The sequence below is a fragment of the Terrapene carolina genome, unplaced genomic scaffold, assembly GCF_002925995.2.
Source record: "Terrapene carolina triunguis isolate 2854851 unplaced genomic scaffold, T_m_triunguis-2.0 Scaffold24, whole genome shotgun sequence".
In the NCBI taxonomy this organism is placed as follows: Eukaryota; Metazoa; Chordata; order Testudines; family Emydidae; genus Terrapene; species Terrapene triunguis.
Genome location: NW_020664375.1, coordinates 411,689 through 483,777, shown reverse-complemented (window position 1 = coordinate 483,777; position 72,089 = coordinate 411,689). Strand labels below are relative to the sequence as shown.

The following is a 72,089-nucleotide window of genomic DNA, read 5'->3' as shown; positions in this document are numbered from 1 at the left end:
ATATTGCATATTACATTCCCCTTCACAAATGGACTGGGCATATTTCAGAAGGGAGATGGAGAACCAACAGGGCTGTAGTTAAAGCATCCCATTCCCCCGTACCGGTGCATCACGCACCAAGCATCTCATGTATAAACACCAGGTTAGTCGGTAACAAGGGCCCCGCTAGTCAATTTCATGCTTTTGTCCCCAGGCTGCCATCCAGAAGCCCCTTTGGTAATAAGCAGGGATACCCAGCTCCCTTTGCACAGTGCAGCAGCTGGATCCCCACCCCCCTGTGTATGTTTGGCAGACGAGGGGGGGGGGTGAGGCTGTCATTAACGTGTGGCCAGCAGCATGAGAGAGGCTACAGAAAGGCACAGGGCTACATTTCTAACGGCAGTGGGAGCAAACTTCAGATCAGAGATGTAGCTTATTGCATGTAACTACCCCACCAGCGCAGCCTGCTGCCCCGAAACACAGGGACACCGAGAGAGGGAACCAGCAAGGCACAGAAAGACAGACACAAACAGACGCAGCCCCCGTAACTCGCTCGCTCGCTGCATTTGCTCCCATGGGTGGGGTTTTTAAGACCCCCCCAAAAAAATCTGGGACAAATCCGAATGTGCCCCCAACAGGCAAGTCAATGACACCCTAGGGCAGGGAGCCGAGGGAGGCGCCGGGCACCTGGCAGGAGGAGAGCCCCCAGCAGGCACCCGGGCGTTTGCGCAGCAAACCCGAGCGGCAGCTGCGGCTGCAGATCCCCGTGCAACGCACCCAATATAACCCCCCTGCCCCGCACACCCCGTGCCCCGGGGGGCTCCCGCCGCGCCCCCCGCCCGCACTCACCCAGAAGACGAAGGAGTAGATGATGAGCAGGGTTTTCAGACACGTTATCACGGGTTTGGTCTCCATTCTCCTCGATGCCATACTACTGAGGGCCCGGCTGCTGGGGAAGGGGAGGGGGGGCTCAGCGCTCGGCTCGCTCCAGCCTGCGGCTTATCCGCGCCGCCTGCCCCGCTCGCCGCTCATTCACGGCGCCGCCGCCCGCCCCGCCTCCTGCCCGAGCCCAGCATTGTGGAGTCACAGCAGCCCCGGGAGCGCGGCGCGCTGCCCGCCCAGCGCAGCCCAGCCCAGCGCAGCGCAGGAGGGAGCCGCACACGCGCCCCCTGCTGCCGGGCCCGGCCCCTGCCGCCGGCTCGGGTGAAGCGCTGCTCCGCGGTTCCAGCCCCAGAACCTTAACGCTGCGCCAGGTCTCCCCGAATAAGGGACCGTGTCTCTGCCGGGGGGCTGGAATTCAGCAAGAGGAAATTCCATCCAGACAAGTGCCAAGTACCTGGGGGATCTCCATCCAAGACTTTTAAAGGAACTGGCACCTGAAATTGCAAGCCCAAGAGCAAGGATTTCTAAGGAATCCATATACTCAGGGTTCCTACCCTCTGACTGCAGGATTGCAAATATAGTAGCTATATTTAAGAAAGGGAAAAAGGTGATTCAGGAAGCCACCAGGTGCTGCTTCCAACTTTCCCTGGGGGTTCTCAACCCCAGGCCCCACCTAGGGTTGCGGGGTATCTGCTTTTGGACCGGAATGCCCGGTCGAAAAGGGATCCTGGCGGCCCCGGTCAGCACCACTGACCAGGCTGTTAAAAGTCCAGTCGGTGGTGCAGCAAGGCTAAGGCAGGCTCCCTGCCTGCCGTGACTCCGCGCCTCTCCTGGAAGCAGCGGCATGTCCCCTCCTCTGGATCCTATGCATGGGGGCAGCCAGGGGGCTCCACGTGCTGTCCGCGCCCCAAGGGCCAGCTCTGCAGCTCCCATTGGCCGGGAACCACAGCCAATAGGAGCTGCGGGGGCAGCACCTGCAGATGGGGCAGCGCGCAGAGCCGCCTGGCCGCGCCTCCGCATAGTAGTCAGACGGAGGGCATGCTGCTGCTACCAGGAGCTGCTTGAGGTAAGCACCGCCTGGAGCCTGCACCCCCTCTCACACCCCTACCCCAGTCCTAATTCCCCTCCTGCCCTCCAAACCCCTTGGTCCCAGCCCAGAGCACACTCCTGCACCCCAAATCCCTCAGCCCCACCCCAGAGCCTGCACCCCCAGCCCATAGCCTATACCCCCTCCCACACCCCAACCCCCTGCCTCAGCCCGGAGCCCCCTCCCATACTCTGAACCCCTCAGCTCCAACCCCAATCCTGGAGCACTCTCCTACACCCCAAACCCCTCATCCCCAGCCCCACTCCAGGGTCTTCCCCACCAGCCGGAACCCTCACCCCCCTCCCACACCCCAACCACCTGCCCCAGCTCAGAGTCCCCTCCTGCACTCCAAATCCCTCAGCCCCAGCATGAAGCCCCTTTCTGCACCCCAAATCCCTTATCCCTGGCCCACACCCCCATCTGGAGCCCTCACCCCCTCCTGCTTCCCAACCCACTGCCTCAGCTCGGAGCCCCCTCCCGCACCCTGAACTCAACATTTCTGGCCCAACCTTGGACCCTACAGCTGGAGCCCTCCTGTACCCCCACTGCCTGAGCCAGCCCAGGGAAATGAGCGAGAGAGTGGGAAGCATGAGCGACGGAGGGATGGAGTGAGTGGCGGTGGGGTCTCAGAGAAGGGCCATGGCAGGGGTGGGGCAAGGCTGTTTGGTTTTATGTGAGTAGAAAGTTAGCAACCCTAGCCCCACCCCTGCCCCGCCTCTTCCTGCCCAGTTCCACCCCCTGCCCCGAGCATGCTCCATCCCCATTCCTCCCCCTCCCTCCCAGCGCCTCCTGCACACCGCGGAACAGCTGATCCACGGCTGGCCAGAGGCGCTGGGAGGGAGGGGGAGTTGACCAGTGGGGCCACCAGTGGGAGGCACTGGGGCAGGGGAGGGAAGGAGCAGTGGAGGGAGGCAAGCTTTGCTGCCAGGGGGTGCTAAGCACCCACTAACTTTTTTCCATGGGTGCTCCAGCCCTAGAGCACCCATGGAGTCGGTGCCTATGCAGGAAACTACAAGCCCATGAGTTTAACCTCAATTGTATGCAAGGTTTTAGAACAAATTTTGAAAGAGTAGTAGAAAACGTGATTTTAGTCAATAAGTCAATAACGTGCCATCGCTGGTAATTAGTATCAATGGTCAATGTGGGTCTGGCTGGAGAATCTTGCCCGCATGCTCGGGGTTCTGCTGATCGCCATATTTGGGGTCAGGAAGGAATTTTCCTCCAGGGTAGATTGGCAGAGGCCCTGGAGGTTTTTCGCCTTCCTCCGCAGCATGGGGCAGGGGTCGCTTGCTGGAGGATTCTCTGCGACTTGAAGTCTTTAAATCATGACTTGGGGACTTCAGCAGCTCAGTCAAAGGAGAGAATTATTCCAGGAGTGGGTGGGTCAGATTTTGTGGCCTGCATCATGCGGGAGGTCAGACTAGATGATCATAATGGTCCCTTCTGACCTTAAAGTCTATGAGTCAAGAACATAGAGGTAACTGGGATAAAATACAAAATGGTTTTACTAATGTAGATCATGCCAGACCAACCTGAACTCTTTCTTTGAGAAGATGACTGTTTTTCTAGGCAAAGGACATGCCGTAGATCTAATCTACCTGGATTTCGGTAAATCTTTTGATACATTGGAGACGATAGGGATTAATATGAGAATCGAAAGATGGATAAGGAACTGGTTAAAGAGGAGATTACAACAGGTCATGCTGAAAGGTGAACTGTCAGGCTGGAGTGTGGTTACTAGTGGGGTTCCTCAGGGATCACTCTGGGAACCAATCTTATTTAACATTTTCATTAATGACGTTGGCACAAAAGGTGGGACTGCGCTAATAAAATTTGTGGATGATACAAAGTTGGAAGGTATTGCCAATATGGAGGACCACCAGAATATGATACAGGAATATTTGGACAATCTTGAAAACTGGAGTAATAGAAATGGGATGGAATGTAATAATGCAAAGTGCAAGGTCATGCACAAGAATTTTTGCTATGAGCTGGTGATGTATCAGTGGGAAGTGACAGAGGAGGAGAAAGACTTGGGTGTATTGGTTGATCACAGGAGAACTATGAGCCGTCAATGTGATGCAGCCGTGAAAAAGGCTAATGCAGTCCTAGGATGCATCAGGCAAGGTATTTTCAGTGGAGACAGGGAAATATTAGCACCATTTGTGACAGACTGCTGCGAACCAGCAACTGAACAAGCATTCTGGTCACCATAAATCCAATTAGTTCCACTGAAGAAGGTCTGATTGAGGGAAGGAGTGGCTAATTAGTAGCTCAGCCTGAGCTAGGGAAAGCTAAGGAGATAATTAGCCCATTAACTGCAAGAGTAGAAAAAGAGCACAGGGAGGAAGTGAAAGGGAGCGGAGAAGGGGGAAAGCTCAAGCCCTATGTGGTGGGATCTCTTTCCTTTCTTCGCTCTAGCAAAAGAGGATGATGATTGTATGACACTGTAAATAGAAATGCTGCATGGGAGTGCAGCAGGGTGATGGTTGAAATAACTTAAAGTACACACCAGTGGCTACAAACCAGAGATGTCAGAGCCATTATTGCAGGAAGACAGGAGCAGAGGGCCATGCCCTGTCACACCATTATAAAAGGCACTGGTGAGACTCATCTGGAATACTGTGTGCAATTCTGGTCTCCCATGTTTAAGAAAGATAAATTCAAACTGGAGCAGGTGCAGAGAAGGGCTACTAGGATGATCTGAGGAATGGAAAACCTACTTTACAAGAGGAGACTTAAGGAGCTTGGCTTGTTTAACCTAACAACATGAAGGCTGAGGGAAGATATGCTTGCTCTCTATAAATACATCAGAGGGATAAACACCTGGGAGGGAGAGGGGTTATTTAAGTTAAGGGCCAACGTTGGCCCAAGAACAAATGGATATAAACTGGCCAGCAACAAGTTTAGGCTTGAAATTAGATGAAGGTTTCTAACCATCAGAGGAGTGAAGTTCTGGAATAGCCTTCCAAGGGAAGCAGTGGGGGCTAAAAAACTAACTGGCTTCAAGACTGAGCTTGATAAGTTTATGGAGGGGATGGTACAATGGCATATGGCCCATACACGACTGCGATTAACAAATATCTCCAATGGCTGGAGATGGACATTAGGCAGGAGGGCTCTGAGTTACTACAGAGAATTCTTTCCCAGGTATCTGGCTAGTCGGTCTGGCTACATGCTCACGGTCTAACTCATCACCATATCTGAGAAGGAATCTTTCCCCAGGTCAGATCGGCACAGGCCCTGAGCAGAGGAAGGCAAAACCCCTCTGTGTGGTGCATAGGTCACTTGATGGTTTGAAGTAGAGTAAATGGATTCTTTGTAACTAGAAGTCTTTAAATTAGGGCTGTCGATTAATCAAGGTTAACTCATGCAATTCACTCAAAAAATTAATTGTGATTAAAAAATTAATCACAATTGCAGTTTTAATTGCATTGTTAAAAAATAGAATACCAATTGAAATTTATTTTTAATTTTGGATGTTTTTCTACATTTTCAAATATACTAATTAAAATTACAACACAGAATACAGTGTACAGTACTCACTTAATATTTTTATTACAAATATTTGCACTGTAAAAAAGATAAGATAGTATTTTTCAATTCACCTCAAACAAGTACTGAGAGCTGTCCCTTGGGTATGCCGAATTGGGGTGACCACTCTGGGCCCTGCGCTTTGGGGGAAGTGACAGGTCGGTCCCAGAAGTGATGGATTCGTCACTTCCGCCCCGGGCCCTGCACTCCCTTAGGGACCGCCCTGCAAGTACTGTAGTGCAATCTCTTTATTGTGAAAGTACAACTTACAAATGTAGATTTTTTTTTGTTATATAACTGCAGTCAAAAACAAAACTTTAGATCCTACAAGTCCACTCAGTCCTGCTTCTTGTCCAGCCAATCGCTAAGACAAACAAGTTTGTTTACATTTACAGGAGATAATGCTGCCCACTTCTAATTTACAATGTCACCTAAAAGTGAGAACAGACGTTCACATGGCACTTTTGTAGCCGGCACTGCAAGGTATTTATGTACCAGATATGCTCAACATTCATATGCCCCTTCATGCTTCGGCCACCATTCCAGAGGACATGCTTCCATGCTGATGATGCTCATTTAAAAAAAATAATGCATTAAATTTGTGACTGAACTCCTTGGGAGAGAATTGCATGTCTCCTGCTCTGTGTTTTACCCACATTCTGCCATATATTTTATGTTACAGCAGTCTTGGAGGATGACCCTGCATGTTGTTTGTGTTAAGAATACTTTCACTGCAGATCTGACAAAATGCAAAGAAGGTACCAATGTGAGATTTCTAAAGATAGCTACAGCATTTGACCCAATGTTTAAGAATTGGAAGTGCCTTCCAAAATCTGATCGGGACAGGGTGTGGAGCATGCTTTCAGAAGTCTTAAAAGAGCAACACTCCGATGCGGAAACTATAGAACCCAGATCACCAAAAAAGAAAATCAACCTTCTGCTGGTGGCATTTGACTCAGATGATGAAAATGAACATGCGTCGGTCTGCACTGCTTTGGCTCGTTAGCGAGCAGAACCCATCATCAGCATGGACGCATGTCCTCTGGAATGGTGGTTGAAGCATGAAGGGACATATGAATCTTTAGCGCATCTGTCACGTAAATATCTTGCAATACTGGCTACAACAGTGCCATGCGATCACCTGTTCTCACTTTCAGGTGACATTGTAAACAATAAGCGGGCAACATTATCTCCTGCAAATGTAAACAAACTTGTTTGTCTGAGCAGTTGGCTGAACAAGTAGTAAGATTGAGTGGACTTGTAGGCTCTAAAGTTTTATATTTTATTTTTGAATGCAGTTATTTTTTGTACATAATTCTACATTTCCAAGTTCAACTTTCATGATAAGGAGATTGCATTTCAGTACTTGTATTAAGTGAATTGAAAAATACTATTTCTTTTATTTTTACAGTGAAAATATTTGTAATAAAAAAAATGAGCACTGTACATTTTGTATTCTGTATGGTTATTAAAATCTATATTTGAACATGTAGAAAACATACAAAATAGTATTCTATTATTGTTTAATAGCACAATTAATCACACGATTAATTGTGATTAATTTTTTTTAATCGCTTGACAGCCCTACTTTAAATCAAGATTTAAGGACTTCTGTAACTCAGCCAGAGTGGCCTATTACAGGAGTGGCTGAGTGAGGTTCTTGTGGCCTGCAATGTTCAGGCGGTCAGACTAGATGATCACAATGGTCCCTTCTGGCCTTAAAGTCTGAGTCTACTTCACTTAGACAGGAAAAATCAAATGCACAACTACAAAATGGGGAATAACTGGCTAGGTGGTGATGCTGCTGAAAAGGATCTGGGAGTTCTAGTAGATCACAAATTGAATACGAGTCAATGAAGAGATGCAGTTGCAAAAGGCTAATGTTTTGGGGTGTGTTAACATGAGTTGTTGTATGTAAGACAAGGGAGGTATTTTTCCCCCACTTTCCTCAGCAGTGGTGAGGCGTCAGCAGGAAAACTGTGTCCAATTTTGGGCACCACACTGTAGGAAAGATGAGGATAAATTGGAGAGAGTCCCAAGGATAGCAACAAAAATGATAAGATTTAGAAAAACCTGACCTTTGAGTAAAGGTTAAAAAAACTGGGCATCGTTAGTCTTGAGAAAAGAAGACTGAGGGGGGACCTTATCACAGTCTTCAAATGTGTGAAATAAGGTCAAATGTGCTGTCATAAAAAGGACTGATCAATTGTTCTCCATGTCTACTGAAGGTAGGACAAGAAGTTATGGGCTTAATCTGAAGCAAGGGAGATTTAGGTTAGATATTAGGAAAAACTTTCTAACTATAAGGACAGTTAAGCTCTGGAATAGGCTTCCAAGGGAGGTTATGGAATCCCCATCACTGGAGGTTTTTAAGAATCAGTTGGAAAAACACCTGTCAGGGATGGTCTAGGTCAGGGGTAGGCAACCTATGGCATGCGTGCCGAAGGCAGCACGCGAGCTGATTTTCAGTGGCACTCACACTGCCCAGGTCCTGGCCACCGGTCCAAGGGGCTCTGCATTTTAATTTAATTTTAAATGAAGCTTCTTAAACATTTTAAAAACTTTATTTACTTTAATATATTACTAAACTATTGTTTTATGTAGAGACTTATAGAAAGACCTTCTAAAAACATTAAAATGTATTACTGGCACGCAAAACCTTAGATTAGAGTGAATAAATGAAGACTTGGCACACCACTTCTGAAAGGTTGCCGACCCCTGGTCTAGGTTTACTTGGTTCTGCCTCAGCCCAGAGGGCTGGACTTGACTTCTTGAGGTCCCTTCCAGCCCTGAATGTCACTGATTCTATAAGCAAAAATATCCCTCCTTTCTACCAAACACATGGGCCTGTGTGGATATAGACCAAAACTAGAACCTGAAATTGAAACTTCTTTGCTTTAGTTATGGGGAAGGAGGAAAATTTATTCAAATTCCTAGTCCCTAGTGTTTTCCATCCACTTGGCCCTAAAACCAGAAGGGGCCTATTTTTCAGTTCTGGTGTGGCTGCAGGTAAAATCTCCCAAATTTGCCCTAAAATTGCAAAAATTTTGCAAAAACAGATCTCACAAGATTCTTTAATTCAAGATGGCAGATATCTCATCAGTTCAGCTGATATAAGATTTTCCCCATTTTGGAATTAAATCTTAAAAAAAAAGCAGCTCATGAAGTTTGAGTTGTTGAATCCAAAACCAAACTTTTGCCCCGATTCAGTGGTCCTGCCCCCAACCTGTAGTGCTGGGCGAGTGGGCAGTGCGAGCACTGACTCCAGCCACCCAGAGTCCCTGGCTGCTTGCCAGCAAGCCCCAGCCTGGGGCCCCAGCCATAGGGGCGGGGGGAGGGAGAAGCAGGAGGGAGTCTGGGGGCGGAGCGTGGGCAGAGCCACACAAGGCTATTTGGGGAGGCTTAGCCTCTCCCAGCCTTTGATACCTGCCACCCATGGGCTAACTTAAAATAGAAATAAAATAGTTAGGTTTTTAAGCAGCATCCTGTTTCCAGGCGTAGTTCAGCAATAGATGAAATGGGAAGGTGTTAATTCAGACTTCATGGTTCAGGGAACAATGTTAAAAAGAGAAAACAGCCACCATATGTGTATGTTTGTAAAACAAAGATTTTGCAATGAAGGATGCAGCAAGAGTTTTACTGCGTTTAAGTTTATGACTTTAGAAAGTGCTCATTTTAATGGATAGCCTACTGCTCCCAGAACACAATGGAGGCATTTAAACTAGGGTTGGAGGGGGAGTGCTGCACGAGTTACTGATTTTTGATGTTTTTATCACTTTTGTGGCAAACTGATATGACAGGTGCATAAATCTTTATTGAACTGGACCATTAAAATGTAAATAAGTGCAGTTTCTGCAAATAAAAAATTATACTGATGCTACCAATTGTTATAAATATTCACTGTACAAAAATTATAAAAAGAGGATAGTTGTCAGAAAATAGGGAAACAAGGAAGTGAAAGACATCTTTATTTCCTGGTCCCAGACATGGGTCAGGGCTATAAAAGGTTTATATTCCTGTCACATGGCAGGGTTAAGTAACTACTGAATCTAGGGTGACCAGATGTCCCGATTTTATAGGGACAGTCCTGATATTTGGGGATCTGTTTTATATAGGTTCCTATTATTCCCCCCTCTTCCCCCCCCCCAGGTCCTGATTTTCACACTTACCGTCTGGTCACCCTACCTGAATCCAATGAGTACTATTATTTTTATATATATATATATATATATATATACACACACACCCCTTTACTTTGCATTTGATTAGAAAAAAGGTAATAACCAAAACCAGAAGAAAAAAAGCAAGCCAATTAATAAAACCCATATAGAGATGTTCCTGCAGTGGCCAGGTTTACAAAAGGTTATGGCCAAAGTTTTTAAAAGTAGCCATTGATTTATGATGTCTTGGTTTTGGGGGACCCAACTTGAGATTCTTTAGGTGTCTCAACCTGGGCACCCAAAATTGAGACCTCAAATCAGTGGCCACTTTTGAGAAGTTTGGCCCAAACCCCAGTCACATGGCAGGGCTCAGTAACCACACTATGTCAAGTGGCTACTGGTACAGAGAGAGTGCCACCCTCTCCTGCCCCCTGGGATTCCATATAGGATTTCCCGTTGCTGAATTTTGGGGGTTCCAGCAACATGAGCCCCTGAATGTATAAACAAAAAATTGTGAGGGACTGAAGTGTCATTAACTTAGGGTGACCAGACAGCTAGTGTGAAAAATCAGGATGGGGTGGAGGGGGGGGTAATAGGAGCCTATATAAGAAAGACCCAAAAATCGGGACTGTCCCTATAAAATCAGGACATCTGGTCACCCTACATTAACTCCTACATAGTCTCCTTCTTCAATGTTATTAAGCAGTCACAGGGGGACTCATCCAACCACAGCAGGGAGTAGGGAGAGCAAAGCTGCACTGAAGGGTATCCGTGCCCCCGACCTCCACAGATCTAGCATGCCTTTCCTTGGGTCCCCAGGAGCCACGGGCATGGGAAATCTCAGCTCCCTCCCACTCAGTAGCAGAGATGATGTCCAGAAAATTCTGCAAGCAAACATAACATTTATCCCCATCCTGTGGGTTTCTTCATGCAAGTGGGCGATCTGGCCCATAGTTAGGAGAGCCCTGCTGAGAATATGTTCTGAAGAACACTAGACTTGCTTTTGCTACTTTCTGACATAGGGATAACATTGAAGCATTTTTTATTTTGTTGGATGCATGTGCAAATTCAGATTTTGTTTTTTAAATAATCCGTGGGACTAAAATGAAGTCTGACAGAGGTGAGACTTTAGAACCATGAAAACTTCAAAAGATTATATTGAGATATGCCAGATGCTATGGACACATGCAATATCCATAGTCTTTGGGATCTATAAATGCTGTATGTATCTTTGTGAGCTAGCCATTGTATTCTGGCTCCAAAGGGAAGGTTACTGAGCTTCCTTCAGGAACTAAAATTAGTGTGTGGGGGGAGGGGTTGGTAATTACTGCAGACCCTGAGCCAAGTAAACAAATCCAGAGAAGTACCAACCTCTGGAGTGAATTGCAGATATTGGTTCAGACCAGGTTCAAGAGGCGCAGCAGACAAAGGAAGAGCTTGTGGTACAAAGGGTCAGCCTCAACTAACAGAAACCCTCATTTGATCCTCAAACTAACATGAAATTGTAACTGAGGGCAAAATCCTGCTGGAAGGCTGTGACTTACTAAAACCTCCATGTGGAGGATAGGTAACACCTGGTGAGCTTTGGCATGCATGTAGACTGTTTGTTGTTTTATGATGTTTTCTCTGTCATGCTTTTGTCTAAAATAAATGTACTGTGCTCTGTGAAAGCTGGCTGGTCACTGTCATAGTCCCTGGGAGAAAACAGAACAGCAAGCAGGGTCAGACCTGCTGGCATAGTCACAGTGACTTGCAGGGAAACAGCAAGCCTACGTGGAGAACATCCCTGCCCATACAGAGGTGATGGCTGGAGGCTTGACACCTAACAGGACGCCCAGAACAGATCACAGAGGGGGCAAAGAAGCAGTTAACCCTGGAACTTTAACAGTCTGCAGCTATAAATCTGCCTATATCATGTATTAAAATAGGGAAGGTGTACCAATACAGCAAACATTTTCAGGCTTAAAGGGAGCTAAGGGTATGTCTACACTACGGGATTAATCCAAATTTATATAATTCAAATTTTGGAAAGATTGTATAAAGTCGAATGTATGCGGCCACACTAAGCATATTAATTCGGCGGTGTGCGTCCATGTACCGGGGCTAGTGTCAATTTCCAGAGCGTTGCACTGGGGGCAGCTATCCCATAGCTATCCCATAGTTCCCGCAGTCTCCTCCGCCCATTGGAATTCTGGGTTTAGATTCCAATGCCTGATGGGGCCAAAAACATTGTCACGGGTGGTTCTGGGTACATCCTCCCCCCTCTCCAGGGAAGCAACAATAGACAACCGTTTCACGCCTTTCTCCTGGGTGAACAGTGCAGACGCCATACCACAGCAAGCATGGAGCCCGCTCAGCTCTAGACAGCGGTCATGAACATTGTAAACACCTCACACGTTATAGTGCAGTTTATGCTGAACCAGAACCTGAAAAACCAGGCGGCGAGGAGTAGGCTACGGCAGCGCGAGTGATGAGGACATGGAATTCTATCAAACCGCGGGTCCCGGTGCTTTGGAGATCATGCTGTTAATGGGGCAGGTTATAGTCGTGCAACGCCGATTCTGGGCCCGGGAAACAAGCACAGACTGGTGGGACCACAGTGTTGTAGGTGTGGAACGATTCCCAGTAGCTGCGAAACTTTCGCAAGCGTAAGGGCACTTTCATGGAACTTTGTGACTTGCTTTCCCCTGCCCTGAAGCGCCAGAATACCAAGATGAGAGCTGCCCTCACAGTTGAGAAGCGAGTGGCGATAGCCCTGTGGAAGCTTGCAACGCCAGACAGCTACCGGTCAGTCGGGAATCAATTTGGAGTGGGCAAATCTACGGTGGAGGCTGCTGTGATGCAAGTAGCCAAAGCAATCACTGAGCTGCTGCTACAAAAGGTAGTGACTCTGGGAAATGTGCAGGTCATAGTGGATGGCTTTGCTGCAATGGGATTCCCAAACTGTGGTGGGGCCATAGACGGAACCCATATCCCTATCTTGGCACCGGAGCACCAGGGTACCCAGTACATAAACCGCAAGGGGTACTTTTCAATGGTGCTGCAAGCACTTGTAGATCACAAGGGATGTTTCAGTCCTAACCTGGAGCCACGGCATGCATGCATTGAGGATTCATGCTAAATATCTGCAATTATTTGATCTTATTTTGGCAGCGTTAGGAATGCAAAACATTCGCTGAATGAAATCACAATAGGCATTTTGTTCAAGCAAAATAAATCCTTAGTGTCATAATCTATTCCCTCCTGCAGGGTAAAGCAAAGTAATTGCTCTTATTTATATACCTATTGTCAATAAAAGCATTTTTACAAAATGAATAATTTTTTAGTCATATTATCTTAAAACTGCATCTTTAAAATATCATGTCTATTTTCAGGGAGTTCTGCTGAGAACTCCAATGCCCATGAGCTCACTTTTCTTCATATTGTGTAGAAAACAGTCACTTTTACAAAAGAGATTTTGTACCACCAGTTTCAGTCCAGAGGGAACTTTCATCCCCGAGTTAAAAACTTTGACGAGTGATTTAAAGGAGGGATGATTCCTTCTCTTTCTTCTGTTCTTGAGGCTACCACTATCTTTTGTGGGATTAAATAAAAGTTTGCTGGAAAAAAGGGGTGGAAGGATGTAAACACCAATTATAACTGGCGTAATAAAGCCTAGCACCTTTCAAGTCACTTGCCTCTCCTCATGCCCACACTAGCCCTCTCCAGCTTCTCTGTGGCACTGTTTATGGTAAATGATTGCAACCTCTGTTGTCCTTGACAGGGTACTCAAGCTTATAATCCACTCCTGACTCAGCCTCCCTTGAGATCAGAGATCACTTTCTCTCCATGTTGCCTGCCAGTGATTGTCCCCAACTAACAGTATCTAAGACCTAGTTCAGCCTCTCTCTCTCTCTCTCTCTCCAATAAAAGATTTTTATTGGCAAGACAGAAAACAAAGAGCTAATCATGAAATACAAGTGGATAACAGTTTTGCTGTAGTAACTGGTCTGTGGACAAGCCTAACCAGCCCCAAATCTTAGTTACACACACACACCTGTGAGCTGTAATTATTTATCAAAGCAGAGCCTTTGCAGAACACCCAATCCTTTATGTGACTCACAGCTGCCTTGCTGCAGGTCACTTTCTCAGCTCCAAGCCCCAAAGTCTGTGTTACAAGGAAGTGTCAGGTTTCATATGTTCCTAAGGAAGTCCAAGGTTACACAGCAAATCTCAAAGAATTATTTAAAATATCCAAACAACCCTAGCAAAACCAATGGAGTTGCACCCATATACAGCAAGGGTTGAATTTGACCCATTTTTCTGTGTCCTGTAGCATGGAGATGAAGAAGCAAATTTAGATTTGGTACAAATTCGTTGACTTCAGTGGAGTTACACTAGGACTGCCTTTGGCCTGTGAGATTTACACAGGTCACAGCACTGTTGTGGGATGACATTGTTCTTGGATCAATAGACTATGACAGTTTCTTTCTGTTACGTTAGCTTTTGTTTCTAGAGCTGCCAATTCATTTTCCTTTCTTAAACTCAGTTGCAGTGCATTTCTGTTTCTTTTCCTTGGTTAGCATGGCATTGCGCCTGAGTAAGAGGTGGTGCAACTCTGCACGCCTCACTGAGAAGGGCTCTGGAACGCATTGCAATTCCTCATACAGCTCCTGGTGAGTATAGCCGCTATGTAGGGTTGCCAACTTTCTAAGAGCAGAAAACCCAATGCCCTTGCCCCACCCCTGCCCTGCTTCTTCCCCGAGCCCCGCTCCTTCCCGCTCACTCCATCCCCTTTGCTTAGTCTCCCCCACCATCGCTCACTAGCCCATTTTCATTTGGCTAGGGCAGGGGATTGGGGTCTGGGATGGGCTGAGGGCTCTTGCTGGGGGTGCAGGGTCCTGGGTGAAGCCAGAAATGAGGGGTTCAGGGTACAGAAAGGGGCTCCAGGCTGGGACAGGGGGTTGGGGTGCAGGAGGGGGTGCAGGCTCCAGGAGGGAGTTTGGGTGTGGGAGGAGGCTCAGGGCTGGGACAAGGGGTTGGGGAGGAGGTTTGGGGTGCGGACTCCAGGTGACTCCGACCTCAGGTGGCTCCCAGGAAGCTGCCTGGTGTCCAGCTCCTAAGCGGAGGGGCCAGGGGACTCTGCGCGCTGCCCCTGCCCGGAGGCCTTACCCCCACAGCTCCCATTGGCCGCAGTTCCCGGCCAATGGGAGCTGCGGAGCTGGATGTGAGGCAGCTTCGTGGAGCCACGCAGAGCCAGGTAGGGAGCCTGCCTATGCCGCCAACCAGACTTTTAACAGTTCAGTCAGTGCTGAGCAGAGCCGCCAGGGTCTCTTTCCGACTGGGTGTTTAGGTTAAAAAAAAAAAAAAAGGTCACCTGGCTACTGCTATGCCATCCCTTAGAACGGTCGATTATGTGCTCCTCCCCCTTCTCCCCCCCACACTGCTTTCCAGTTCAGAAGAAAGTTGGAGACAGGGCCCTGTCTTTTCCTCACCCTTCTCTACTTCTTTTGCAGATGTTAGTGCCCTCATGGACACTAGCTCTAAGCAGCTCTTGTGCTCAAGTGCAACTGCGGCCAGCTGCTACACAGGAGGCGCAAGGGTGAGAAGATCTCTTTGAATTATTTCCCTTCCGAGCACCCACACAGCATTCAGCCTGTCAGTTACATTGATAATTATGTGCATTTAATAATATGTTCCCCCCCATTTCCTTTGCTTTAAGGGATACATCCATAGTGTTTTCTTATAAGATTGGCATAAAGTCTCATTAGCCTTTCTTACTGCCTGTGACACTTTTACAAAGTGTTTCATTACCATGCTAATGGAAAGCATCCCCTTTGCAGGTAGCCCAATAGAAATACATCTGACGAAGCATAACTATCATAATGATAAGAATTAATCACCAGACATAGTACACGTCACACTGGATGCCCAGAACCCATCTGCCACAGGAGGAAATAACACAGAAAGAAATGCAAAAGGCATATATATTATTCTAGGAGCAACAATTATGTGCAACAAATTGTATAGCTTTTAATCATACGTGTCAAGACAATAGGGCCATACAATTTTATAATCTTCATCTTCATCAGTAACAGGATAATTAACACTCTGCATTTGCCAGCTCACTCAGACTGGTGTATCATGCTGCTAGTACATATTTTGTTTCTTCACTTTATGGTACTTAAAGCTTGGGGTCAAGTTTGACCCTGATGTAATTGTACACAAATTCCATGAAAGTCAATAAGAATTGTGTGTTCCTACTTAGGGCAAAGAATTTGAACACTTCCTCCTATAGAAAAATCTATGGAAAGGGTCAAGAAAACTGTGTGTGTCTCCCCTTGCTCTGTCATCTCTTCTGGGAAAGCTACCCAGGTCATGGATTTTGGAGACTCCACCCTTCCTAAACCTGGGCATCATAATCCTACCAACCATTTACTTCTCGCCATTTTTCGCTTCTGAACAGGCCCAGGGCCATTTTGGGTAGGTTTCTCCTGTGGCTGCTCAGCAGCCAACATGGAGAGAACTCTGGAAGAGGTAACAGCTCCTAGTTCTATTACAGCTCCAGAGGGGCCTTATCTAGGTTCTTATACCCCCATTCATCACTGGTGTATCTGACCACCATAAAGCTTTAGGAAATGAAACAACAGTATCTCTCGGTCTTTCATCGTCCTCTCTTTGAGAGGAATAATTTGCTTATTTTAGTAGTAGTTAGTGTGATTTTTTTTCCTACACAAGAAACTCTCTGGTTCCAGCTCTGGCCTCATCCCAGTCCTCAGACATAGGCTCTTTGTGTTAAAGGGTTCAGCATATCTCTTGCTCTATACACACTATATATAAAAAATACTGTAGAAGGAACAACATGGACGTAGTGGAGTCCAAATAATCATGTTAACTAAACCTACAGAACATGCAAAGTCTAGCTACATAGATATATACTGCTGCTCTGGCAAAGTTCAGGTGCTTCGGAAACAGTGAGGGCCATGACTAAAAGACTCACTATTTAAAGAGACGCTACCCAATTCTTATACACTGCAGGAGGGGCATCCACAACGAGCCAGGTAGGGAAGGGATGATGCCACAGACAATACTTTATCCCTTCAATGAAGTAAAGGAAAGAACCAGCCACAGACCTCTGGGAGATTTTCCAAGCCAGAATTTGGCTCTCAGTCCTTACACAATCATGCTAGAACATAAGTGTAGTCAGAAAAGTAACAAAATGAAATTGTAGGTTTCTATATTTATTCCCTCTCACTGGCTTTTTTATCAAATTGGGTCATAGAGTCAGAGTTTAAGGCCAGAAGGGACCACTAGATTATCTAGTCTGACCTCCTGTATCAGTCCATCAACACCACCCAACGCCTGCACACTAAACCCAACTGAAATGAGACCAAAGTATCATAACCCACAGCAGAGTAAGCTACTGTGTGCCACAAGAGTGACGGAGGCACACCAGTGCTTGAGGCCCCCATAATGGCTGGGAAATGATTATGTATGATAATCCTGGCAAGAGACCCACACCTACACACTACAGAGGAAGGCAAAAAAAAAAAAAACCCCCAAGGTCACTGCCAATCTGATATAGAGGAAAATTCCTTCCCAGCCCCACATATGGCGATCAGTTAGACTCTAAGCATGTGAGCGAGAGCCAGCCAGTTAAGCATCCAAGAGAAAGAATTCTTGGTGCTACCTCAGAACCTGGGTTCTCCCTGTCCAATGTCATATCTTTAGTCATGGCCATCCCTGATTCTTCAGATGAAGGAGATAAAAAACCCTCCCAAAATACAGTGGGGGTGGGGCGAGAGAGAATCTCTTTCTAAGCCCTGCCGGTGTCCAGCTGAAACCCCAAAGCATGATAGGATCATAAGACAAACTAGAAGTAAGCCCCAGACTGTTGAGCTCTGCCCCCTACTATCAGAAGAAACCGTGTCATACAATTCCACTCAAATGTGTCCAGCTTTCTCTTACAACTAATTAAGTTGTTTGCCCCACAACTCCTATTGGGAGGCTGTTCCAGAACCTCACCCCTCTGATGAGTAGAAACCATCTTCTAATTTCGTTCATATCCATTTGTTCTTGTGCCAACATTGTCCTTTAGCTTAAATAGCTCTTTACCCGCCCTGGTGTTTAGCCCCCAAATGTATTAATGGAGAGCAAGCCTATCCCCTCTCAGCCTTCTTTTTGCTAGGCTAAAGAAGCCACATTCTTACACTTTCCTCTCACAAGACAGGCCCTCCATTCCTCCCATCATCCTAGTAGCTCTTCTCTGCACGTGTTCCAGTTTAAATTAATTTATCTTGAACATGGGTGACCAGAACGTACACAGTATTCCAAATGAGGTCTTACCAGAGCCTTGTAAAAATGGCACTGTAAGGGGTCAGGCTCACCCCTGCGGCACCTCCTGCTGGTCTCTTCCAGGAATTTAACAGAAATAAAACTCTGACTAAGGTTTACGATTTTAAAAAGGCCAACTTTAATAAATTAAAGCAACTACTTAGGGAAGTGCATTGGGATAACATACTTAGGGATCTAAAGGCAGATGACGCCTGGAATTATTTCAAATTGAAGTTGCATGAGCTGTCCGAGGCCTGTATACCAAGAAAGGGAAAACGATTAGTAGGCAGGAGATTTAGACCTAGCTGGATGAGTGGGCGTCTCAAAGGGGCAATTAAGAAAAAACAGAAAGCATACAAAGAATGGAAGAGGGGAGGGATCAGCAAGGAAACCTACCTTATTTAGGTCCGAGCATGTAGGGATGCAGTGAGAAAGGCCAAAAGCCGTGTAGAGTTGGACCTTGCGAGGGGAATTAAATCAAATAGTAAGAGGTTTTATAGCCATATAAATAGGAAGAAAACAAAGAAAGAGGAAGTGGGACCGCTGAAGAATGTAGATGGAATGGAGATTAAGGATAATCTAGGCATGGCACAATATCTAAATGAATATTTTGCATCAGTCTTTAATAAGGCTAATGAAGGGCTTAGGAATAGAGGGAGCAGGACAGAGGGGAATAAAGAAGGAGGGAATGACATTACAGTATTAGAGGTGGAAGCTAAACTTCAGCAGCTAAACGGGACCAAATCGGGCGGACCTGATGATCTTCATCCTAGAATATTGAAGGAAGTGGCGCAAGAAATTGCAAGCCCCTTAGCGATAATTTTTAATGAATCTGTAAACACGGGGGTGGTACCGTTGGACTGGAAAATAGCTAACGTGGTTCCTATTTTCAAGAAGGGGAAAAAAAGTGACCCGAGTAATTACAGGCCTGTTAGTTTAACATCTGTAGTATGCAAGGTCTTGGAAAAAATTTTGAAGGAGAAAGTAGTTAAGGGCCTTGAGTTGAATGGTAATTGGGACAAATTACAACATGGGTTTACGAAAGGTAGATCGTGCCGAACCAACTTGATCTCCTTCTTTGATAAAGTAACAGACCTTCTAGATAAAGGGAATGCGGTGGATCTAATATACCTCGATTTTAGTAAAGCGTTTGATACGGTACCGCATGAGGAATTATTGGTTAAACTAGAAAAGATGGGGATCGATATGAAAATCCAGAGGTGGATAAAGAACTGGTTAAAGGGGAGACTGCAGCGGGTAGTACTGAAAGGTGAACTGTCAGGTTGGAGGGAGGTCACCAGTGGGGTTCCTCAAGGTTCAGTTTTGGGTCCGATTTTATTTAATCTATTTATTACTGACCTCGGAACCGAATGTAGGAGTGGGCTGATAAAGTTTGCGGATGACACAAAGTTGGGAGGTATTGCTAATTCGGAGAAGGATCGGGATATTCTGCAGGGAGACTTAGATGACCTTGTAAATTGGAGTAATAATAATAGGATGAGATTTAATAGTTAGAAGTGTAAGGTGATGCATTTAGGGATGACTAACAAGAATTTTAGTTATAAGCTGGGGACGCATCGGTTAGAAGTGACGGAGGAAGAGAAGGACCTCGGAGTCCTGGTTGATCGCAGGATGACTATGAGCCGGCAATGTGACGCGGCTGTTAAAAAAGCTAATGCGATCTTGGGATGCATTAGGCGAGGTATTTCCAGTAGGGGCAAGGAGGTGCTCCTTCCGTTATACAAGGCGCTGGTGAGACCTCATTTGGAGTACTGTGTGCAGTTCTGGTCTCCTATGTTTAAAAAGGATGAATTCAAACTGGAACAGGTACAGAGAAGGGCCACTAGGATGATCCGAGGAATGGAAAACCTTTCCTATGAAAGGAGACTCGAGGAGCTCGGTTTGTTTAGCCTAACCAAAAGAAGGCTGAGGGGGGATATGATTGCTCTCTTTAAATACATCAAAGGGATAAATACAAGGGAGGGAGAGGAATTATTTCAGCTCAGTACTAATGTGGACACGAGAACGAATGGATATAAACTGGCCGTGGGGAAGTTTAGGCTTGAAATTAGACGAAGGTTTCTAACCATCAGAGGGGTGAAATTTTGGAACAGCCTTCCGAGGGAAACGGTGGCGGCGAAAGACCTCTCTGGCTTCAAGATTAGGCTAGATAAGTTTATGGAGGGAATGGTTTAATGGGATAACGTGATTTTAGTCAATTAGGTAATAAAGTGCCATCGCTGGTAAAATGTGGGTCTGGCTAGAGAATCTTGCCTGTATGCTTGGGGTTCTACTGATCGCCATATTTGGGGTCGGGAAGGAATTTTCCTCCAGGGTAGATTGGCAGAGGCCCTGGAGGTTTTTCGCCTTCCTCCGCAGCATTGGGCAGGGGTCGCAAGCTGGAGGATTCTCTGCGACTTGAAGTCTTTAAATCACGATCTGGAGACTTCAACAGCTGAGTTAAGGGAAAGTGGGTGGGTCAGCTTTTGTGGCCTGCATCATGCGGGAGGTCAGACTAGATGACCATAATGGTCCCTTCTGACCTTTAAGTCTATGAGAATTAGCTCATTCCAGCTCCCAGAGCACCCTCTTCAGGCCGGTGATCCACCTTGCCCACTGGCCCTATGTCCCTCCCAGGACCCCAGTGCCCCCTTCTCTGGGTGCTGGCCCCTGGCAGTACACACACACTCTGGGTCTCCCCCCCCCAGGGCAACCCCCACCCACTAACCCCACCTCACCTCAGTGTAAGGCTACTGCCAGTCACCATCTAGCCCCACTCCCTGGGGCAGACTGCAGTATCAGCCACTCATGGCAGGCAAGGTTGGGTTTGGACCTGCTGCCTTTGCCTACCCCTGGGCTGCCCTCTGCAACCACCAGTACCTGTTGGCCCAATGCTAGGCCGCAGCCTGGGGCTTTCCAGGCTGGAGCTCCCCAACTCCTCTGCCTTTCCCCAGCCCTGCTCCTCTCAGGTACCCTGTCTCAAGCTCCCTGTAGCCAGGCCTTTCTCTGTCTCTCTGAATGCAGAGAGTGAATGTCTCCTTGCTCCTGGCTCAAGCCTTTATAGGGCCAGCTGGGCTCTGATTGGGGCATGGCCCAGCTGCAGCTGCTTCCCCCAATCAGCCCAGGTCTTTCCTTCCACAGCCCCAGCCCTCTGCAGGGCTGGCTTTAACCCTTCCCAGGCAGGAGCGGGTGACCACCCCGCTACAGGCATTAATAGTTCTCAATCTCTGCTGGCAATATCTCGCCTAACACATCCTAGGTTCTCATTTGCCTTTTTCAAAGCTGCATCATATTGGTGGCTCATAGTCATCCTGTCAACCAATACACCTAGGTCTCTCTCCTCCTCTGTTGCTTCCAACTGATGAGCCCCCAGCTATTAGCAGAAATTCTTATTATTAGACACTAAGTGCATGACTTGCACTCTGTACTATTGAATTTCATCCCATTTTTCTCACTCCGATCTTTGAGGTCATCCAGAGCTTCCTGTATAATATTAAGGTTAATAATCCAATCCTCCTCTGTATTCACAATGCATCCCAACTTTCTGTCATCAGCAAATTTCATTAACACGCTGCTGCTCCTCCTAAGTAAAAAGATAACTTTTTAAACTGTCAGCACTGCAAACTCAGTCTGGGATCTGAACATGTTTTCTGCACCTTATAAAAATTCTGGACACAGAATTTGGCTGACGATTTTGTTGTTGCACAAGACAGTATATAATCCAACTTGCTCTTTTATTGCTATTCTGACTATGCAGTGCATATAGTAGGTGTTCCCTTTGTTTTTTACATAGAGTAAGCAAATATGAGCTAATGAAATATTTTTGCAAACACTTACAACTTGGAAAAAGAGCAGTTAAACAGAAGAATTTGCTATTTTTATAACATCTTCATCCACTGCAGGCACCTGCTCACAGATCATTAAGATAGTCTATGTAGGCCTGTGAAACTGATCAAATGGGCTGCTGAACCAGTTGTAGCTTTTTTAGAATTATAGGTTTAATTCCTAGGTACAGAAAATTATAGTAAATCATCTTAGAGGTCACAAATGTGGTGAACACTGTGGCCAAGTTCAAATTTGAGAGCAAAAGGTGCAGTCTTTTTCCCACCTGTAAAGGGAAAAGGGAGTGTAACAAAGTACCCTGAATGTTTTCTCCCAGATGATGGGAGAACCTAACTGCACCCAGTTATTTATACCGGTTTTCTCCTGCATAGACCCCAGCTCCTTACAACTTGCAAGGGGTCTTGCCCATTGTGGTCCTTCTTAAATCTTTCTAGCTTACCCTGGCAGTTCACTGCACTCTCTGTAGGGTCAGGGTAGAGATCTCCTGGCTGAAAGCTCCCTCTGTGGTTCCAGGAGTCACTCTAGCAGTCTCCTGGTTAGGGTTAGGGCAATCGCAATCCCAATCCCAATCCCAATCCCCCTCCTAGTTGACTGTGGTTTCCTTCCTTTTAAAGGCCTCCTCCTTACCACACATGGTTGACATGCCCAAAAGGGTTGGGCTAGCGCTGCCCCCACATCCTGTCTGGCACCTTCCCTGTTAGTGTGGGGTCTATATAACCCATCACATGGCATTTTTAAGACAATGGCTACTGGGGTAGGGGTAAATCCAGGTGGACACTGGGGCTATAAGATGTCCGAATGACCTGTGAACAGAGGCCCTCTCTGAGGGAAGGGCTGGCGGGCTGCTATTATAGCAGTGGTGAGTTTTCTCACTTAGCTGGAATTTTGCATATATATTTTTTTTAATAAATGATTATTCATGATTTTTTTTCATTATTCAGTCAGCTCTGCAGATGGTCAAGCATAGTGTTCCCTCTAATTTTTTACGTCCATGTGTGGAATGAATTTTGTTATGTGCACCGATATGGTGGTGTGGCGGGAGTGGGGCTGAGGGGTTTGGGGTGCAGGAGGGGGCTCAGGGCTGGGGCAGAGGGTTGGTTTGTGTGTAGGGGGGTGAGGGTTGTAGCTGGAGGTACGGGCTCTGGGGTGGGACCGGGGATGAGGGATTTGGGGCATGTGAGGGGGCTCAGGGCTAGGGCAAAGGGTTGGGGGGGTGAAGGCTCTGGCTGGGGGTGCGGGCTTTGGGGTGGGGCTGGGGATGAGGGTTTTGGGACTCCCCCCCAGCCCTCTCTCAGTGCAGCAGCCCGGGCCAGGGGAGAGGCGCCTCTCCCCACCGGGGCAGCTCTGGGGCCAGGGGAGAGGTGTGTCTCCCCATCCACAGCAGCTCCAAGGATGGGGCTGAAGGAGCGGCGTCTCCCCCTGCCTGTGTGACCCTTGATAGCCTGCTGCGCAGCCACACAGTTTAGAGGGAAATTAGGTCAAGCAATATCCTGTGAATAAAACTGGTTGTGAATTTTGGCATCAATTAACTATTCACAAATAATTGTTTTCCTTATTCAATCAGCTATGAACATAGTACACATCAAAGATGCCTTATCCAGTGCTGTTGGCAGCTTATTTTTTTACTCTATGCTTTAACATCTCCCTCCACATTTCTGAATTTTGTGGTTATTGGTTTAAATGGAGAATTTCCTTTCTGATTTGTTATATTCTTTGAAAAAATTAGTAATCTAGCTTGTGTGACATCCACCAGGCCCTCCTGTATAGGCTGAGGCCCTGTATTTCTTTAACTGCTCTTGTTTGTTTATGTCTATTTTTAATAAATTTTCTCTTCCAGTTGTCTCTTGCACCTGTTTCTCTGGCTAATGGGATATAAATTACCTTAATACATCAGAACTGTTTTGTTCTGTTTCAGTTTTACTTATCTGGTTTCCGGATACTGTTTTGCCAGAAGCTGGGAATGAGTGACAGGGGATGGATCACTTGATGACTGCCTGTTCTGTTCATTCCCTCTGGGGCATTGGCCACTGTCCGAGGACAGGATACTGGGCTAGATGGACCTTTAGTCTCACCCAGTATGGCCATTCTTATGTTCACAGGGCCTGATTCCCCACTCCATCAAACCAGCTTTACCCCAGTAACTACACTGATTTCCAGGTGGTTACACCAGTATACAATTAGTGTAACTGAGTGGAAAATCAAATTTGTCAGAATTAATATAGTCTTTTTTAATGGGTATTGAAAGTCTGCTGTAATGAATGTTAGATTTAACACCTGGAATGTGAGAGGTATTAAGACCCTGGTTAAATATTTAAAATGCTATGGGAGCTGACAGAATCGAGATACAGGTTGCTATTGTGCAAGATGACTCCCCTTTGGCAGATTTAGTACATTACTTTGAAAGGAGGCTAGCTTGGGCTAAATGGAGAAAGGGATAACAATTTTATTCCATAAACACCAGTTATCATAAACAGATATTGCATGATGCAGAAAGTAGAACACAGCAGTAACCAAGGTCGGATTTAGGGGCAGGCAAGCCAGGCAAGCGCCTGGGGGGGCCGGGCTTGGGGGACGGTTTTTGTTGTTAGTGACAAAAGGGAAAATAGAATGTTTGAAATAAAATGTTTCAAGTACTGTATTCTATATGTGGATTCATTTTTCACTAATCTCTTAGAACGTTGGCAGGTTTCAGAGTGGTAGCTGTGTGAGTCTGTATCAGCAAAAACAACAAGGAGTCCTTGTGGCACCTTAGAGACTAACAAATTTATTTGGGTATAAGCTTTCGTGGGCTAGAACCCACTTCATCGGATGCATGAAGTGAAAAATACAGGAGCAGGTATAAATACATGAAAGGATGGGGGTTGCTTTACCAAGTGTGAGGTCAGTCTAAGGAGATAAATCAATTAACAGCAGGATACCAAGGGAGGAAAAATAACTTTTGAAGTGGTAAGAAAATGGCCCATTAGAGACAGTTGACAAGAAGGTGTGAGTAACAGTAGGGAGAAATTAGTATTGGGGAAATTAAGTTTAGGTTTTGTAATGACCCAACCACTCCCAGTCTTTATTCAGGCCTAATCTGATGGTATCCAGTTTGCAAATTAATTCCAGTTCTGCAACTTCACATTGGAGTCTGGTTTTGAAGTTTTTTTGTTGAAGAATTGCCACTTTTAGGTCTGTTGTTGAGTGACCAGAGAGATTGAAGTGTTCTCCTACTGCAGTGTTTCTCAAACTGGGGTTGCCGCTTGTGTAGGGAAAGCCCCTGGCGGGCCGGGCCGGTTTGTTTACCTGCCCCAGCCGCAGGTCCGGCCGATCACGGCTCCCACTGGCTGCGGTTCGCTGCTCCAGGCCAATGGGAGCTGCTGGAAGCGGCGCGGGCCGAGGGACTTACTGGCCGCCGCTTCCAGCAGCCCCCATTGGCCTGCAGCGGCAAACCGCGGCTAGTGGGAGCCACGATCGGTCAAACCTGCAGATGGGGCAGGTAAACAAACCTGCCTGGACTGCCAGGGGTTTTCCCTACACAAGCGGTGACCCCAGTTTGAGAAACACTGTCCTACTGGTTTTTGAATGTTATGATTCCTGATGTCAGATTTGTGTCCATTTATTCTTTTGCATAGAGACTGTCTGGTTTGGCCAGTGTACATGGCAGAGGGGCATTGCTGGCACATGATGGCATATATCACATTGGTGGATGTGCAGGTTATCTTGTGGAACCTTCCAGACTTTCTGAGAACTACATTTTCCTCAAACCTCTAGAATGTTGTCATCCATGCCCTCGTGGGTATATCAAGTGCAGGATATCACCAGTCAGTCAGTGAGATATAAGAACAAAGTGAAGTGAAGTGACAGACCAGCTGTGATATTGTGAACCTTGTTTTATTGTGTAATTGTGAAAGTGTACTTGTGTTTTAAGACTTGAAGAGTGTAAGAAGCAACTAATAAAGGACATATTTAATGAGACGCCAGAGATATCTATTGAACCCCTATTTATGGAACAATATAAAAGAAATACTGTTACTTCTTTGGCAATGCTTAACATGTAATGTTTTATGACAATAGTGAAGACAGCTTGTAGATGATTGCAATTTTAATATACTGTAATTCATGATAATGTAATTATGTAGTTCATAACAATGTAATCATTATTAAATGAGTAAAGATACCAATGATAGAAACATTCAATAACTAGAATATGAAAGGAGTGTATAAATATACTGAAAATAGCCTCCCCCCCAAAATTGGCAAAGTGCCCCCTCTAGCCACTCCCCACCCCCCAACAGGGCTGCCCAGAGGATTCAGGGGGCCTGGGGTCTTCGGCGGCGGGGGGCCCCCGCCGCCGAATTGCCGCCGAAGACCCAGCGCTTCGGTGGCAGGTCCCGGGGCGGAAGGACCCCCCCGCCGCGGGTCTTCAGGGCACTTCGGCGGCGGGTCCCAGAGCGGAAGGACCCCCTGCGGCTGAATTGCCGCCGAAGACCTGGAGCGGAAGAAGCTCCGAGGGCCCGGGCCCCACGAGAGTTTTCCGGGGCCCCCAGAGCGAGTGAAGGACCCCACTCCAGGGGCCCCAAAAAACTCCTGGGGGCCCCTGTGGGGCCTGGGGCAAATTGCCCCACTTGCCCCCCTCCCCCCCCCCCGGGCAGCCCTGCCCCCCAAACACACATACCTATTCAAAAGCACCCACCAGCAAAAACAAAACTCAGCGCCTATGCTCAAACACCTCTTAGGAGGAGAGTCACTGCAGAGCAATATGAGATGCCTGCTTCCCTCAGGGACTGAGTGCAGTGCCTCCACAGCGCTCTCACTCCCTGCTTAAACAGGGAGCAACAGATCAGGGGCAAGAATTATTGGAAGCAAAGGCATATTTAGGCCTTACAGAAGCCTGCTGTGATTTAACAGTTTTACAGCTCAGCATAATTAGTGTTGTGTATGTGTAAGAAATTGTAGTGCAGGGGTCGGCAATCTTTCAGAAGTGGTGTGCCGAGTCTTCATTTATTCACTCTAATTTAAGGTTTCACGTGCCAGTAATACATTTTAACGTTTTTAGAAGGTCTCTTTCTATAAGTCTATAATATATAACTAAACTATTGTTGTAAGTAAAGTAAATAAGGTTTTTAAAATGTTTAAGAAGCTTCATTTAAAATTAAATTAAAATGCAGAGCCCCTTGGACTGGTGGCCAGGACCTGGGCAGTGTGAGTGCCACTGAAAATCAGCTTGCGTGCCACCTTCGGCACGTGTGCCACAGGTTGCCTACCCCTGTTGTAGTGTTTACATGTTTAGTGCCACACATGTGCAAGAAGATGCAGAGAAATCATGTTTGTTAGGAAAAACCAAAGATACAGTAACCTCAAAGCTAGAAGAAATTGGTTTGAACCTACATAAAACCTGTACTGACATGGGAGGAGAGTTTATATGAAAATGAGAGACTAATACATATGTATAAAAAAGATAACAAAAAGTTATACATAAATCAACTTAACAAAAGATTAGGGAAGCTGCAAATTGTCCAGTGCTGAAGGGGACTGTGGTGAGATTGTCCTGATGTGCTTCCCACTTGTAAGTAACTGATCACTGATTGCTGAGTGTTTTGCCTTAATAAAGATTTATTAGAGCCATCTGCGGAGTGATGAATTTCAATCCAACAAGAATGAAATCTAGATCTACTGCATGACGGTTCAGAACAGAAATAATCATCTCATTGGCTCAAGAGATTGTATTATTGTTTTTATTACTCTTATTTCAGCAGTGTCATGGTCACTATTTTTGTTCATTTGCCAGTCATTCTTGGGTTCATAATTAGGTCCGAGTCTAATGCTTCTCAAAGATCCTCTTTATGGGGAAGAATATTTAGAAAGTCAATGGGATTTGCATGCAAAAACTCATTCTTATTTTGAGACTGCCAAGAGTAATGCATCAAGGGGCATTTACATCATTGCCAGAACCAAGTTGATTAATAGTCATGTAACTGAATTTGAATATAAATTGACTCCTCTAGAGGGTCAAGTTCAGAATGGTCCATACAAATCAATGCAGGATGGGTGCTAGGTCATATTGTAGTCAGCACCTAGTAAGAAGAGGTTAGTTTGTTATGTTTTATGCTACAGTATAATCAAATGCACAACTACAAAATAGGGAATAACTAGTTAGGTGATAATACTGCTGAGAAGGATCTGGGGGTTATAGTGAATCACAAATTGAATATGAGTCAACAATGTTATGCATCTGCAAAAAAGGCTAATGTTCTGGGGTGTATTAACAGGACTGTTGTAAGAAAGACATGGGAGGTAATTTACTTGTTCTACTTGTCATTGGTGCGGCCTCAGCTGAAGTACTGTGTCCAGTTCTGAGTACCACACTTCAGGAAAGATGAGGACAAATTGGAGAGAGTCTTAAGGCCAGAAACAAAAATGATCAAAGATTTAAAAAACCTGTGAAGAAAGGTTAAAAAACTGGGCATGTTAAGTCTAGAGAAAAGATGACTGAGAAGGGCTGCCATAAAGAGGACAGTGATGACTTGTGCTCCATGTCCATTGAAGGTAAAACAAGTAATGGGCTTAATCTTCAGCAAGGGAGCTTTAGGTTAGATATTAGAAAAAACTTCCTAACTATAAGTATAGTTAAGCTCTGGAATAGGCTTCCAAGGGAGTTCGTAGAATCCCTGTCATTGGAGGTTTTTAAGAACAGGTTGGACAAACATCTGTCAGGGATGGTCTAGGATTAGTTGGTCCTACCTCAGTGCAGAGGCATGGCCTCGATGACTTCTTGAGGGAGACAGAAAAAAGGTGCATAACGTGTCTCTTACTCAAGATGTGATCTAAAATATGAAATGCAGTATTCACTCCTAGGGCATACAACAGCTGAAGGTATTGCATGGGATACAAGCATGCTGAGATTATCAGACACCATGAAATAAAAACATTTATGTACGCTAATCATAACTGTCTCACTGTTACCTCGTGCTCCCCACCCCAACACCCTGGTTTGTTGTATCCCTCCTGTTGGCTCCTGTCTTAGGGCAGGTCTTCACTACGGGGGGGGGTCGATTTAAGATACGCAAATTCAGCTTCGCGAATAGCGTAGCAGAATTGGACGTATCACAGCCGACTTACCCCGCTGTAAGGATGGTGGCAAAATTGTCCTCCGCGGCTTCCCGTCGACGGTGCTTACTCCCACCTCCGTTGGTGGAGTAAGAGCGTCGATTCGGGGATCGATTGTCGCGTCCCGACGAGACGCGATAATTCGATCCCCGAGAGGTCGATTTCTACCCGCCGATTCAGGCGGGTAGTGTAGACCTAGCCTCTCATTTAGAATATAAGCTCTTGGGGTGGGGACTGATCTATGGATGTTATTCATCAGATAGCATGATAGAGTACCGATCCTTGATTGGTTCTGTCTCTAGTCACTACCAAACCATAGATAATATTTAACAGAAAATAATTGATCATATCCAGAAAACTCATGCAAGAACTGATTATCTACATGGCTCAGCTGAAAGCAAACACAATAAGAAAATTGCAAGTGTAAAATTAATTAGAAGGATGTAGGGCTGAGGGTATCTGTTCAAAGCATTTGCAGAGTACCTCTTGCCATAGTATTAAGGTAATGGCAAGTGAAACCTGTTGGATTTTAATCTAGTGACTATAAGGAGCATTATTGTTTCCATCCAGTTGCTTAGATCACTAAATTAGTGTTACGGTATTAGTGAAATGGGGAAGGAAGTTACTTTAAAAATATTGTCAAAAAACTGTTTGAATCACAAATGAGATTCAGCATGGATCTGTTTCAAGTGTTGGGTGACAGTTCATGTCAGTTCTTACGTTATATGAAGCAGTTTGCTTGTCTTTAAAAAAATAGATCTAATTTTTAAATAAAAGAATCAAAAACAGGATCTAAATTGCTCTAGAGAAAGAGCAGTTACTCAATTGGGCACAGATAATGAGCTATAAAGTGGTATTTAAAAGTTTCTCAATTATATATTATTATGCTACTAGGGCAATTCAATTGGGACTAATTCCTAGATCTTGGTATGATATTGATCTCTTATATTTGAGAGGATAGATTTTAGACAATACAGTCAGTAGTTACCCATTTCGTTCAGTCGGATTTTGGACAGCACACTGAATAGTTATCAATTTCTCCCTCCACCCAAAAAACAAACAAATGTTGTTCTTCTACAATAGAATACAGCTGTGAATGGAGGTGGTCCCATAGGGTGTCTGATCAGAAACTGAGGAGGGGCAGGAATCGGAGGACTCCATGCCCAAGAACGGACGCCTTTATCCATGTTCTAGGACTGGATGTGCAATTTTTTTCTAGGCAAGGGACTTTTCCACAGCTCACACATCCCTTCTCCTCCCCACAGCTGCTCATGCTGCAATAACCACAGATAAGTCAGTTGTATTTGTGCTGAAATTGTTGGTCGTCTCAGTTGCCTGGTCTCCCCCATCTCCTAACACCTTCACTACCAAACACCCTAAGCTAGTGTGCTAAGGGTTGCCTTCAGTCTTGTGTGCCCCCTTGTGGCAAAACCTGGAGATACAATAAGACTGCTTCAGTTTCCCTCTGATGGATCTCTTGCTGTCTAGCCTGCTTGTTGGTCCTTTGTCACAACCTCTGCCCTCCAACTAGGTTGCTGGTAGTCCTTTCCCCTTTCAGGGTTGTAAAGAGTTCAATACCTCAGCAGGCCAGTCACACTACATGAAGGTGTATAGTCCCTGGTCTCTTTGATTGTGGCCTGCTTGTTCAAGGCCTTAAGAAACCCTCTTGTTGGGTTTGGTAGGGGAAACCATGCTCGCTCACTCACTCTCTTGGTTTCAGGCTAGAAACCCCGTATACGGTTGTTGGGGCCAATTTCTCCCAACCCCTTACTATTTCCTTGGCCTGCTTCCAACTGTGCTCCTCTTTTAGGCCATTTTTCAGGTTCACATCTTGTGATCCTCTCCTCCAGAGGGTCTGGTTTCCCAGGTGGTTTTTCACCACACTAGTCTGTTGCTGAAAGCCCCTGCTCTTGGTGGCTCCTGAGCCTCTCTAGCTCTTACCAAGCCATTCTTCAAACTACGTTTATGGTTTCCCTCCTTAAGGCAAGAGTTCCCATAGCCCTCCTCCTGGAGCTAGGGCTGTGGCTCAAACCATCAGAATCTCCCTCCTTCAGGGAGGAGTCACCCAGCTCTCTTTTTTGGAGCCAGACTAGTCACTTAGGCCAGCTGTAGGACCTTGGTATGTTTCTCCTTCAGCTGGAGCCTTTCCTCCACAATTAGTTCCGAAGCCCCGAGGGTTCAGCCTTCTTCTGCTGATGCCTGCATTGCTAGGAGAGAGAGGCAGCATATATGCTGGTCCCGTTCCTAAAGCTCATCCCAAATGGCTGGAGGAGAGGGGACCCTGCCAATTCTGCAAGGGTCCTGGTCCAGGCGCTTGACGAAATAATAATGGGATTCCACCCACACACTACTTATTCCTTGGACTGTTTCCTCTCTTCCAACAGATCCTTGGCCTTTGCATATCAGACATGACAAAATCTTAAAGGGCCATGGTACATGATGGGGTGGACTGCCCCATCAGGCACCACTACCTTTAAGGTGGCAGATCACCCCATCACATAGTGTACAGAGGGGTGGGCATCCCAACACTTCTAGCACTAATTCCTATAGTCCTGCAGCATATGATTCATTGGGTACTCACACTTGTATCCTCATAAATAAAAGCTTCCCTCCCCCAGCAATTCTATGCACAAATAGTGGTAACCCCAATGTTTGCCAGAAAAACAAATAAAAAAGGATACAAACCTAGCCAAACAGAATCACCAGTCAGATTTTGCACAAATATTTGTGAATACATTTTCCCACTATTTCCCCAGCTGTACTCCAGATAGATATTTAAATGTCTGCATAATTGGCTAGCTATCAGTCTGGGTGATCAAAGAATATTTACAGACTTCAAAGGGAAACATGTCTAGTCCTGCTGGGCTAGCAGGATGGTGGGAAAGATACAGAGCCATGAGGGTGGGCATTAAAAACAGGATGAGGAAGAGGAGAGACGAATATGCTTCTAGCACACTTAGATAACAGAGCTGTAACACTAGTAAATGTTTGCCAAAAGTATTTCAAGTTTAATTTCCAAATAAATAAGTAAAATCTGATCCAACGCTCAAAAAGTATTAACATTTTAATATTAATAAGCAGCAATTTAAATTGAGCAAGTGGCAATAAAAACGATATCTTACACAGCATAGCCTGTTTTGAAACTGTCCTCTGGCCAAATATCCCAGGAGACATTAACTTAGAACTGGAGTCTGATTCTTTCAGCATCCAAGATTGGAAATGAGCATCCCAGAAGCGCTGAAAGCTGCTCAGCATTCAAGGAGCAGAAAGTCAAATGGAAAGTCTGCACCACCTCCTTTTGATTCAACTATGCAGCAATGCTAACCGACAAAAAAATTCAACAGCTTGCCTGCTTTTATGAATCCTTTGTTTATACGACGGTGTGTGCGCACTTCTATGTACAGATAGTTATATATGCAGACAATGATTGAGAGTGAAAGAAAAGAAGTGCTCCCCACGGAACAGTCTAGAGCATTCTGGTGCAGTCAGGACTTCTAAAAAGAGACACAAATAAGACTCAACTACTGAGCTGTGGACATGACTGCGAAAAAGGCTGCTAGGGCTATAACTGGTAAAAAGGAGTGTGATGGCTTTGTAGCTGCCTGTAATAATTTATGAATACTGTATCTTGATTGGGCTATTGTGTTTTGCACTTCATGTACATATTGTGTTAAGTCATTAGCAACATTGTCAGGAAAAGTTGCCTGGGAGGGGGAAGGGAAATCTGGATATGCCACTCTTCAAACACTTGAGGGACAATACGGGAGCCATTGGCCATGATGCACTGGCTAGCTCCCCAATTGGACTCGCTAAACAAGTTTCTCCAGGAATGTCTGAGCCCCTGTTGAGGGGGAAGAGATCAGTGCCTAAGAAGGATTTAAAGACTGAGAGCTGATCTACACTGAACATGGACATTGGCATAGCTACGTTTCTCAGGGGCGTGAAAAATCCATACCCCTCAGAGACGTAACTATGCCGATCTAACCCCTGGTGTAGACAGAGCAGGGCTGATGGAACAATTCATCTGTTGACCTAGCTACCACCTCCTGGGGAAGAGGATTAACTACAGTGATGGGAGAACCCCTTCCATTGCTGTAGTGCTTTGGGGTTGACACTCACTATAGCAGTGTAGCTGCAGCTATGACCTTGTAGTGCTGTAAGTGTAGACATAGTCTTAGACATTCTCCTGAAGATGTTAGATGGTTAAAAAGGAGACTAAGCCAGAGACTGCTGGGAAATAGTCTGACCCCTAGACTCCAGGGAGAAAGAAGTCTGGAGTTAGATATGCCTACCTAAATCCTTTAAGTAAGACAGAGAGGCATACACACTGTTTCATGATTTTAAAAATCCGTTTCTCTTGTGCTGTGTTCCTACTGTTAAGATTAAACATACTTTGTTTGAAGAAGGTTGTTGGGGTTACTATTTCTCACAGCACCCAAAGGGAAGAACGATAGGTACTGAGTCCAGTTGGACCTGCTGAGTAATCACAGTTAGTATGCAAGGTACTGTACTACTGGGTCTGGTCTGAGAGTGAGAAAATCCCAGTATTCTGCCCCAGAGACTGAAGACCTGTAGGAGTACACTCAGAAGAGACCAGAAGAGGGGACAGAGGAGCAGCCAGCCCTTAGCTTTGGCAAGGAGCTTAACAAAGAATTGACAAAGCAAAGGTAAATTCTCCAGAAAGAAAAACACACCACTCTACATTAGTTTGCATTATATCTCCATTGGCTATTTCTTACGGCTTTAGTGACAGGTATGGATCATCAAGAATCATTTTTCTCATTTCAGTTTATGCCATTTCATTACCTAGCCAAACGGGAGTAATTCATACAAGAATTCACTATATATTATCTCCTCTGAGCTGTTCAGATTTGAACTAGATCATACAAACAATTTCCATGTATGCAGTTTTACTGTTTAGATCAACACCAACATCCTACAGAATGCTGCTAATAGTAATTTAATGTCACTATAAAATTAGGAAGCCCAATTCTGCCCTCTGCTTTGCATGCATAGCTCCCATCTAAATTAATTTGGAACCCCACCCCCTGCAAGTTCATGTCAGAGCAGAATTTGGCCAGGAAAGATTTTTAACACCAAAATCAAAATATCAGTATCACTTGTAGGAAATGAGCTCAGAATTACACCTTAATGCCAGGCTCTCTACCTGTATAAACCATTTTCAATTTTAAGAAAGTGATTCCTACAAAGTGTAAATTTTGTCATAGCAATAATGATAAAAAGAGTTCTGAAATAGAAACGTTTGGGTTGGCAGGTACCCCTAGTCATCTAGATAATCTTGTAGGGTGATGGATACATTTTATTATTGCTAAACTATCTATAGAAGATGGGAGTCTAGCTTTGGGCCTTGGACCAGCAAACACTTATTCTTGTAAGCATTCCTGTTGAACTCAATGAGACTTTAGAGGCATTATCTTGGCCCTATTGAAACCAATGGAAGTTTTGCCACTGACTTCAATGGGGCCAGAATTTTACCCCTCATGCATAAAGTTACTCATGTGTATAAGTATTTGTGGGCTCTAGGCCTTGATAGTTTGTCCCAGAGGTTTTTGGTAAACTGGGAAACATTTTGCCCCTTTTTTCTTTTAATGTTTTTAAGCATTTTTTTAAACAGAGGTTTAATTATTCAGTTTGTCCATCTATCCATCTGTCCAACCAATGTTTCCAAGATCAGATAAAATAGAGACATGAAATTTTCAGAATAGATTTGTACACAACAGCTAGATGATATTTCCATCTGATTTCAAATAAAAATTCATTACAAATGTTAATTATAATTTTTATTATTACAAAACCAAACTCATCCATTATGCTATCCTGCTTTAACTGCCATTACCACCACATCCAATATAGAAAGAAATAAGAAAACTCTTCAATGAACTTTAACCTGTATTTACAAAACACTCCAAATAAAAAACACTCTGTGCTCTTAAAACATGACTTTTTCTGCTTTAAGTTATGAAAATTCAGTTACTAGTTCTTTTAGATCCAGTTTTCCAGCTATTTCATGCTCTATTGACATTGTGGCAAGTCCAACAAGTCTCTCTTGCACCATGGTTGAACACAGATATGTTTTTATCAATTTTAACTTTGAGAAGCTACGTTCCCCACTAGCTATTGAAACCGGCAAAGTTAAAAGAATGCATAGAGCTATAAAAATGTTTGGAAAACTGTCTGAGTTTATTTTCACAAACAAACTTCAGTACTTCTTCAGGAGTGGAATGTTTCTTAAGTTGTCTTGAAAAAGCCTGAAGCTCACTTTTGCAAGCTGTGGATATCATATAGAAAGCCAAATACTGACTCTAGCTGCTGCATCTATTGAAATCTTTTGTCAACTGAGTGAATAGCAGTATTAAGGACTGTGAAGTACAAATTCACTTTGAACGTTTGTTTTGGGTTCTGAATGGGTGGGTCTCATCCTTCATATGAAAACTGCTGTTTCTTTTGTCGAATGCGAACTGGCTCTGGTTCAAATTCTGTTGGAAAGTCTATTTCTTCAGCAAGCTCGAGAGAATCTACCAGTGTTCTTTCGAACCCTTCATCTCTTCTGAATGCCTCCAGAATATTTTTAGTTTGCTGCAGTTTTTGAATAGCAGAATGTATGTTCAAGTTCTTTTCCTGAAATTGCTTACTAGTGAGGTTAATCTCGAAAAGGATATTATACCACAAAATGAGTGAAGTCACAAATTTGAACTTGGAAAGGCCATTTGCAAGAGCTTCTGCATCTGAACGTGCTGTATTGCCAGATGATCCAGTAAAGGTAGTATCATCAGAAATTTCAATTAGGGCATCATAAATGTTTCCAAGTTCATAGCAAAGAGGCTTCAAAGCATCAATGCGACTCTCCCATCTTGTCTGACTAAGTGGTTTCACAGTTAGAGAATTCACATGGCAAGTCAGAATCTCTCAATGGTGTGTTGAGCCTGAGAAAAACACATAAACACGTTGCACCAGGTCAAAGAAACTGCTTTGCCTCCAAACAGCATCTAGCAGCATCATTAACAACCAAATTCAGAGAATGCAAACTGCAAGGAATGAAAAAGACCCTAGGATTGATTTCCATCATTCTCCTTTGCACACCATTGTCTTTACCCTTCATATTACTCCCATTATGATAGCCTTGGCCACATAAGTTTTCAACAGATAACATTGTTTCAAGCTCTTGTAGAATAGTTTCAGGCATAAATGCTCCAGTCGTCTCCTTCAGTGGTAAGAAACCCAAAAAAATGTTCCTTCATGAACACTTCAACATTATCTTCATCTGCAGACTTTTCCATATCCACAAAATGAATGATCATTGTCATTTGTTCAACACAACACATTTGGTGTAGAGTCTAGTATTATTGGGAATGGGCTGCTTCTACAATTTTCTTTTTTTGTTTGGTATTTGCTAGGAGTTCATAGAATATCAGGATTGGAAGGGACCTCAGGAGGTCATCTAGTCCAACTGCCTGCTCAAAGCAGGACCAATCCCCAGATAGATTTTTGCCTCAGATCCCTAAATGGCCCCCTCAAGGATTGAACTCACAACCCTGGGTTTAGTAGGCCAATGCTCAAACCACTGAGCTATCCCTCCCCCTGTTGAAGCAGTTCATTGTGCATATTTTTTCCTAAGTAATGAACCTGTGTTTCATGATCAGTTATTTTACATAGGTGCTCCTTCATGACTAGATCAAACAAAGCTAGGTATTCAACAAATTTTAAAAAGTTTCCATTACCTGGAGTGTATAATTTTTCATTTCTACCATGGCTGCTGAATGCTAAATTTTGCCCACCAAGAACTTTCACTAAGCAATTAGACGCTTTAATATTTGTTGCCAATATTCTTCTTTTTCCTTGATTACACGTAAATTTTCTTTATCAATAGTTTTTCCTTTTTTCAATCGTAATTTAAGTTCTTTCCAATTTTGAAAACATTCCAAATGTTCTGTACTTCTTTCATGTGAAGAGAGAATTGAAGATATGTTTTTTCAGTCCTTCGAACCATTTTCAGTAAGTGATGTACCAATTGCTTGATTTCTAAACTACTTGCAGCAAAAGCAAAACATAGAGTCCTTCGACACTGAATATTGTAACGAGTTTCGATGAACTTCCTCCCCATTAATGAGTTTCCTCTTGTAATGCTGAGCAGAGAATTTTCTTTTATTTCCATCCGTAAGGAAGGGAAATTCATGAACTTGTTCGGGTCCATGTTCCACAAGAATTTGCCGCACACTGTCATCACATCTGGGCCATGAAGCTGGGTCCCTATACTGTAACTTGTTTGTAACTTCCTCATCCTTTCTTCCTTCTACTTCATTTACTTAAATTTCTGCATGTGTCTCTGAAGGTGAATAAATTTTCTCCACTTCCATATCATTCTGATGCTGTGAGCTGCCTTCATCTAGAAGTAAGTTTCCATCATCTTGAGTTTCCAAACTGCTTTTTTGTGGATGTGAGCTACCCTCATCTCAAAGTAATATACCTTCATCTTGATGTTCCAAACTGCTTCCATGCAGATGTGAGCTAACCTCCTCTCCAAGTAAAATTCCTTCATCTGGAAACACGGAAACAAAATGACCTTTTTTGACATTATAATCCAACACCGGTTGTTTGGAAAGTAATCCCCTTCCTCACAGTTACCCGCTTGGAGTGTGACGTCTTCACTTTCGTAGTCTATTAAGCGTTAACGCTGTTACTTTTCTTTTATGGACCTTATTTATTACAAGTGAACCAGTTATAACAAAGAGAAGTTAATAATTATACAGCCTGATAATAACGCTAAGGTTTAATAATGCTTAAAGATACTCATATTTTGGATTTTAATGCTGAAAGATGTTATTCTTTATTCTTTGGCACCAAGAAACACAATTTTCCACAGTATTCGCTCGATTGTTAACCATCTACTGCAACGTGTGTTAAAATGACTGTTTGACATGTATCAACTCGCGATATCTCCGCTCTACATGAATTTCTGGCTATACGACCTTGATGTATATTCGAGTTAGGTGTCACTAGCATTGCAGCTCTTGTCGCTGGCGGATGTGTTTCATTGTGGCTGAGCCATTGCTTATCAAAATTGCAGAGTGGGTCATCTTGACCCTATGTCGCAAATTGAAATTTTTTTAGCTAAAATGTTATTTTTGCAGTAAATAAAATATTTGACATATTAATAAATTCTCAGAAATGTAGAGAAATTAATTATAATTCATATTCCCTCCGTATGTGCACGGGAATTGAAATAATGACATCTTTGTTATTTTATTTCTATTTTTTTCCCATCTTTTTCATTTTTTTTTTAAATTTGATTTTTCCCCCCTCAAATTTGGCACCCCATTTAACTTGGCACTCTAGGCAACCGCCTAGTTCGCCTATATGGACGGGCCACCCCTGGGTAGGTGAAGTAATATCTTTTCACTTATTCTCTTGTCCTTATTTTCCTCATCTATAAAGTGGGGATAATTCTTAGTTACACACTTCACAGGGGTGTTTGGAGGACTAATTAGTTACTGTTTGCATAATGCTTGGAAAATGTAAAGTGCTGTATAAGTGCAAAATATTTGAATCCCTTTATGTATGTGCAGACCATGATGGCTGTTCTCAGTTTTCTTTTGTCTAGACAGAAAATACAACCAGTTCTCATAATTCACAGAATACAGCAGTATTCGAGGAAAATGTAGTTCTCAAAAAGTCTGGAAGGGTCCGTGAGATTCTACAAAGGCCCAGAACATTTTAGGAAGTTAGTGAAAAATGAATCTGCATACGGAATACCTAAAACATTTTACTTCAAACATTCTATTTTCCCTTTTGTCGCAAACAAAAATAACACCCTGAGACCAGCGCACCCCAAGCCTGGCACCCCAGGCGGTTGTCTGGGTCGCCTGCCCCTAAATCCAACCCTGCTTCCAAGTGAAAAATGAGGCCATACTCATGACTTAACAAGATGAACCTTTCCTACTCTGTTTATCCAGTTATCTGTACTGGCTGGTGACAAGGAGTGATGGGGCCATGACCCTATTTTCTCCCTGCCTTTTTTGTGCTGGCTAGGACCTTCAGAACACTAAGAGGAAGCAGCCTGTACACTGCAGGAAGCACGAAGAATGCAACAGTGCCTGATGACTGAGTGGGTTATTCTGATCAATAAGTATGGTAGACTACACTATGTGCAAGGTGCTTTCCAAACACTCAGAAAGAATGGCCTCTGGTCTGAAGAGCTCCCTCACTGTCTACGAGGAGGAGGGTGTGAAAGGCAGGGGGAGGCTTCTTGCAATCACCCTCCTTCCCATGTGCACAGGAGCGAGGCACAATATAGCCTTAAAACTTCTGGCCAAGATTTTAAAAGATGAGTGCCTAATGTTAAGCTCCTAAATCCATAGTTAGGTGTCTAATGAAGAAGCTCCCAGTTTTTCTAATCAGATGTTCTGAAGATTAAATATAAAGAACTTATTAAATTTCTTCTGTGCCTATTCCTTTTTCTTGAGACATTTTTATTGGCTCAATTTTGGAGAGGCTGTGGAGAAATGGGTTTCCATCTGACTGTTTGGGGGCAGTGTCCACTGATTCAGGACTTTGGGGACAAATGGTTGCCATTTTATGTATTTCTCAGGTCCCCAGCAGACATACATTGCCAATCCCTATGCCCAAAGAGAGTCCATTATTAATTATTGCTGTTGGAGCAATGGGTGTGAGTGAACCTAGGAAGAGGAGTCTCCTGTTGCGGATCAGTGTGTTTAGGATGGAGTAGGGAGAGGACTGCAAACTTTCTAGACTCTCTCGCAGACTGATATTCACGCTACATAAAGGAATGGAACAGAGAGATGATACAAGACACCATAAAGTCCCTGTTGGTTCCAGCAGCATCCCTTTCTGTGGGGCATGGGGAGGGAGAGAGGAGCACAAAAGTTTGCCTTGCTTATCCTCTGTGTGTGTGTGTGTGTGTGTGTGTGTGTGTGTGTGTGTGTGTGAGAGAGAGAGAGAGAGAGAGAGAGAGAGAGAGACCATGATCCTGCGCTGATCCATGCACGACTCCCCCAAAGCCAGCTAACCCCAAAAGTAAATGATTGGGGTTGAAAAATTTGGAGGGGGGGGATTGAAATTCCCAGATAAGGCCAAGCTATCCTGAGACTGGCTTCCCATCTCAGCCCAAGATGGGGGGTCCCTGCAGGGCAGGCTCAAGATCCATGATGGGGGCAGTGTCTGAGAGTGTGCTGGGGAAGGTGAAGCTTCCATGCCTTTACAGCTTACAGCCCTCCATGGCGGAGGCAGTATCTCGCCCCTCCAGGGCAGCGGGTGGGAGGGGCGCAGAGTGTTGCCGGGCAGCCTGGAATGCTGGGGCTGGATGGCAGTTTAACTGACAGATGGGAATGGCAGTTTAACTGACAGATGGAATTGCCTTGTGCACCCCATGCACAGAGAGCAGGAGGAGTGAGCATGGCGGAGCTGATGCATGCGTCGCTCCCCCCCACAAGCTTAGGAGAGGAGGTGACTATAACAGGCTGGCAGCATTTGCCTGTAATAACCCATTAGCCGGTGTGGAGCCTTAGTGGGTTCTTGTGGTTTGCTGAGGCAGGGGTCGCATTACCCAGCCCGCTGACAAGGGAGGGAGGTGGGGGTGGATCTCTGGGGAGACAGGAGACAGGGCTGAGCAGCAGTGAGGGAAGAGACTTTAGGGCAGCTAAGACTAAGGAGGAGCCAGGTTGGGTGCTACCTTGCTGGATATTTCTGAGAGCAGGAGGGGTGAGCGTGGCCAGAGCTGACGCACACATCACTCCCCCGCCCAGCACAGCCCGGCGTTAACATCCTGACATGTTACAGGAGGGCCCGTCCTCTGTTGCCCTAAAGCAGTGCAACTCACTGGCCCACCGGAGATACCCTGAGATTAACTCCCCTTGTTGCTCCCATTGCAGAGGGGTCCCATCCCTGCAGGGCAGGGCCAGGAGGAAGTGGGATGAAGCTCAGGCGAGATGCTTCCACTGAGGCCCGGTCTACTCCTAAAACATAGGATGACCTAGCTATGCTGCTCAGGGGTGTGAAATATCCACACCCTGAGAAAGATAATTAAACCAACCTTCGCCCAGCTGTAGACACTGCTAGACTGACGGAAGAATTCTTCCATCAACCTAGCTACCACCTCTTGAGGGGGGTGGATTTACCACAATGATGGAAAAATCCCTTCCATTGCTGTAGCAAGTGTCTGCACCACCGCGCTATGGCAGCATAGCTGCAGTGCCATAGCTGTGTTGCTGTAGCACTTGTAGTGTAGACATACTCTGAGAGACCAGTGTGTGTTTGGAGCCCCAGCGAGTGACCTGTGTTTGCACCGTACGGCCCCGAAGGGTCCCATTGCAGAAGCAGTTTGGAGGGGTCTGAAGGGGTGACTTGTAACCTGACTCAATAAGACCCTAGCTATTGTGGGGTTGGGCGCCCATTACATACATAACATAAAGGGACAGATTGTAGTCAGATAAAAGCAAACGGATATTCATTGTGGGTGCTGTGTATATAAGAATCCCAGGGGGAGAGGGAGGAATCCTATGGAAATAGCATGATGGACCTGAAAGTGAATCCTAGGAGTGAGGTCCTGTTGAGGGAGCAGGGTGGATGCTGGAAGGCTGAAACCCTGCAAAATGGGAACCTATTGGGTGATTAGTGTGAAGCCCATGGAGAATGATGGAAGCAGCGCGCGTGCCTGCCCGCAGGGATGAATCAGAAATGGGAGGAGGTCCTATCAGGGGAAAGCCAGAGAGAGAGGGCATCATTTTGGAGTAGCCAGGAGGGTGCTATGAGGGTAAAGTCCAGGAAAAGGGGTTTCCACTGGGAGAGAAGCTTTTTGCTCTGTGTTTGTGCAGCACCTAACACAATGGAGTCCTGGTCTGTGTCTAGGCTCCTAGGTGCTACGGTAATACAAATAAAAATAAATCAATTTGAGGAGAGAAATGCTAGTGCTGGGGGTTGAAGATCAGAAAATAATGATTTATCTCAGGGAAGAGTCTGTGGGGAAAAGCAGGTAAGTGAGGTCTTATTGGGCTTGTGCAGTGTATGTTTGTGTGCAGGTATGTGAATGAACTCCAGCTGGGAGATAGCTGGATGTGAACTGGGGTTAATCCAGGAGATGTCTGGGAGAGGCGGTTTTATGGTGAAAGCATTTTATATATTATGGGGGAAAGGGAGAAGAGGATGGGGAATTTGAAGCCCAGGGTCCTGCAGCAGAACAGCTCATCACCTATTCAGCTTCTCTTTCTTTGTTTCTCCCAGGAATTGTTCTTCCAAAAGGTTCTACTCCAGTTGCTCTTAGACCCCTACTGCTTCAGCCAATATGAAGCCAGTTCCACTGAACTCACTCCACTCTATGTCCACAATATGCAGCATGGAGATGATTCTAAAAGCCATTTGGTAGCTCCAGAGCAGCTCGAGGATGAGAATGGGATCCAATTTCATATCCACCAGGCAAACGGCATCAGGATCTGTGACCGCTTCCTGCTTGGCCTCTGCAAAGGGGAGAGATGCCAGCTTCACCACACATGCTACCCTTACCACTGGCAGGTGATGCGGAAGAAGAAAGGAGTGTGGCAGAGCATGAATGAATCGGCTCAGCAGCACCTGGAGAAACTTTACAGCAATGTAAATGACTCACTAGTTACACTGGTGGAAAAGTAAGTGACAGAAAAACTCCAGACCCAACGTCTCCCAGAAGGCAACTCTTAGCTGCTCTTGTCCTAGACAACCCCCTCCCCCCACACACCCAACTGGAATAGTGGTGCTTTAGAAGTAGAAAGTTCATAACTACTCCAGTCATGCCCTATCCCAACAGGGGGTGCTTATGGAATAGTGCAGGAGCACTAATTCTAGGGAAATCATAGCGAAGGCTAAGATTTCGTCATAGTTATTTTTAGTAAAAGTCACAGACAGGTCATGGGCAATAAACAAAAATTCATGGAAACTGTGACCTGTCTGTGACTTTTGGTGTTGCAGCTCCATGGTTTCCCCCACCACCGTGGTGGGTGGCAGCTGCAGGGTTCCCCCTCCCTCCCCTCACGCAAGGCTGTCGCCAGCCACTGGAACCCTGAGGAGGGTCCCCTGAGGAAGCTGTCACCTGTGGCTGGAACCCTGCGGGGGGACCCTGAGGAGGCTGTCGCCTATCACTGGAACCCTGCCAAAGCCCTGCTGGTTGCCAGCTTCAGTCCCACAGCCCCAGGGGCTGAGGCAGAAAATGTCATAAAGGTCTCTGGAAGTCACAGATTCTGTGACTTCTGTGACCTCCATGACATAAATGACATGACATTGATCATAGCTACTCCAATCTCAGCCTTTCCCAGCTACAGACGCAATATGGTACAGGGCAACTGTCTGTAGACTCAGACCATGTCCACACAACAGCTACAACTGCAATTTTGTTACTGGTTAGAGGCATGCTCCATTTAATCTGTTACAATCAGGGCCGGCTCCAGGCACCAGCCTGGCAAGCAGGTGCTTGGGGCGGCCACTCCGGAGAGGGATGGCAGGTCCAGCCATTCGGCGGCAATTCGGCGGACGGTCCCTCACTCCCGCTCGGAGCGAAGGACCTTCCGCCAAATTGCCGCCGCAGATCGCGATCACGGCTTTTGTTTTTTTTGGGCTGCTTGGGGCGGCCAAAACCCTGGAGCCGGCCCTGGTTACAATGTAAACAGTTTGGGTTGTATCCATTCAACTGCTTTTCTGCCATCACAACTGTGATTTTGCATCAATAAATAATGCTCTGCCTAGCCATGTTTTTATGAGCCTATTCTAGGAAACTACACCACAGTGCCCAAAATGCAATAGGGGCACCAAGGCAGTGGGTATTTTTTTTAACCCACACATGCTTTCTGAGTAGGATTATCAGATTTCATATGCAATCCCATAATCCTGCTTCAAAGGTTGCAGTGTCCATTTTCCATCATGCAAACCAACCAGGTACTTCAGTGAGATCTATCCTCCAGCTTCTGGAGATTTTTATTCTTCCAGACTGTCAAGCAGCAATGATACCAGAATACAAAACACTCTGAGGTGGTTCCTGAAAAGGAGGCAGAGCTAAATGAATTACATACATTGCTTGTGATTTAGGACTAAGAACAATGAATGTCAGGAAAGTTCTCCATGGTCCCAGATGAATATTTTAAAGAAGTTACAAACCAAGACATCATTTGTACATTGGCCAAGTCGAGACTCCAGTAACAGACTCTGCAGCAGCAGCAGTTAGCACCAGTGTTGGCACCCTGACCCCATTACCTAAATAAACTGTAGGCTAACTCATCAATCAACTACATAACATTTTTTTAAGTGTGACTTGTTTGCAGTATTATGGAGAGATGGGAGCCATGGGCCAGCAGTATCAAAGGGCACATCCATCCTTAACTTGTACTTTGGGTAAATATAGGCTGCAGGTATGGAGAGAGAAAAAACGTTTTCTGTGCTAGGCACTTGGAAGGGTGGAGTTTCCATGCTCACATGAGGACAGTTCTGCCAGCACAGTAACAAGACCACTGAGCATGCACAGGAGCCATTGATATGTTACTGCTTTACCCCAAGTGCATCCATACCACAAATTGCATTTAGAAACATGCAATAGTAAGGGTGTAAAAATAATACCTGAATCATACACATCCTCACTCCGTGTTCCCTATCCTCCAATAGTTCCTCTGCTTTGGGTTCCTGGCTGTCCGTAAGATTCACTAATTCTGTGGTCAGTCTGGTTAGGAGCACTCACACTAGGGTGACCAGATGTCCTGATTTTATAGGGACAGTCCTGATTTTTGGGTCTTTTTCTTATATAGGCTTCTATTAGCCCTCACCCCCTGCCCTGATTTTTCACACTTGCTGTCTGGTCGCCCTAACTCACACATAGTTGCCAGAAACTGGATTGAGCCTTCGAAGACTTTTTCCCAGCAGTGCATGGCAGTCTGTCAGATATCTACCACTCTCTGCAAGATGATCAAAGATCTACTGTTACATCTTCTGACTGAGTTTTGCTAAATTCAAAATGGACAAGATGTCCTCCTCTTTCCAATACCTAGAAATCCTTGGTCCAAAGTAGGGATCAAGACCTATGTCTTAACTTTTCCACAATAGAGAAGTAGTAGATGTTCTTAGATATTAAGTGCTGGGCGGCAGCAAACAACCCTAATATAGATAGATGCAGGAGTTTTGTAATTCATGAATCTGAATAGTGTGAATTCTATGTCCAGTAAAACAAATTACAAACATTTTTAAATCAGCCTGTTTCCAGCTGACATAGCCATGGAAGAGATAATCAAGTAATTAGTGGGTTGGACCATACAGCAAAACTAACATAAATCTAATTAGTAACAGGAAAAGATCCATCTGCCAGATCAGGAAATTAGCAATGATAGTACCCAGTTCAAATTAACACACTATTCACTGATTATTAACCTTGTGCTGTTTTTAGGCAACTACACCCTCTAACTGGTTAAAAGAAGGGTAAAATTTGTTGTATGGATTAGGGTTGCCAGGGTGTCTGGTTTTCGACTGGAACGCCCGGTCAAAAAGGGAACCTGGCGGCTCCGGTCAGCACTGCCAACCAGGCCGTTAAAAGTCCGGTCAACGGTGCTGCGAGGCTAAGGCAGGCTAGTCCCTACCTGTCCTGTCTCCGCAATGCACCCCAGAAGCGGCCAGCACGTTCAGCTCCTAGGCAAGGGGACCAGGGAGCTCCATGCACTGTCCCCGCCCTGAGCACCGTCTCCATATTCCCATTGGCCAGGAACCATGGCCAATGGGAGCTGTGAGGGTGGTGTCTGCAGGCAAGAGCAGTGCACTGAGCCTCCTGGCCCCTGCACCTAGGAGCTGGACCTGCTGGCCGCTTCTGGGGCACAGTGCAGGGCCAGGGCAGGCAGGGAGCCTGCCTTAGCCTCGCTGCGCCGTCAACTGGGAGCCGCCTGAAGTAAGCCCGTGCCCCAAGCCCAAGCCCCAACCCCCTGACCCAGTCTCCCCAAACCTGGAACCCCCTCCCACACCCCCAAACCCCTCATCCCCAGCCCCACCCCAGAGCCTGCACCCCCAGCAGGAGCCCTCACCCCCTCCTGCACCCTAACCCCCTGCTGCAACCCACAGCCCTCTCCTGCACTCTGAATCCCTCTGCCCCAACCCCCAGCATGGAGCCCACTCCTGCACCCCAACCCCCTGATCACCATCCCCATCCCAGAGCCCGTGCTCCCAGCAGGAGCCCTCACCCCCACCTGCACCCCAACCCCCTGCCCCAACCCGCAGCCCCCTCCCGCACTCAGTCCCTCGGCCCCACCCTAAACCCCATCCTGTACCCCAAACCCCTCATCCGTGGCCCCACCCCAGAGCTTGCACCCTCAGTTAGAGCCCTCACCCCCCCATACCCCAGCACCCTGCCCCAGCCCCAGCCCAGTGAAAGTGAGTGAGGGTGGGGGAGAGCCAGCCACCAAGGGAGGGAGAATGTAGTGAGTGGGGGTGGGGCCTCGGGGATGGGGCTGGGCTACGGTGTTCGGTTTTGTGTGTTTAGAAAGTTGGCAACCCTAGTATGGATGTGGTTTCAGATAGTCCAACTTTGGTAATCAACCATAAAAGCTAGAAAATTAATTTAAAAAAGAAGTAGTTTCTGTGCTGCAGATTCTGATTGTGAGATGTGAGAGAGCAGCTTGTCCAACTACCCCAGCCTGAAATCTGGTTGTGCATAGTCCTATAAGAGCACATTCTTTTTGGATGTGCTGTAGGAAGCAACGCAGGAGCACTGGCTGTATGGGGAGCTCCAAACTACTCTGTTCTCAGCATCTCTCAGCAGGAGGTGCTGTGGGGTATGGTGCAAGAGTAATGATGCTTGCTCGTGCTTCAACACCAGTTTCTTTCAGCAGGAGAATCTCTTCCGAGTTCTGTTTCTTCCACAGGGATGGTTCAAAAGGCAAAGTCAACCTAAATGTGATGGAACAGTACTCCTTTGGTCCTTATGGCAAAATACAGCGACTCTCCAACACCCATGATCCACAGCAGAACCCACATCTCCACACAGAGTGGCACATGTATTGGCTTGATGAAACCAATTGGAAGGAATATGAGGAGGTCAGGAGAGAAAGAGGCAAAGGTGATGCCCTCCAGGGCAGAGTTGGGAGTTGCAATGTGGGAAGTAGTGTATGAGAGTAGAACTGGATTATTATAGGAAAACTGACCTTCTTCCTTATCATTTTCTGATTCCATCTCTTCTCCCCCTCCCCCCAATTTCTCTCTCTGCATAGCCAATTTCCCAAGAAATCATTAATGCCTTTGAGAGTGACTTACAAAGCTATAGCTTCAGTCACGAAGGCCAACAGTATACTCTAGATTTGAAGAACCTTATACAAACTAACTCAACAACAGAACAAAAGTCATCCATTCAGTGCCGTCCTGCCTACCACACACCTATCGACATGGTTCCACATCTGCGGTAAGTAACTCCACCTGCAATACATTTTTTTAGAGGGAGTAAGTGGCATTCAGATAATTATATAGGGAACTGGTGAGGGCACCTATATATTTAAATTGCTTAACACATTCTATTGTAAAGGATTATTGTGATGTTTTGAGAGAAGTTCTCACACATCCATTGTTTTTAGCAGGCCTTTGATATAAAGCAGAGAGAAAGCCCTTGGGCTAGAGAAGTTCCTTTCTTTTCTCCCTGAAATTTCCATTCAGGTTTAGCTTATTTACAGACTGTCTGCCATTTCCCTTCTCTCACTTGCCTTCCTAAGGAAAATGTTGGCAGTATGCCATGATAACACCACAAATATTCTAAGGACAGGCCCATGCCACTGACAAAGCAGCAGCATCACAAGCTCCTCTGGGAGCTACTGGAGTAGCAGGAGGTGGGAAGAAGGCAAGCCCAGGCTTCCCCCCACAGCCATCTCTCTCCCTGGACTGAGCATGAATGACTGTACATGACAATGAATGGTCACTGGGTGAAGGAATGAGGGTGACAATGGTTTTCCTAGTGGTTAGGGCACTCACCTTGGATATAGAAGGCCTATGTTAAAGTCTCTGCTCCAATGACTAATCAATTATACAAAGTGGAGCAGCTTCAACAGAAAAGCTTGAGAGAGACCTGTCCTGGAATACCTATAGCCCATTTGTTAGGGTGCTCACCTTCAGTGAGGAAGACCCAGCTCCATATCCCTTCCCCACATCAGGCAAACCCAGTCTCCCACATCTGGGCTAAAAGTCATAAGGTATTGTAGTGCATTGTTGTGTTGAATCTCACCCTTTAAAAATGCCCAGAAACAGAACACTTTGGGCCAAACAAGATGTTTAATTTGACCCAAAACATCTTTTTGATTCACCAAAATTTTTCACAATTTTTAGATTTGGTTCAACCAAACCAACTTTTTTGGGAGGGAGTGGAAGGGTAATGCCAGCAAACTGAAAAAATCAGTTTTTTGCCCAGCTCTAGTTGCAATGTCAAGAATTTGAAAGTTATGAAAGCCTGTGCAACCTTAATTCATCCTCTTTGTACATATGCATTATGACCGGGAAACTTTGAAATTAGTTTTTTTGTAAGTAATTATCATATATAATACAGTAGTGCCGAGATCAAGATTTGGGCCCCTGTGCTAGGCACTCTACAAACACAGTAAGACAGTCTCTGCCTCAAAGATCTTATAGTCTAAATTAAAACAAGGTGGAACATGGGGGTGTGAGGATAGGATGGGAAGATGAAGGTAACCAGAACATATTAAAACCAAACAAATATTTGTCCTATTCACTTCTTAGGACACTCCCAAATGGTTGTAGGGGACATCTCCATCCTTATGCTGCCAACATCCCTGGGGAGGATCCCACTGATGGGTACTCTGGACCATATCCTGCATCATGGATCTCATGCCCCTCAGAAGGACCCACTTATGTGCAACATGAAATAGCACCATCAGAAGCAGTGTACCGCACAGTTTATACTCTCTTCCACAAATCTCTCTCAGAGGATACATTTCTGGTGTTAGGGATTTACAGGATCAGGCAGGAGTATCTTTGGCAAAAATACAGCAGGTATAAAGAGGAATACAGAGCTGGTGCTAGGCATAAGCAGATTAAGCAATTGCTTAGGGCTCCGAGCAGCTCAAGGAGGCCCCCCATTAATTATTAGTATGTGTTGGGGGGGGGGGGATATTCCTGCTTAGTGCCCCCAGTGGGCTAAACCCAGCACTGGAGGAATACATGAGGTTATAGAATGTACCATGGGATCTAGGTTGGGAATAGTGCATTGCAGATCCTGGTGTCCTCAAAAATCTTGGAACCTGAATCTCAGATGTGCTAGTACCCTAGAAAGAAGATCCTGCTGTGCTTGGTGGCAAACCATAGATCTTATCACTAATAAACTGAATGCAGATCCTACTGTACTAGAGTGAACATGTTTGTCAGTGGGTGAATCTTAATGCACTGGTGAGTGCATAATGGCTTTTGATGGGTGATCTTTGAGCTTAGGTGGAGTAGAACTTGTGCACAACAGTGATCATACACAGGTGTGGGTGTGATTAGTTATGTGGGGTGTCTTCTGCTCTCTCAAATGATAGCTGACTGAACCCTTAGTGCTTAGAATTCAGGATTTGTTTTTTTAGATATTGAGTAAGCAGGGAGGAATGAGAACATAAAAGTAGGACTAGGTCTCCAATTCTGTCCCAGCCCCTTAGCAAATGTTCCCTCACAGCAGTAACCATAACTCTGTGTTTGTGTTCTTTTCTCTGCTCAGTCAGAAGGAAATAATGTCCCGAGGACTCTCAACAGAAGAGAAAAAACAGCTAGAACAGCATCTCTTCCATGGCCCCTCAGCAGACAGCAAGAACTCCATCTGTCAGGTGGGCTTTGACCCTCGTCTCTCAGGACAGCATCTTGCTGCCTTTGGCAAAGGCAGCTATTTTGTCAAGAACGCCCAGTACTCAAATGGATTTTGTACAGCATGCAAGGCTGGGCTGCGCTATATGTTTCTGGCAAAGGTCCTGGTGGGAAAGTCTGCTGTAGGGAATGCTAGTTACTGTCAACCCCCAACAATAAGGTCTAGTGGCCCACCCTTTGATTCATGTGTTGATTCCACTTCCAGCATCTACGTGATCTTTAACAGTAGCCAGTCCTACCCATATTTCCTGATCCGCTACAAGCTGTTTTCCGACCCTGTTGCAACAGATGGTTCATAATTAGAGCTGGCCAAAAAATTTTGTGCACAACTTTTTTTTTTCCCCACTGAAAAATGCAGATTCAGGTCAACTGAAACAATTTGCAAATTCAGGTCAGTTTCAGTGAATTGTTTCAGTCACGGGAAAAGAATTTCAGAAACGTTAGAACAGTTCATTTCTGGAATGAAACATTTCAACTTTTCTTTTTTGGAAAGATGTTTCATTTCAGATTTTCCCTCAATGGTATTTAAAAACACTTCAAACCCCTCAAAATCAAAATGAAACGTTGATATTTTGGTTCATAGAAACATTTTGTTTCAGGTTGACCCAAAGCATTCCCCCCCCCATTTTTCTGGTTTGGCCACTGAATCAGAAATCAGTTATTCATACTGCTCTATTCATAAAGCATTTGATACAAAGAACAACCCTCATGGTGGCTTTGCTGATCAGAACAACCACCCCAGGGGTGTCGGGATCTGTTTTGTGTCCTCCACACTCCTCTCATTAAAGCATACGCCTTCTAAAATGTTCAGTAAAACATCCCAGGGGCATACGCAGCAAGGGTTTGCTACCGGTGCATGTGACCTTTCCAATATACATTATCAGAGAGTCTCCCTTTGTTCCTCTTAGAATCCTGACAGTCTACTCCACCCCTTCCCACCCTGACTTCCACTTCATTGTTGGTATCTCTTTGGGTATATCTACACAACAGCTGTTTAAAATAACAGTTTAATTCCCAGCTCAGGTACAGATACATGAACTAGCACACTAAAAACAGCAGCGTAGTTGCCGTGGCACAGGTGGCAGCTCGGCCTAGCCACCCGAGTACACACCCAGGAGGTTGGACGGGATTGTATTTGGACAGCTAGCCCAAGCCGCTGTCTGTGTCACCATGCCACGGTGTTATTTTTAGGCACTAGCTCAAGCAGAGCTAGCGCGTGTATGTCTACCCACACTGAGAATCACACCTCCCAGCTGCTGCATAGACATACCCTTTCTGTGTTAGCTACATTGAGATGAGAACACCTGCACAGGACCCACCACCAGAAGCCATTCAAATGCGGTTTTATTCACAGGCCAGAAGAAGGAACCCTTCCCTCCTGGATTTCTTGTGGGTTTTAAAGAATATCTTTTCCCCAACAATTGCAATATAGAAAAGTTCTGGCTTATAAAATACTATTCTCCTTCCCTCCCACACATGCTCCAAAATACCCCCCCTGCCCTGTTCTTTACTGATCACAGTTACATGTTGTCATATTGCTTGCTAAGGTCTCCTGTTTCAGTGATTGTTTTAAAAATACTGCTACTCTGCTATTTAGAACTGTTTGCATTTTTTTGCTTTTAAATCAATTAGATGTGTGATATTTGTTTAAGGAATTGTGTGTGAGAGAGAGTGAGAGAGAGAAAGAGAGACGGTGTGAGGACAAATACAAGAGATTATGTGGGAGTGGATGTTAAGCGATTTCCTGTGTCTGATGGATCATGTGGAGATAGGGTGACCAGACAGCAAGTGTGAAAAATCGGGATGGGGGTAGGGGGTAATAGGAGCCTATATAAGAAAAAGACCCAAAAATCGGGACTGTCCCTATAAAATCGGTACATCTGGTCACCCTATGTGGAGAGCACAGGCTGGATCTTTGGCTTTTTCCCAGCAGCTGTAAGAACAGGCAGGTCATGACTTGCTCTAGCCAAGTGCTCCCTCTCACAGTTTCTGGAACTCTCCCTTGTGCTAGTTCCCTCTACCTGAGCCACAAAACCACTTGCAAACAGCCAGAGCCTGGCTGTTAGGAACTGGCCAGTGTCCTGTGGGTTACTCTACTCATTTTTAAACACTCTCTCTAATTGTAAAAATTGTTCATTGATACTGTGTATTGTTAGTCTAAACATTATTATATGTTATACTGGTTTCTTATATTTAAAAATAGCTTTCAAAATAGTACTAGTTTGATGCTTAGAATTGTGGGTGACAATTTAAACATAAAAACATATTTTAAAAAGATAAAAACAGTTTGATCTGATGAAAACAAAGCATGCCTTCCACTTAGCTCAGTCACTGGTTAATTTGTGTTCTACCACATACAGCCTGGAGAAAAAAAAGCAGAAAAAATAGTGGTTTTTAATTTTTTTTAAATGTATACAATAGTGCAAATGTCCAAGATGTTTTGGGGTTTTTTTTCTTTAATGTCCAAACAATTCTCTTTTTCCTGAGACTAAGTAGAGGAATTTTTGCCTAGAAGGAATTATTGAGAAAGTTAGGGGTTGAAAATATGGGCTGTGTCATGGGGCGTATCACTCATCACCAGACTGGCACCTCCTCTTGGTCAGTCTGGGGATAAGCTCGAGGCTGATGCACATGTCCATGGTCTACACACCATCCCTCCATCTCTGCATCTGCTTGAAGCCCCTCTTGCAGCTTCAGGAACTGCAGTGCTCTCTTCGCGACTCAGCGCTCCAGCTGTGCTATCATCTGTGTTTCCCCCTTCCGGGGATTAGTGTCACAGTCCAATAATCATGCCACTTCCCTGTGGCAAGTGGCAGGGACCTGGGCCTGCCCACCACTCCAGGTTCCAGCCCAGGGAACCTGTGGGATAGCAGCCTCCCGCTGAGCCTCTAGAGCCTCTCAACATTGCTACGATCCCCTGGGCTACTTCCCCATGGCCCCAGCACCTTCTTCACCCTTGCCTCAGGGCACTCAGCTGCTCATCCCCTGCAGCTCACCAGGAGCTCCCCCAGTCCCTGCCACCAACTGCTCTGTCCAAGATGCTTCCTATTCTCTCAGCCTCTCAGGAACACAGTGCCCACTCCCTGAGCACCCAGCAACCACTGACCTCAACTCTGAGCTACAGCTCCTTTTATGTAAGCCTTCTGGGCCCTGATTGGCTGCTCCTTGCAGCCTCTCTCCTATTGGCTGCACCCCAGGCAGCCTCTCTAGGCTGCTCAGAGGACTCACCTCCACTGCTGCCTGTTGAGGTTAACCCTTTTTACTCCTTTGTTGGGCAGATGCCTCATCACAGGCTGGAACAGAAAGTCTCCTGCAGCCAACAAGGGAGATATTATTACTGGATTTCCAGATGAAAAAAAAAAAGCGCCCAAATCCTAAAATTATTTCTTATAATTTTAGCTAGTGATTTCCCTGCCAACAAAAATGAATTTTTGAATCTTGACTAACAGTGAACTGGGAGGATTTCAAAGCACTTTATAAATTAACATAAATATTACTATAACATGAATACTAACAACAAAAAGGACAAATTGAAAAAGTACCGTACATCTCTTCTGTAATGCTATATCCACTCTCCTTCGAAACGTAGCAACCATCTCTGCCAACAACAGACCCCAAGAAATTTAATACACAGAAAACAAGGTAATTATATAGCTAGATACAGCACAATAATATCCCCTCAGTAGATTATTCTCATTAGGGCTTTGTCCCAAGTAGTGAAACTTCCACCCTTTCGTAAGAATCTCACTGATATTTCACCTCAATTTTGCTTTGCAGAATTTCCAGAGCTATTGTCCCAAGTATCTAATTTCCCCCCTCCTATTTGTTTTTATCAGGTTCTCTCTAGAAATATGTAGAGACTGTGGGAAACTGTGTGGGACTGAGGTCCAGGAAGCAAGCGTTCAAGAAGCAATAGAAGAGCCAGACTGTTTTCTACCCAGAACAATACCTTAATGCAGGAGAAACCAAAGAATTCAAGTATGTTCACCAAATAGACTTTCCTAAACTCCACTAACACTAATTACAGTGGATGCTGAGAGAACGTATGGTTTTGCCATTGCAAACTGGAGCCATCTTTTTTTTCTTCCTTGTTGTCAAATTACAATATCTGTGTTCACAACAGAAGAATGTAGATAACAAATGTGTATTATATACCATCTATTGCATGGCTTTAGCTACCCATAAAATTTGAGAGTAGCTCAGATTTGTCACAGCAAATGGCTCCAGCTGTTCTGTGAAGATTTTGTTTTTAAATCCAAAGAGGTGTTCCTAAAGAAAGCCTGGATTTGAATCCTTTTGCCCAGGGGAATATTTACAAATATGCAGTTGGTAAAAGTGTTTTGAATACTTTGCTTATGCACTGTGCATAATGACTGGCTTTTCTATTTTCCTCTTTGTTCCCTGCATAAATAGATCTAGCATTTTCTAACTATCCTTGCTGAAAATCTCACAGGCCATTTAATACTGTTGGAAAGCGTTAGAGGTAGTGTGGTTTTTCTTTCTAAAGGAAAGGGAAGTCTCAGCTGAAATAATGATAATTAATTGTTAGATTAGCAGGCACTAGACATGATCATTTTCAGGCCTAAACAAGTTATTAGAGTTTCATAAAACACTCCGATATGTTATTTTACCTTATTAAAATATTGAGAGAGACCAAGGGGGCAGAGGGAGGGAGGTAATGCAGAGCTGAAAAACAGAATGTACATGTTCCTGAGTGCTCTGGATTTCAACTTACTTTTTCACTTTTTTTATCTTTATTGTTTCTCTTAGCTGAGAATGCAGGGACAGTAATGTGCCTAAAAGGGGAGTGGTTACAAATTGCCATATAATTAGGCTTAGCAGAATTCAATTTTTGTTATACTTTTGACAGATGATATCAATGCTTATTTTTAAGTATTTTTTTTTTTAGATTTTTATCAATTTGAATTTTCATAGTTGCAGGAAATTATGGGGGAGGAGGGTCAGATAGTTAAGGATAGAAGAGGTTGAGATTCAAAAAGTCAAAGCTTTATAAACCATTAACACACAAATTGTCAACATCACATGTCAAAATATACAAAGTAAATATCCTTAAATCAACAAATACCATTTTTAAAATTATTCATTTGCTTGTCCATTTGTAACAAGTCTAAGTTGCTGCATTTTGACTCTAAGAAGTTCTCAAGTGGCATTTTTCTTCCTTTGTCCATCTGTAAATTTCAGTTATTATCAATAGAAATATTTTTCGTCAGTTATGAAAGTATGGGGAGATCAACATTTACCGATAATTTATTCCAAGCCTACATATAATACAGATAAGTAAAATTCAATTTGGTTTTGTTTTGAATTACAGTGCTCAACCTTCACTGTATTTTGTGTGCCTCCCCCTTCCCATGTTTCCTGCGTGCTCACACCTGTACTGGCTTTACCCTTTATTGCTGAAGCCTAAGCCCCAGAAACAGGAAAGGATGAGGGGTCTTTAGGGCTACTCTCCTTAAAGGAAAGTCCACCGGTTCGCCACGGACCTTCATAATACGCCTGTTGAAATTTTCACCTTCAAAAGAGGACCAGAAAACCTGACAAAGTCCATCTTTTGTAGCTGGTCAATAATTTTCTAACAGAATAGTTTTCTGTTGGAATTTGCTGATTCCATGAAACAGAAATGTTTGGGGAACTATGAGATTCTGGGGTGCAATCCAGACCAGTGAGGGGCTGTGTCACCCCTACCCAGCAACCTGGGGTGCCTCACAATGATTTCCTGTTGTAGCTTCCAACTTGGCTCTCTCACAAAGAGCATGGTCACACCCTGTGTGTCTATGTATAGCTACAGCTCTGGTCCAGCAACTCTGCCCCCAGCAGCCTGTCAGCAGCACACCAGCCACACACTGGCTTCCAGCAGCCTTGGTTACTACCTGCAGGGTGCCCCCAACACACTCCAAGTCCCAATTTTTTTTAAAAAAAGTGTGTCCCGCACTGTCCAGCCCACTCCTAGGCAGTTCAGATATTTTTAAGTCCATTGCCCTTTTAAAGGGATCAATATATAACAGTTTGCTTCTTTAAATGGAGATACCCCCACAATTCAGTTTAAACACAATATTGGATTAGTTTTGATGAAAAAATAAAACAAGTTTATTTAACTACAAAGAGATAGGTTTTAAGTGAGTGCAAGTACAAGCCTTTAAAGTCAGAAATGGTTACAAGAGAAAAAAAAATAAAATGCTTCTTAGTATTAAGCTTAACAAACTAGACTTGGTTCAAGATAAAATTCCTACCACATGCTCCCAGCAACAGAGCTGACCAATTTTCAGGCCAGGATTTCTCTCAAAGTCAAATGGGCCTGTTTCTTTTGTCTTCTTAGGTGAAAGTGCAAGAGATGGATACCTTGAAGTGTTTTTGCCCTTCCTGTTATAGTCCTTTGAAACACATTTTCCTGAGGGTTACCCCTAGATAAAGTTCATTCCCATTTTGAGATTGGAGTCATAGAGTCTCATGGTGAAAGAGGTTTCATACTGTTGTAAGATGCAGATCTGTTTGTTCCTGACCATCTTCCTTGTCAAAGAATGGCCACTTGATAGGTGATTGCCCATCAACTTTGATGACATCTGGCTGGAGACACCAGCTTATCCTTTGTCTTTGAGAAACTTTGTCCCACTCCCCAGACTTGACTGGTAAACACGCTTCAGTCATGATTTCAGATTATATTCATAACTTTACATATACTGTTGCTACACACATTTGATCAAGATATTGACTAGTGATTTATTATTATTCAAATGATACCGCACAAGGCATATTTTGTACAAAGATTATTACAATAATGTGTGGGGTGTGAATACAGGGGTGCATTCAGTCACAGAAATGTATTGAATGTCAAAATTTTCACAGGAAATTATCAAAACATTTAATTTTGATGTTATCATTGCAACTTTTTTACATTATAAATGTAATATAATATAAAGGTTGAGATGATAGAGTTGAAACAAAATGTTTCAACCTGAACAAAACATTTCATTCTTATTGTTTTGATAAAGTTGAAATGCAATATTTTTGGAATATTTCATTCCTCTAAAAATTCCAAGATTTTGAATTTTTGTCCCAGTTCAGGACAAAAACAATTTTTGAAATCTTGGAACTAGTTTTAGGGAAAGCATCAAATCCCAGTGGAACAATGTGGAGTGTATGGAGGCACTTGCTAGCTGTTGGCATTATTATACAGAGGCACCAACCTCTTCCCATCTCAGAGTGTATAAAATTATGATCCATACCATAAAACCCATGATCCATACCTTGCAACCTTAGATGGTACCTAATGGGGCTGAAGGAGTGGTACACATAACACTTATTGAAATGTTTACGTCACATCACAGCAACAAAAGGCTATGAAAGCTCCAGTTAGTCCATTGGGTGTTATTGGAGCAGATTCCTTTAAGCTACTTTATTTTTTTTAAATGCATAATCTTTTCCCTTGCCTGCCCTTCTTTTGGATGAAGAAACCTCAGAGTCTCAGCTTGTTTTCTCTTTTCTACCTCTTAAGTGCTTCTATATGTTTAAAGCTCTCTGCTAATGATCAGTATCAAGGGAGAGCTGTCAATCAGCCTTGGAGATTCTGCCCTCAACTGTATATATAAACTCCCCGAGCCTTCCTTGGAGGAGGCATATTTAGAAGTCTGGAGATAGGAATCACACAGGTTGGACTATTGGATGGTTAAAACGCTGTCCGATATGAATGAGATACAGTATGTGAATTTTCCAAATGTTCACGTTGAAAAACTTAATTTTTCACATTTATCAGAAGTGTAAGTAATAATCTTATGATGAGAGGTGTGAACTAATGGCCCACACCCCGGTGTGTCAATTAGGTATTCCTAAATTTTACCCCAACCTTTGCTATTGACTTCCTTTGTGACCTTGGGCAAATCACTTCCAGACAAGTTTTCAAAAATGGACATTGATTTTGAAAGCCGAAACTAAGAGACTTTGGGCCTGGTTTTCATACTAGCAGAGCACTCACAGCCTCCATTATCTTAAAATGACATCAAAGTGGAAGATATTTTAGAAATAATGACAATTTTTGGCTGATTCTAGGATATTTTAAAAAAATGTTATATCTGAAGTACATGTTGTTTTCTGCTGATTGAAAGCATTTGACCAGGATCACACTGCTCCCGCTTCATGATCCCAGATGCCCAGAGTCAATATAAAGACCCCAAACCATTGTGCTGCTTCTTTCTGAACATGATTGCTTCAAGCAAAATTGCTTTTGTCTTTGTACAACATTGGGTGTCAGGCGAGATCAATGTCTTGTGCATACTATTAACTAAGGCTTTCACAGACTGTCAGTTTCAGAGTCTCCTCAGATGTTTGTGCTCTTTAATACTTGTACACAGCAATAAAAATCAGTACAGAACTCAAATAAGACAACTGAAATATATGGGAGGTTGAAATGAATGCAAACCCAGATTGTAAGCAATATCTACTGCATATATCTTTCCTGTGATTTATACAATGGAAGAGCATCTTATAGGGGGGGAAATATTGTAAAAAAATAAAACCCTAAATGGCAGCTTTGTAACTTTACCCTCTGGACCTGTTGTAATGAGGTACATCCTGGGCAAAATTCAGTTCTAATTTAAGTGAAGACAATCCCAATGAAGTCACTGGAATTCCATGGAGTCACACCTTCTTACACCAGAGCTGAATTTGGCCTCTTGTGATCTACTGTCTAGTTCATATTTTTCTCAATAACGAGGTCAGCACCATTATAAAAGGAATGTGTAGAAGACAGTACGGTTTCACTATGTCGCCATTAGAAGAGCAGCACATACATACCGTTTCCTTCTGTTCAGCTACTCCCAAGGGATCCCTTTAATGCTTAAAGTTACTTACAGTTGTAGTTTTTTTCCCCCTGGGGGAGGTTAAGGAGGTCATGGTAGCTCTGTGTTCTCTCTTGTATCTTAACGGAATGCATTAACAATGAAGTACTGTACTTCCTCAAACCGGAATTTGAAAAGGGTGTTTTAAATCATGATGTGTTATATCCCTTCAGAAACAAATGTGTTAATTCCTTTGATACAAGCTGTACCTATACAATATGGAGTTCTATACAATGCAGTAAGAGAGAGAAAAAAGAAAAAACCCTGCTGTAGTCCTAACACAAGCTGAGAAGCAGTATTCTTATAGGACTTCTTTGTTACCACTCCTAGCACGTACAAAAGTTTCTTCCAACAATCATGCATGTTACGCATTTTTAAAGGATTTACCATCAGTACCAAATTCTTTGTCTCAGCCCATAGACTGTGTATTAAGAGACATAACTGCACCAGTAAATTCATGACAGGGAGGCGCTTCCAAGTATGATTATCATACCATGCCTTCTGTTTAGACAGTCCTGTTTGTTCAGCATTTATTGTATTTTTCAACCCCTTCCCATACCATAGTATGTGTTCAGATACAGGTTTTCCTTTCCCTTTAGTGTTTTGTTCAGTATCCCACTCAGTAAAGGTTCTTAATTCATGTATGTCTTTGGGGTTCTGGAAAGGAAAGGGTGTAAGGAGTCTTTGCATATTTACTGTCCCCCCCCCATGGAGTTGCATTTCATCTCCAGGGCTAAGCCCATGTGAAGAATCCACACATCTCCACGGGGTTCCTTTATGTTTCTTACTCCCATTACAATGCTTAGCTGTTGGGAGGAGTTTACCTACCTGGGAAATGGCTGCCTCCTCCCCTTTGTCAGGTGGGTCATTAGCATTTTCACTGACGTACAAGTCGTTAGAAAGACCCTCATTTGCCTTAAAGAGACAGAGTTAGTTTTCACAAGTACATCAGGAACAACATTTTGTAAAAGTGGGAACTGGATTGGGGTAACCTCTGTCTCCCCTCTTTCTGTTCCCGCGAGGTCTGTTGTATGACTGCTCCCCTCCGGCACACCAGTTACACAGTTCCCTCTTAAAACCTGAGCCACCGGTAGGGTGCCTGGGAACCCAGATGCCAATCCAGCAAATTTCTGCTGGTAAACTCTCCCATGTAATCAGTGAGGAGACATTCCCGTATTCCTCCACATCCCTTTCTAACTTGCTTCTCTGGGCCCCCTTCTAAGGCACATGCCTCTGTGCTCTCTAGAGTGGGATCTATCCCCTGTTCAGCTGTGGGCTCACAGCTAACAGCCAGAACAGTTCTTTCACTAGTAAGCACTACGCCCTCCTCCCACTTTTAATTGGGTTTGCCTCCAGTTACAAAGCCCATGGAACCCTCACCTATTGCAGGGGTCTCTAGGATTCCATCCCTCTCCTCTGGGATTCCCTCTAGGACACATCTCCCTATGCATTCTAGAGTGAGGTCTGTCCCTTTCTTGTTTGCAACATGGACAGCCTTCTCACAGGTAGGCAAAACCTTCCCTTCCCCCTGGAGAAAAACCTGTCTTTAGCCACGGGGTAAGAGCTGGTCTCAACCACACCCACCCCTGGCAGCAGACTATTTTCCACTACTGCAGAGGAATTAAAGAGACACTCTCCCATTTCCCCAGCAGTTTCTGTGACTTCACTCTTTCCCTCTGGGGCTTTAGCACAAGATTCCTTCTTGTTGCTGACAAACATTGAAGAAGTCATTTCCCAGTAATATTTGGGATGGGTTAGGGGGAACAGCAGCAACTGTTAATTCAGCTTGCAAATTCTGTTTCCATGTGCACTATAGCCAAAGGCACAAGGATTTTGTGACCCCCCTACTAACAAAAGCTCTGCCATCTGTCCTGGCAGTATGTTTTCCTCTTGAACAAGGTCTCGCCTGACCACAGAAATTTCTGTACCGGTATCCTTCCATCCAGGGAACTCTTTGCCATTTACTCTGACAGCCTTTAGGTGCTTTTTGCATGGCTGTGCAGTGGCTATCTTTACAAACTCTGTATGATAAGTGGCAATTGCCTGAGGTGCCTCTGTGCTCTGGGTAGCAGCATTTCCATGAGTTGCCTGCTGCTTGTTCCCACTCAGCACAGAATATTTATTCCTCACGTGCTCAGTGGAATTACAATGATAGCATCTTCTGGGCTCTTCTGGTTTTACAGGAGATTTGGGACGAGGACTGGAGGAATGAACTTGGGGAGGTGAGTGTCCAACCTCCCATCCACCCTACTTCTTCCCAAGGGTAAAACGGGAATCCTGCTTCCCATCAAACTTAAACCCCCCTGCCTGTGATTTATTCCTAATAGATGCTTGGGATTGTTCAAATTCATCTGCAAAAGTTGCAAAATCTTTGACAGCTTTTACCCTCTTATCGCATAAATACTGTTTTACATCATCATTAGACATATTCAGGAACTGTTCCTGAGCAACCAGATCACACATTTCTTCAAAGCTAGAAATACCTTTCCCACTTACCCACTTATTCAATAAATCTCTCATTTGGTTTACATAAGCCACATTACTCATTCCAGCCCCTCTCCGAAGGCTTCTAAATTTTACTCTATAAGTTTCAGGTGTAATCTGAAACTATTTTGAAACCAAATCCTTAAATTTACCATAGTTTCAAGCATCATCAATTGGCATCTTATTGACTATATCCAGAGCTCTCCCAGACAACTTTGCAATGAAAGTGGTCATCTGTTGATCCTCAGGAATCTCATGCTGCACACACAGCCTCTCAAAGTTGATGAAGTATTCAGCCATGTCCCCTGCCTCACTGTATGCAGGACACAACCATTCCCATTTGTGGATTTATGGATACGTGGGGCCTCCTATTGTGGGGCTCTGTTTCTGCCACTCCATCAAGGGCAGTTCATGCTTTCTCTCTTTTTTTCCCTCCTGTATTGCTAGCTTCCGGTCTTCACTTTCTTTTTCAGCCTCTAGTGCCTCAGTTCCATGGCTTGCTTCTGGGCTTCCATGGCCCTCTGGTGTGCTGCTTCTTGTCTGGCATTTTCTGCTTCTTGTCTGGCATTCTCTGCTTCCAGTAATTCCATATGACTTGTGTTCTTTTTCATTTTCTTCTACCTGCAATCTGTATAGCCCCAACTTTTTGATAGCTTCACTTTCACTCATTTTCCTACTTTTCCTGTCCCTATTCCCTTGCCCAAAATAAGCAAACAGAAAATAACAAACCAATAACCATTTTGTCTGTACTCTAGCCAACACACTCAAAAGTCACTTAAAATCACCACCAGTGTCTCAGAGCAATAAGTGGTGCACATGACCCTGCTTGCTGTGCCACTGTGCCAGGCCCTCAAGTCTCCTCCAGCACACACACAGGTAGGGACACACCCAGCTGCAGAAAGACACAAACACTAAGATCAGCTCTGTGTGGGAAGACTCAGCTCAGGGATTGCCCAGCACTCAAGTGCACGCCTTCTTTGGGGTGCAAACCCAAAATTATATGGTCTTGCACTGCATAGAGTTCTATACAGCATAAGCTCATGAAATCCACCCCCTCCCTCAATGTGGAGGAAGATATGCACTGCTTTCCCTCCCATCACCCTGGATATGAATTACACGAACTGGTTATAGAACAAAAAAACAAGTTTATTAACCACAAAAGTTAGATTTTAAGTGATTATAAGGGATAGCAAACAGATCAAAGCAGATTACTGAGCAAATAAAACAAACACGCAAACTAAGCTTCATACACTAAAGAAAATGGCTACATGTTGTTTTAAGCAGATTGCAGAATTTCTTTGTGGACAGCTCTAGCTTGCAGTTTAAAACTCCAGGCATATTCTTCAAGGGACAGACACCATTCCTAGCCCAGGTTCAGTACTTTCCCCCCTTCCCTTTTGTCTTTGTTTCTTAGATGTTTCCAGCTGTCATCCTGGGTGGGGATTCAGTGAAGAATAAGCCCAGATTAACTCACTCCCCATCCTTACATAGGATTTACGTATGGCGGGAATCCTTTGTTTCTCAATGTGACCCCTATACCCTCTTAGTGGAAAAACACTAGAAGTCCAAGATGGTGTCCAGTACCAGGTAATATGAACCTGCAGTGTGAAAGAAGCATGCCAGGAAGCTTCTCAGGAAGATTGGAGATTAGTATCTTCAAAGTTCTATTGTCCTTCCTAATGGCCCATCCAGGCTGTTTGCCTACTGTCTGGTGGACATTCCCCAGATGCAGACACAATTGTAATTGTTACATAGTCAATATTCCCAACTTCAGATACAGAAATGATACATGCATACAAACAGGATTATCACATTCAGTATATTATAACCTTTCCAATGATATCTCACATGACCCATCTTGCATAAAATACATCTTAGTTATGCCATATTCATATCATAAGCATATTTCTATGAAGAATATGGGGTGTAATGTCACACAGGATACAAGATATATAGGAATGACAGAATAGGTCATACTGGTGGCGGAGTGGCACTATATGTGAAAGCATATAGTCAAAGCATAGAGTCAAATGTAGCAAAAATCTTAAACAAACCAAGCTGTACCATAGACTCTCTATGCAGGGCCGGCTCTAGGCACCAGCACTCCAAGCATGTGCTTGGGGCGGCACTTTCCAAGGGGCGTCACTTTGGCTCCCTTTCTTTTTTTTGCTTGGGGCGCAAAAAGCCGGGAGCCGGCCCTGAGTGGAGATGAGCTGCGGCAGTGGGGGGTGTGGGGAGGGCCGCAGGAAGTAACCCGGGGGCGGGGGCAGAGGAACCGCCCCCCACCACCGCAGCTCACCTCCGCTCCGCCTGCTCCCCTGAGCACGCCGCTGCTCCACTTCTCCCCCATCCTTCCCAGGCTTGCCGCGCGAATCAGCTGTTTTGTGGCAATCCTGGGGTGGGGAGGCAGAGGAATTGCACCCCCCCCAACTCACATCCGCCTCCTCCCCCGAGTGCGCCACCGCTCCGCTTCTCCCCCATCCCTCCCAGGCAAGCCTGGGAGAAAGGGGTAGGAGGGGAAATGTGGTGCGCCTGGGGGAGGAGGCGGGGCCGGGGATTTGGGGAAGGGGTTGGAATGGGGCAGGGAAGGGGCGGAGTTGGGGCAGGGCCGGGGGGGGCACAAGAAATTTTTTTTGCTTGGGGCTGCAAAAAACTTGGAGCCGGCCCTGTCTCTATGGATAGAAATTCCATGCTTGAATAATAAGAATATAGCAATAGGTATATACTACCAACCACCTGACCAGGATGGTGATAGTGACTGTGAAAAGCTCAGGGAGATTAGAGAGACTATAAAAATAAAAAAACTCAGTAATAATGGGGGATTTCAACTATCCCCATATTGACTGGGTACATGTCCCCTCATGATGGAATGCAGAGATAGAGTTTCTTGGCACCATAAATGACTGTTTCTTGGAGCTAGTCCTGGAACCCACAAATGGAACTGGTCCAAGAGGTGAATATAGCTGAACTACTTGGTAATAGTGATCATAATATAATTATATCTAACATCCCTTTTGGGCTGGGAGGGGGAGAGGGGGAGGGACACCAAAGCATACAATTTAAAAAAAAAGGGGAACTACACAGAAATGAGGGAGCTAGTTAAACAGAAATTAAAAGGTACAGTCTCAAAAGTGAAATGCCTGCAAGCTGCATGGAAACTTTTTAAAAACACCACAATAGAGGCTCAAATTAAATGTACACCCCAAGTTAAAAAACATAATAAGAGGACCAAAAAATTGCCACCATGGCTAAACAACAAAGTAAAAGAAGCAGTGAGAGGCAAAAAGGCATCCTTTAGAAACTGGAAGTTAAATTCTAGTAAGGAAAATACAAAGGAATATAAACTCTGGCAAGTCAAGTGTAAAAGTATAATTAGGCAGGCCAAAAAAGAATTTGAAGAGCAACTAGTCAAAGATTCAAAAAGTAACAACACTTTTTTTTTTAAGTATATCAGAAGCAGGAAGCCTGCTAAGCAACCAGTGGGGCCACTGGACGATCGAGATGCTAAAGGAGCACTCAAGGAAGATAAGGCCATTGCATAGAAACTAAGTGAATTCTTTGCATCAGTCTTCACTGCAGAGGATGTGAGGGAGATCCCCACACTGGAGCCATTCTTTTTAGTTGACAAATCTGAGGAACTGTCCCAGATTGAGGTGTCCTTAGGGGAGTTTTTGGAACAAATTGATAAATTAAACAGTAATAAGTCACCAGGACCAGATGATATTCACTTAAGCGTTCTGAAGGAACTCAAATATGAAATTGCAGAAATACTAAATGTGATGTACCTATCATTTAAATCAGTTTCTGTACCAGATGACTGGAGGACAGCTAATGTTATGCCCATTTTTTAAAAAGGCCCCAGAGGTGATCCCAGCAATTACAGGCCAGTAAGCCTAATTACAGTACGAGGCAAATTGGTTGAAACTATAGTAAAGAACAGCATTATCAAATACATAGATTAACACAATTTATCAGGGAAGAGTCAACATGGCTTTTGTAAAGAGAAATCATGTCTCACCAATCTGATAGAATTCTTTGAGGGGGTCAACAATCATGTGGACAAGGCCCCTCACCAAAAGCTCTTAAGCAAAGTAAGCTGTCATGGGATAAGAGTGAAGGTTTCTCATAGATCATTAACTGGTTAAAAGATAGGAATCAAAGAGTAGGAGTAAATAGTCAGTTTTCAGAAAGGGGAGAGGTAAACAGTGGTGTCCCCAGGAGTCTGTACTGGGACCAGTACTGTTCAACATATTAATAAATGATCTGGAAAAAGGGGTAAACAGTGAGGTGGCAAATTTTACAGATGATACAAAATTACTTAAGATAGTTAAATCCAAAGCATACGGCAAAGAGTTACAAAGGGATATCACTAAACTGGGTGACTGGGCAACAAAATGGCAGATGAAATTCAATGTTGATAAATGCAAAGTAATGCATATTAGAAAATGTAATTCCAACTATATATACAAAACGATGGGATCTAAATTAGCTGTTACCACTGCAGAAAGGGATCTTGGAGTCATAGTGGATCGTTCTCTGAAAACATCCACTCAATGTGCAGCAACACTTTAAAAAGCTAACAGAATGTTAGGAACCATTAGGAAACGGATAGACAATAAAACAGAAAATATCATAATTCCACTATATAAATCCATGGTATGCCCACATCATGACAGACAGGTGACTTTTTTATAAATATATTTAGAACTAAAAACTGCAAACTAGACAAGAAATAACTAACTGCACCTTAAACAGTCCAGGCAGCAAAATATTTTCTGCCTTTCTGTTCCTCTGATAGGCAGCTGGAGTTGTGTGGGTGAGGGAGGGTGTGTGGTCACTTTTTATGTTCATGACTCTTGCAATTGTCTCTTTTGAAAAATAAACAAATCCAGAGTTTCTCTTTACTGGGGCTTTGAGTTTAGTGCAGATCCTACCAACCTCTATACTGTTAAATTAGCAACAACAACAACAAAAATTACCCCACTCTTTAATGTCCAATTACACTGACACTATAAACAAATAAGCCGAGAGTCACACTACTACATTCATTTGCTGTTGTTTATTTAATCGTTTTGCTGAGTCTTTGATTGCAGTCCTGCTAATGGAGTTTATTACCCTGACAAAATCAGCAGTGGTGCTGGAAGAATGAATATAATCTCTCTGGTTTTCTTTTCCCTGGGAGGCAACTAGTCAAATAGACAGGCCTGTTGTATTGCAACTTCCTGTAGCTATTGTGAATTGCATTTTCCACTCTGGTGCTACAGTAAGAATTACTAGGGTTACCATACGTCCGGACTTTCCTGGACATGTCTGGCTTTTTGGGCCTCAAATCCCCGTCCGGGAGGAAATCCCCAAAAGCCGGACATGTCCTGGAAAATAGGGAGGGAGGGGTCATGGGGCTTGGGTCCGGGCCGGAGCCTGGGGCCGGCGGTGCTCGGCCGGGGGCCGGGGCCATTGGGGCGGGAGATGCCAGGGCCAGAGCCTCTTGGCCTGGGCTGGCCGACCCCCAGAGGGAGCTGCTCGGCCGGGGGGGCCGGACTGGGCCGCGCCGCGCCCCGCCCAGCCCCAGCCCCAGCCCAGCCCCAGCTTACCTGCTGCCTGCCTGTTTCAGGCTTCCCGCGAACATTTGATTCGCGGGAAGCAGGGGAGGGGGAGGAGCAGGGGGGCGGAGCGTTCAGGGGAGGGAGCAGAGTTGTGACGGGGACTTTGGGGAAGGGGCGGAGTTGGGCTGGGGCTGGGGCGGGGAAGGGGCGGGGTTGGGGCGGGGCCGGAGTGTCCTCCTTTTTTAAAATTAAAATATGGTAACCCTAATTAAACTGCTGTCTCTGGAGCAGAGTTCAGATGCTGTCCTGAAGCACACTGAGCCTCTGAAACACACAGAACGACACACACAAGCTGTGATATTTCATGTCCAGTGGAATCATTTTTGGGAGTGAATTTTTAGTGTTCATGAAAGTGAGGGCCTCGTAAACTTGGTAGGAGGCAGATTATGATGCTGCTACACTTGCCTCCTTCAGCTCTCTCCTCAAGACCAAATGCTTCTGTGACACCTTGTGACCCTAAGGGCACCCCAATTCTAGATGACAATGGGCTCCCTGGTGTGGAACAGTAAATCTCAGCTGGCCTGACCAGCTCAGTACTTACTTGTGATATTTATTTAAAAGGTGTCTTGTAATATATCATTTGAAAACTAATAGCACACTCATCATTAATGTCACTGAAATGCATGTGAAATTATTATATATGATATGTTATATATGATATTATGTTTCAGTCAGTAAAAAGACAAAGGAGGCAAAACAGGGGTTTTTCCCCAGACAGGAGAAAAGCAACCACTTTGGCTTAATTGCAAATCAAGCCAGGTGTGACCAGACACAAGGACAATGGGCTATTCATTTGCATCGGAGATTGCAGGAAGATTGCTTGCATTGTAAATCATAGAGGACTGCAAAACTACCATGGCATCAGCTCCCTAGTGGACACAGAAAGCCGAGCCCTCAAGAGAAGTTCCTGGCTTTGAAGACAAAGAAACTTTGGGGACATAAGGACCTGCTGAAAGACTTTGGGGTATCCATCACCTGAGAGAACAAAGCAGCCAGCGCTTTGTATCTATGAAAGATGGGACCTGCTAAAACAGGCTGGCAAATGCTGACAACTTGGTGTGAGTAAGAAACAATGTCAGGCAAAGCTAGGTCTTGCTGGAATTAAGTTTTAGACACTAGAAAGCGTGTTATTTTTTGTTTTGTTTGTAACCCTTTCATACCTCTTTCTCTCTTCCTTGACATCACTTAAATCTCTATTCTTTCTTAATAAACTTCTTAGTTTTACTACAAACCATCTCAGTGCTGTTTTTTAAGGTGGTGTGTATAACTCCAGCCGAGCTAATAAGCTGTTGTGTGTACTGGCTCTTTGGAGGCAGCAAACTTGGTGTTCCCTCTGTGATTGCCCAATCAGAGAGACTGCACACTGCAGGGGAGATGGTTTTGGGGAGACTGGAAGGGGGGTTGTTGTCACCCTGCAAGGAGTAACCAGGCTGGTGGATTCCGGGGTGAGACGGTCGTACAGGGAAGCAGGCTGCTGGTGTCAGGGTTCTGAGCCAGAGCTGCACAGCACAGAGGTACCCCGGGTTACAAGCAGGTAGTGACAGAATCCCTTACTGGTCTGGGTGAACTCCAAAGCATCACACACCTACAAAAATTTGGGCAACTGGTAATGGATAAGTTAAGGGGATGTAAAGCAAATGGAGCATACTTGATGCATCTCATAATTATAAATATCATACTTATTTCCAGACAAAAGTGCAATAAGATGAGTTAAGGTTGAGAATACATAAGAGTAATTTAGGGTAAAATACACTACAGGAAAGGTAATTATCCCACACCCAAGCATTATAAACCCAGGAAATTCAGAGTTACAACTAAACATGAAAGGAATCTAAACATGTTAAGTTTCAGAGTAGCAGCCGTGTTAGTCTGTATCCGCAAAAACATGTTAAGGCATGCAAGTGCAGAGGCAGGGGATCCAAGGAACCTTAAGTCTTCTCTGTAGCAACATCACCAATATATTGTGAGAGTGTGTGTGTATGGTGTATGTGTAATACATCTCAATATGAGTATTAGCCAATTGCTAGATTATGATAAAGGCGTTTTGATGTGAGCTCCTAGATTAGATTAAACTCCCACCCCAAGCCTGTGGCTCTGCCCGCTCTAGCAGCTATCTGCACTGTCCCAGTCTAAAAAAAAAAATTGTAAAACCTGTTGGGAAAGTAGGGCCCAACTCACCTAGTGGCTAGTCCCCCTGAAAGCCTAGTGCTTCAACTGGGGCATCTACAGGCCCAGGGTTCAAAGCCTACTGCTGACTCATGTTGGGGTGTTATAGGTGCATGTGATAGAATTTTTTAAAACCTAGTTTAATTCACACAGGGAGCAAATATCCTTTAAAATAGGTGCGGGATGTGTGTGTTAAAGTTTATTATAGCCTGTAAATTATTGTGTGATGCTCCAAAATGCAGGTATTTCATATATCACACATTTTGCTTGCACATGTCCCACAGCAGCAGGTTTGAAGGTTGAGCCATACACCGCACACTGGCTGGGAGAGGGGAACCCAGAGGCAGAGGGAACACAGTAGGTAGAGACCTTCTTGCAGAGTGCAGGCAAGCACTTTGCTGCTGAAGCCATTCCTGGCTATATCCAGTTTCCAGACGTGCAGGAGAGGCTGTAGTGTTCTTTGGGAAGTGAGTGGTGGTGCAGATTCTTTCATGGTCCTTTAGCTGCTAGGCAATGTTATCACTGATAAATATGGCAGGTTGTTCTTGTGGTACTTGCTTTCTGTAACTTGTAAATGGTGATAAAATGTTACAGATGCACAGACCTTCTTAAGGCACAACACAGCCTCTCCCACCCTTCAAGGCAGTGGATACAGCCAGCAGTGGGATTGGCTGTGCAGTTTCCTTGAAGAGCTACCCTCCGAGATACACTAATAAATAATAATTAATATATGCCCACAGTCTCTCTCCCTAACCCTGTAGCTCCTGTTAGTGCATATGTAACCCTCACTGTGCCCCTATACAGGCAGCATAATCCACAATGGCCAGCAAGAAGAGCCTAGTAGCAATAGGGGAGGTGAGAGGTGCTAGGGAGATGTTTTGCTTTTGTTGTGGTGGCAATTTTTTTTATTTATATCTGAAGTGGAAACTTACTAGCAGGTCCTCTGTCTCTTTATAAGCAAGACTACCTTTGGCTACTGAACCCAACAGTCTCCCTTAGCCCAGAGCACTCATCACTTTTTCAGCTGACTATTGTCAATCGGGGGAGTTGTCTTTATTTCTGAAAATGTTTCCAAAGGTTTAAAGTAACTTCTGGAACAGGAATTTGGAGGATTGAAAGCAAATGCTATAAAAGCAAGGACTCTTTCTATCCCCGTATTTAAGAAACTATGCATCAGAGCTGACACTGGTTGAAAATTGGGTTCAGTGGACATGCCCATTGCCATGACATAGCTGATCAATTGATGGACCTTTGCCCCTGCCCTTCCCACTACATTTTATTTTTCAACTAGGAGTATGTCTATAGTGCAAAAAATGGTTAGCTAACTCAAATTAAAATAGCAGCTCGGCTGGGCTGCCACTTCTCCAGCTTGCAAATCCTTCTGTGAAGTGTACCAAATACTCCTGCTGCACTTAGAAAGTGATCTTAATACAGAAGGGCCCAGGGAATGTGAAAAGGTAAAACAGATCAGGAGCCCAGACCCTGTTCTGCACAATTCCCTTTGACAACAGAAAACAGTTGGAGGGAGCAGGGTGTGTGTCTGGAAATGGAGCATGCCACAGGGGAACTTATAGCAGTGCATACACCGATTGGGGAGAGGATAGGGTGACCAGATGTCCCGATTTTATAGGGACAGTCCTGATTTTGGGGTCTTTTTCTTATATAGGGTCCTATTACCCCCCACCCCCTGTCCCGATTTTTCACATTTGCTGTCTGGTCATCCTAGGAGAGGAGGGTATGGTGCTATTCATGCATGGTGGCCCATTGAAAGCCCAAAGCTGCCATACTCACAAAATGACCATACAATCCCTGTATGCAGCCAGTGACAGTAAAGCCATTTCTAACTGCAAGAGTCACATTGTCCAGGGTGTTTAAGATCTCCATTATGTTCAAATACCCTCATTTTTGTATCCAATGGGATGGCACATTCAGAACTTTTAATCAACTGCCAGAAATCAAATTCCATTCACAATATAAGTGAAGCAATCCCTTTTCATGTGGCTTCATAAACTATGCATGCCATGGAGGAATTTGACTGCATGTGTGTTTGCGCTTTAACTGGTAAAGTTGTTTGGTAAGTCATTTAGTTTGTGAACCATCAACAAATTCTGAAAGCCACTAATCCAGGGATTTTCCTACACCACCGAGCTCCCCCATAACCTCCAGTGGTCGAACGGTGCAGATAAAAACCTGATGAGTCCTCCCACTTTCCTACATAGGAACTGGCAGACTGGATCAAGCCGTAGGTCTATCTACTACCCTATCCTGTCTGCAACAGCAGTCAGCACCAGATGCTTCAGAAAAAGATGCAAGAACCTCATAGAAAGATAATCTGTCCCCTACATTAGGTTTCATCCTAATTGCTAATAGTTAGAGATTGGTTTCAACCCTGAAGGATAAGGTTTAATACCTCTTCCCGAATTTGTTAGCAGCAACAACCATAACTGGATATACTTCGTACCCAGATAAGTACCAAATCCCTTTTTGAAACTCGCTAAATTCTTGGCCTCAGTGGCTTCTTGTGGCAATGAGTTCCACAATCTAATGATGCATTGTGTGGACTTTTTCTTCTTTTTATCAGTTTTGAATTTAACATCTATAGCAAGGCTTCCCTTGTCCAGCTTCAGGCCCAGGTGCTGCCTTAGTCAGGGGCGGCTCCAGGCACCAGCGCAGCAAGCGCGTGCCTGAGGCAGCAAGCTGCGGGGGGCGGCGTGCCGGTCACCATGAGGGCGGCAGTCAGGCAGCCTTCGGCGGCATGCCTGAGGGAGGTCCGCCGGTCCTGCGGCTTCGGCGGCAATTCGGCGGCGGGTACACCGAAGGCACGGGACTGGCAGATCACTCGCAGGCATGCCGCCGAAGGCCGTTGACCAGCGAACCACCCGCAGGCATGCCACTGAAGGCCGCCTGACTGCCGTGCTTGGGGCAGCAAAAAACATAGAGCCGCCCCTGACCTCAGTCTCCCCTTTTTAAAGCTTTCCCTCCAGGCTCACAATCCTTTACAATCCTTAGCTGGGGCTTCTACCCAGTAGGTTCCTGGTTCCTGCATGCCCCTGGCTGAGACTTAGCTCTCAACAGGTTCCTGCCCCACCAGATCCTTTTGCCTAGGAGCTCTGGACAATTGTTATCTTCCTTCTACCTAGTAAGCTCCCTTCCCAAACTCTCCCTGGGTCAACTCAGGCTGTCTTTATAGTCCCTCAAAAGCCTATTTTCTACTCACAGGTTCGTCCTTGTCACGTGATTGCTG

General features: G+C 44.7%; 1 protein-coding gene across 1 annotated transcript; it reads left to right on the top strand.

Annotated features, from left to right (window-relative positions):
- The first annotated feature begins 42,063 nt into the window (after positions 1-42,063).
- On the top strand, positions 42,064-50,039 carry LOC113406288 (protein mono-ADP-ribosyltransferase TIPARP-like). The gene is made up of 5 exons (XM_026650268.1): positions 42,064-42,539; positions 46,773-46,944; positions 47,118-47,305; positions 48,625-48,897; positions 49,598-50,039. The coding sequence occupies exons 1-5, from the start codon at positions 42,064-42,066 to the stop codon at positions 50,037-50,039; spliced, it is 1,551 nt and encodes a 516-aa protein (XP_026506053.1).
- The last annotated feature ends 22,050 nt before the right edge of the window (positions 50,040-72,089 follow it).

Bases quoted from the DNA above. Each gene is read 5' to 3' on its own strand.
- LOC113406288 (XM_026650268.1), top strand. From the start codon at position 42,064: ATGGGGAATTTGAAGCCCAGGGTCCTGCAGCAGAACAGCTCATCACCT. The intron at 42,540-46,772 runs GTAAGTGACAGA...TTTCTTCCACAG, and splicing joins CTAGTTACACTGGTGGAAAA to GGATGGTTCAAAAGGCAAAG. The intron at 46,945-47,117 runs GTCAGGAGAGAA...CTCTCTGCATAG, and splicing joins ATTGGAAGGAATATGAGGAG to CCAATTTCCCAAGAAATCAT.